At 36.8% G+C, this 72089-nt stretch overlaps 5 protein-coding genes and 1 long non-coding RNA gene across 6 annotated transcripts; 3 read left to right on the plus strand and 3 right to left on the minus strand.

Annotated features, from left to right (window-relative positions):
- The first annotated feature begins 22247 nt into the window (after positions 1–22247).
- LOC145105856 (uncharacterized) lies at positions 22248–24462 on the plus strand. Its single transcript, XM_079042938.1, has one exon. It carries the CDS (start codon positions 22411–22413, stop codon positions 24211–24213), a length of 1803 nt encoding a protein of 600 aa, XP_078899064.1. The 5' UTR covers positions 22248–22410; the 3' UTR covers positions 24214–24462.
- A 1278-nt stretch (positions 24463–25740) lies between these two features.
- Positions 25741–27648, plus strand: LOC145109849 (uncharacterized). Its single transcript, XR_013709263.1, has 4 exons — positions 25741–25924; positions 26028–26119; positions 26966–27101; positions 27182–27648. It is a non-coding gene; the product is annotated as an uncharacterized LOC145109849 (long non-coding RNA).
- An 850-nt stretch (positions 27649–28498) lies between these two features.
- Positions 28499–32694, minus strand: LOC145104691 (uncharacterized). Its single transcript, XM_079041887.1, has 4 exons — positions 31423–32694; positions 31220–31328; positions 28970–30426; positions 28499–28813 (listed from the first exon to the last, which is right to left on the minus strand). The coding sequence occupies exons 1-4, from the start codon at positions 32692–32694 to the stop codon at positions 28499–28501; spliced, it is 3153 nt and encodes a 1050-aa protein (XP_078898013.1).
- Positions 32695–33813: 1119 nt separating this feature from the next.
- On the minus strand, positions 33814–35906 carry LOC145109850 (tRNA-specific adenosine deaminase TAD2-like). The gene is made up of 7 exons (XM_079046981.1): positions 35499–35906; positions 35115–35185; positions 34881–34918; positions 34716–34782; positions 34464–34623; positions 34176–34373; positions 33814–34083 (listed from the first exon to the last, which is right to left on the minus strand). The coding sequence occupies exons 2-7, from the start codon at positions 35166–35168 to the stop codon at positions 34046–34048; spliced, it is 555 nt and encodes a 184-aa protein (XP_078903107.1). The 5' UTR covers positions 35169–35185; positions 35499–35906; the 3' UTR covers positions 33814–34045.
- A 2028-nt stretch (positions 35907–37934) lies between these two features.
- On the minus strand, positions 37935–38624 carry LOC145104692 (uncharacterized). The gene is made up of 2 exons (XM_079041888.1): positions 38193–38624; positions 37935–38105 (listed from the first exon to the last, which is right to left on the minus strand). Exons 1-2 carry the CDS (start codon positions 38622–38624, stop codon positions 37935–37937), a joined length of 603 nt encoding a protein of 200 aa, XP_078898014.1.
- Positions 38625–57738: 19114 nt separating this feature from the next.
- On the plus strand, positions 57739–58266 carry LOC145104693 (uncharacterized). The gene has a single exon (XM_079041889.1). The coding sequence runs from the start codon at positions 57739–57741 to the stop codon at positions 58264–58266; it is 528 nt and encodes a 175-aa protein (XP_078898015.1).
- Positions 58267–72089: the final 13823 nt, after the last annotated feature.

A 72089-nucleotide genomic window follows, 5' to 3' on the forward strand; every position in this document is an offset into this window, starting at 1 on the left:
CTTAAACTTTGAACCTAAAAGGTTCTTCATGCATTAAAGCACAGTAAACATATTTGATATTTGTAACTATCGTTTTGGTTCACATATAGTTTTTTATTTTATTTGACATTTTAGATCTTTGATTGAAAGTTAAAATTTTAAACTCAATTACGTGTCTAGTGGTTAGATGCAATGTTTTAAAAACCGGATTGAACCGCCGGTCGAACCCGTTGGATTGAGAACCGGAGAAGGAGCGGTTCAACTAGCACCGGTTTATGTCTATTTCTGAACCAGAATGAACCGGCCGGTTTTTACAAAAATCCGGTTGAATCGGTTAAATTAAATAGAAACGAACATTAGTGTTTTTTTTTTTTTTACATGTGTAGATTTTTTTGAATAAAAACACATGATAAATGTTATAAAGTTTTTTAATGCGTTTTTATTCATCTAAAACTATATTTTGTTCCTGTATTATACTTTAATTTATTTATGATGTATGTAGATTAATGTAAAATTTACGGTTATACTTACGGTTATGTGTTTCTAATATATTTGGATTGATTTTCAATTTGTATTTTTAATGGACAAAATTGCAAAAATAGTGCCTGTGGTATGTAATTTTTTGGGGTTTTAGTCCAAACCCCGAGTTTTTTGGATTCATAGTCATTTTGGAGTGGTTTGTATGTGGAAATGGTTCCTGGATTTAACTTCCGTTAAGTTGTTGCTGTTAACCCCCTCATGTGCCTCCCACATGAGGGTATATTTGTCTTTTCACTTCTAAGGGACCATTTTTGCAATTGAAAAAAATATATCCCCATTTAAAAAAAATTAATACCTATTTATTTATTTTAATAATTAAAAAATAAAAGATCTTTCTCTCCCCCTCTCTCTCTCTCTCTCTCTCTCTCTCTTACACACACACACACACAACACCTTCAAATTGGGGCAACCGTTCCTTCAAAGATCTTGCAAACCCCAATCCTCAAAAATTCAAATTCCAGTTTTAATCCAAATGGATTATCATCAGTCAATCAAGACTCAACAAAAGTCTGCCTACCAATCTGATCCATCAACCTCTGGTTTCCGGTCTTAGCCATTGCAGCACTCTGCATCGTAGCAACAACTTTCTTGCTCGTTTCCTACTACTTTTTCGTCACCAGAGGCTGCTTCAACCGACAACAAGTGAACCCATTAAGACGCTTTTCCATGTCCCGGGAACGATCCATACTCGACTCCTCCATGAAGCATCAGAATAGCAGTAAATGTCGTATTACCCCCAATTTTTCTTCTAAATCCTTTAAACCCAAAACTGAAATCCATCACACCTACCTTGAAACCCATGAAATTTCAACATCTGGGTCTTTCCATGTCTGTAGTGGAGGACTACTCTCGAATGCTTAAGAGGTTGTACAGTACAAGTATTTGATTCTCTACACAATACATAATTTGTTCTTGTGCTATGTCACAACACAGGTTCGTATCCCATCTCTTTTGACAATTGAGGGTAGGTGTAGGGTTTCAATGTGCTATGTTACCTGGAAATTTATGTATCATTAGTTATCGCACAATAAGATTGGTCATCAATGTTGATTCATATAGAGAGAACTTACGATTTCATGAATCAAAGGCTTAAGAAACGGTACAAGGAAATAATGAGAAAAAAACGATGAAACGTTGTAATGTTTGGATTATCATCAGTTCCCCTGCCCTCATACACAACAAATCATACCATTCTTATTATAGGGACATATCTAAATCAAGCAACAATTTTTCATTTCATTGAGAAAACCTTCCAATTTCATCTAACTGTTACGCAAATAATGAGAAAAAAACTAACGATTTCAAAAAAAATTTCTAGGTATTTTTTTTGTTCTTGGTCTTTTTTTTTTCATCTGGGACTGAAATGTGTAGGTTGGAATTGAGAGAGAGAGAGAGAGAGAGAGAGAGAGAGAGAGAGAGAGAGAGAGAGAGAGAGAGAGAGAGAGAGAGAGAGATCTTTTATTTTTTAATTATTAAAATAAATAAATAGGTATTAATTTTTTTTTTAAATGGGGATATATTTTTTTCAATTGCAAAACTGGTCCCTTAGAAGTGGAAAGACAAATATACCCTCATGTGGGAGGCACATGAGGGGGTTAACAACAACAACTTAATGGAAGTTAAATCCAGGGACCATTTCCACATACAAACCACTCCAAAAGGAACATGAATCCAAAAAACTCGGGGTTTAGACTAAAACCCCAAAAAATTGCATACCACAGGGACCATTTTTGCAATTTTGTCTTTTTAATGTTTAAACTTGTGGATGTTTATGTGTGCATAGGAAAATAAAAAAAAAGATGAAAATTATAGAAACCGGTTGAAACGACTATTGAACCGGTTGAATCGAAAACCGATTATCATACCGGTTCAACTAAAAAACCGGTTTTTTAAACATTGGTTAGATTTCTTTTTGGACGCAATGAGTCGCCCCAAGAAAGTATAGCAATCTTGGTTTTTAGTTGCCTTGAAAGGAATGCATCTTATTAAGGGTGTGTTTGGCAAAAGTAGATAATTGAAGCGGGTAACGGGTAGCTGGTAGCGGGAAGTTGTAGCTTTTATTTGTTATATGAGTGTTTGGCAAAAATAGTTGAAAGCTTTTGAAATATATAAAATTACGTAAAAGGACAATTGATTAAAAATAAATAAATATACAAATATATTTTTAAGGTTAATTGTGGAAATTGATTTTCAAAAGCTCAGTAGTGTTTTGTTAAAAGCTACATGAAGTAACTTTTAAATTTGGAGCGTTTTGTTTAAACTAAAAGTTAAACGTTCGTACTGCCAAACGAAAATTTTAGTTTAAAATCGAGCGTTTTGTCAAAAGCTAAAAGCTAAAAACTCCTAAATGCTTCCAAAAGGTCTGTGCCAAACACGCCCTAAATATTCTAATTCATCTTTAGTTTATTTGTTTATTAACACTTGTTGCGATTTTTTTGTGAGATTTTCATTTTATATGGTGTCAATTGGAAGTACTCCTTTATCTAAATAAATATAACGTTTACATTGTTTTATAAAAACAAGTTCATGCCAAATTTTAAAATTGTCGCATTGTCAGTCTTTACATTGGCACTTCATTATAGATATGGTACGACCCGCTTTACTTAAAATTGCAAGTTTAGTCCAAAATATGAAGTTATTTTATACGGTTAAGGGACCATATTTATATTAAAAAAAAGCAACAACATTAAGAAAATTTGAGATTATGGACAGAACTTGTAACTTTGGGTAAAATATAAGGATTAAATTTGTAATTTACCCTAATAAAGTTTAGACCTAACCAAGCCAAATCATTAGGTTTGAGTTAATGAGTTTACACGTTTTTATTGGTTTTAGCAACCTGTTTCTTTAGTTTTTTTAGTGTTTATAATCCGAATTTATTTTCTAACTGTTTCATTGCAATGGTGGAGCTATTCCTTTTCAAACTTGAATTTAAATTGTCCCCAAGTCAGCATGCACGTTAACTTTGCTCCGAGAGTGCTACTAATCATTTTCCACCAAAAGTGGGCTTCTTCCGTAAGTAAATTTGTAGCGTATTCCACCTTATCCTCTTCTGGTTTGAAACGTGTTCTCGGCGTGTTAAGCAGGTCATAGTTATTACCGGGTGAATTTATAACCTAACTAATTTAACTAATATATGTACGTATAGACAGTGTACCTAGTCGGATTATAGAATAGCTTTGGTAAGTCGGGTGTCGAACACAGGGAACGAAATATAATTAATTAATATAACTACTTCTAATTAAGCTAGAAAACAAACTTAAATTGAGGGGTTTTTACTGATATCGCAAGATCAAAAGAACTTAAATTAAACTATCAAATTACCAACTAAGCAAGCAAATAAACACGAATTTACTTCAAGATTAAAGAGTACTTCTGTTCAGTTCCGATTTCACCTTCTCCTATGGTTGATTTCTAGTGGATGAAATATATTAATTACCAATTTGTTAACTACTATTATGATAAAATATCTATACATACCAATTCATGAATTACTATGCAATGATTAAGCACAAGTTAAATACCAGATCGATTATGAGCACAAATTGGACGATGAGTGATAGTAGTTACTTTCCTATGATCAAGTTAAGCAACCTAGCACAAATTAAGATTAATTATGCTCTCTAACACAATTAAAGTTACTAGCTTTAATTACTTTATCTTGAATGTGATTTATCCTAGCTCTAATTATTTAATTATCATAAACAATTAGGTTACAAGTTCATGCAATTAGAATGATCAACTATCACACAAAAGTTGATTATTAAGCAATAAAAACTAGAACTAAAACATGTTAGGGTTTTAATTATCAAACACAATTAAAATCAACATACATCATCCAATAATTGAAATCAACACATAAAGATTAGGTTCATTGGTGGTTGTCGAGGCCAACAAAATAAATACCCTAAATATTACACACTAAAACAGTGTATAGTGGTAAAGGGGTCGAATCTACGAAGATTGATTCAATTCGTTACTTCTATGAAAATCTTGTTGTACAAACACTTGTAAAACTAAAATAAAATAAAAATGGGGGATTTTGATCTTTTGAGATGTTTAAAAGAAAACTAAAATTACACTAAAATTTAAAAACACAATTCAACAAAAGCAAAGTTTGATGTAAAATCAATAAGATAAAGATGGCTGACTTTGGACTTTCATTACTTGAACATTTGGTTAAATAATCATGAGAATACCAAGGTGCAATACTTGTGTTTATAATCTAACTTGGCTATAGCAATTTATAAGCATAACTTGCCTCAACTCTTATTTTGTATTAGAATGACTAGAGAAGCTCATAACACCTTTCCTAAATCAAAGTCACAAAACTAATGAAACATGTAATTTTGTGAAAATCAATTAGCATTAGGTTTTAAGAGTCACCAAATCCAAAGAGTAATCTATTGCTTTCATTACCATTATGGAGAAAATATTTTCTCAGTCTAAATGAAATGAAAACAAACATTTAAACTAATTGTTGCTTGTTAAATTGAAGACCCATTACTTAGCCAAGAATTTAACAAATAACATTCACATATCAATATTCATGACTAGAGATATATAAACATGAAGGAAGTTTTCATAGAAAATATAATCATAGATATTCAACACAAGTTCATGGAGTTCTTCAAAATAACCAAAACATTCAAGAAATTACATCTAATTCAACCAAATATGAGTCTAGCCAAGCATGGCCAAAATGAAAGAAATGCAAAGTAGATTAGTGATACCAAACATTGTTCAAGATGCAAGTTGGAAGAAAAATTGCTCCAAGCTTCTAAATCTTCCAATCTTCTAGAGAGGAAAAGTGTTTGTTCCTCCAAGTATCCCCCCCTTTTCTTCCTCAAAAAACCAGTAAATAGGTGTAAAAATTCGGATCTAAAAGTCCCCCAAAAGCATTCCACCAACCTTCCCAAAATAGAGTCAAAAAGTCAAAAAGTTGGATTCTTCACAGTGCGATCCACGCGGACCATTTGTAAATCCACGCGGACCGCGTGGATTCTGGGCCATTTGGCCCATTTGATTGGCCTTATAGTTTTGCTCCTTTATTTCTTGGTCCAGTCCACATGTAAAGGTTCTTGATAGCCTAACTGTGTCTTCTTGACTCTCCCAAGATGGGCCATTGCTTCCTTGATCTTCTATAGCTCAAAATTCTCTTCACATCATCATCATTCTTCATATAAAATTAAGCCCAACTTGCTCCTTTTATTATGTTGACAACATGCCCAATCACACCACTTCAAGTCCACAAGCAAACCGCAAGCCTCCAAAATTCCCGCACTACTTCCATACCTCCAATGACAAATAGTCTTCGGTAAATCCTGCACTTAAGCTCAAAAGACTGGAAAGCACCCGATAAAGGAGAAAAATAATAAAAAGAGAAAATATGCATGAAGATTAACTAAAATGAGATGGTTTTAACTAAAAATAAACTATGAAAATAAGTAATAAAATGAAGCTATCAAATCACCCCAAGCTTGAACCTTACTTGTCCTCAAGTAAGACAAGACTAAAATGAACTTGGGACGAACTATCCTAAATAAATAAATAAATAAATAAAAAGAATGGACAAAACCATAGAACCTGATCACCGTTAGTCAACATGGTCAGAATTGATCTTATTATTATCCCAAGAATTTTTCATTCGATGACAATGAAACCATAAACCACAGTTAGGACTACTCCTATAGGTGAGTAAGGAGGGATGGTCAGTCGCAGCCTCAATGGAACATGCATACAATGAAAAACATATGTAGTAGGGAGAAAGCGAATGGATGGGCTCTTGTGGAGATCTTCTTTTAAGTGTACACTCTTATCACGAAAGTTACGTGATCTCACGTCTGTCGGCCACTCTCAAGTGTGATTGGGTTTCGTCGTTCAGGCACCGTTGTAGGAATCAGTTCACTTAGTGTTTGCCCAAACCTCCCGTAGTATCTGACTCAACAGTCTCCTTAACATCACCAATTTGCGAAAACAACTCGATCTATATACAATAAAACAAACCTATATAAATGAATATCAAACGTCGGGTGACCAAAATGTAAGAAAATTTGTTCAATAGTTGAACCGGTTACCCATCTAAGATAATGTCAGCTTGGGATTGCTTGTTTAAGCTTTTTGTTTTTTTTTGTTTCCTTTTTTTTCAAATACAAAACACATACTTGAAGGTAGTGCACTAACATATCGATTTTTTTATGAAGAAAACTTTTTGACTCGAAATTTGGTTCCCAAAATTATGTAAGTGGAACCGAAAGATAATAATAATAATCTGAATGGTCTAAGTGCGAAAATGACCATGTGTGGAGCATAGAGATGTAGGCTCCTTTTCAAACTTGAGATTTTCCAAATATAATTAAAATGCCCAAATGTGGGCTAAAAGACTCTCTAAAAACCTAAGGAAATCACAAAAAAAATATGGTGATGTAAAGAGACCGGATATGGATTCTACTCGGGGACAAGCACCAGTGCTTCATCCTAACGATTCAAACATGATCAAGTGTGATCCTCTCAGCGGCATGGACCGCAGGGCTAAAAACATCCATTGCTATAGTATATCCTACAGTTGTTAGTATTGCATGTATAATTCTTCATGAAAACTATCTGGCCATGATCACTTACCCCTTTATGCTCCAGCAGTTGATCCCAAGTATGAAGTCCCAAACTATGACTAATGGTCCCGATTCGATATGTGACATAACAACAAGATACTAGACCAATAATGATACAATAACTATGAACCTGTTCCATGGCATCCAAAGGGGGTGAGAATAAACAGACAACAAAAATGTATGAATGCTAATACCCTAAGCTAAATGTTATGCAAAAAATAAAAAGGTGAAAAAGAAGAAAATAAAATCTTTTTTGGAATTTTATAAAATAAAAAAATGAATGCAAATTAAGGCTAAAATGCTATGCAACCTAACTAAAATGCATGAGAAAGCAAAAAGAAAAGGAAATACCCCACCCCAAGCTTAGAAATAAGCATTGTCCTCAATGCTTGGGGCGAGGCGAAAGTACCTAAACCGGGGGATCCGGAGGAGGATATGGGTATTGATTCTTGAGAGAGAAAGAATGCATAGAGAGAGGGAAACAACTGGTGTGCTAATGAAGAAGAAGGATTTCATGTCACTTAAGTTATTTGGTCAAAAGTTAATGGAAGTCAAAGCTGGTCAACGAATCCACGTGGACAAATTTTAGAGTACACGCGGACCATTTCAATAACCCACGCGGATGACCCCTCGAGTACACGCGGTCAGCGTAAAAAGGTCTGTAACCATCCATATTTGAAGAATGACGCGGTCGATTTTTTTTGGCCATATGCGGTCCGTTTTTATAACCCACGCGGACTACCCCTCGAGTACACGCGGACCGCGTGTGTCTTGCTGAAACCTCTCAATTCTTCGCCCTTGACCAAAACGAACATCGGGGCTTAAAATTCAACACTCTTTTACTGCAAAAAGGAAGAATAAGAAATGTGAAATGCAAAAATGATTTATCTAAAACATTTATTCGGAATTAGAAAAAAATGAAAACATTAAGTTTTCCAAAAATCCCCTTCTTTAACGTCTTTGGCGAGACGTCCTTTGTAACACCCCGATTCTCAGCTTTGGAAGAGGATTCTTGGGGAGAAGAGCTTGGGGGAAAACAAGGGGATTGAAGCAAGGAACTCGTGGGAATTAAGATCTACTTCATTTGGCATCTTTTGGGAAGGTATTAAGCTGTTATCCTAACCCCCCTTTTCATTCTAGATCTATTTTGGGTGGATTTTAGGGCTTTTCTAGCTTATTAGGAAGCCTTTCTTGTGTTTGAGCTCAGATCTGAGGTTTGCAACCTCAGATCTGAACTCTATTGGGTCTCTAAGTCCATAAAGTTTCCAGCTCTTGCAAGAATGAGACACTCCTAATGTGTAAAGCCCCATTAGAAGCTTAGATTGGTCATTTAGAGTCTCTAGGGCCTTACATGCACGTAAAGTTTGCAACTTTACGTGATAAAAATGCCTTAGAAGCTTGGATCTGTAATATGGAGCCGTTGCATGGCTTAAAAAGTACCTGTATGGATGAAGGTCTGAAGGGACTCGGCGAGTTGCATAGTCAACTCGGCGAGCCACGTGAAGATGGTCCTATACTCGACGAGTTGGGTGAACAACTCGGCGAGTCCGATGAAGATTGCCTTGGGCCCGGCGAGTCAGTCGAATGACTCGGCGAGTCGGCTAGGGTTTCTCCCAACCTTTGGACACGCATTAACTCGACGAGTTATAGGGGAACTCGACGAGTCAACCAAGGATTTCACGACTTCTCGAGTTCAGGAAGGACTCGACGAGTCGGGTCAACATGGACTGTTGAATTTGACTGTGGACTTTGACTTTGGGCAAGGGTTGCCTATTGGACTTCTGGAAGTATCTTGGGAACCTATGAACTTTGTGATGTGTCGGATATAGGTGGTGGAGTTTGTGGTGGTGATCCGGGAGTTGAGCTTTCTAGCTTCAGACGACAGTTGCGAGGTGAGTTATCCTCACTATACTAAGGGGTCTAAGGCACCAAGGCCGGCCTATTGAATATGTTATCCAAGTAGTGTTATTGTGTTGAGTGCGGATTAGTGATTGCATGCTAGTGGTTATGCCAGTTGGGTAGATCTGTAGGGTTACCGACATTCTTATATGTTTAATTGCATGCATAGTGGTTATGTTTGTATGTGGACATGTTATGTGGGATGGGTTGAGGTGATACTGCTCCGTGCGGTAACCAACAAACCCGGGAGCATTCCAGATGCGAGCTAATGGAGACTCGTACGGTGGGCTCGAGAGTATTCCAGTTACGAGCTGAGGGAGACTCGTACTGTGGGCTCGATGGCAAGCCAGATGTGAGCTGTGGGCCAGCAAGGCAATCCAGACTCACACTGTCGGCCCATGGGGTAATCCAGTCTGTAAAGCTGTGGACCCAGTACATGTTGTTGTTTATATATGTGTTATGTGCAGCGTATCGGTATTTTAGGGGCACTCACTAAGCTCTCGGGCTTACAGTTTCAGTTTATTGTTTCAGGTACATCAGGGGATCGCGGCAAGGCGAAGGCGTGATCGTACAGCTCCTCATGTTTTGTTGATGTTTCTGGGAAAACTCTGATATTATACATTTTGAAAATCAGTTTGTAATGTTCGATGAATTTGGAATGAGTTTTTAAGTTAAATTTGGAAAAAAAAAAATTATGGGTGTTACAAGTTGGTATCAGAGCCTTGGTTTGAGTGAATTGGAGGAACATGCGTGTGAATCCAGTCTCAAATCAAGGAAAGGTTTTCAAATGATTTCAAGAAAAATGGTTTTTTTCAAAATAAATAAATAAGGATGCAGGGTGTATGATCAGCCGGAGCCAGTAAGTAGACCCCAAAATGCCATACAATTATTTGATTATGTGATATGTTAGAACAACATGCTAGAGATAGGCTAGGGATCTTCAGGAATTGCATGATAGAATTGCCTGATTATATGATGCCTGCTAGCTTAGGGTTTTCCTTATATGAAATTGACATCATTACTGTAGTTGCTTAGTGTATGCATTACGGTTATACATAATTAAGATCTTATAGCCTGAGAATGTTTGATTTGGCCTTATGTTCTGTTCTTGTTTGATTGGGAGCTTAGGGTAGGATTGGATATTCGAAAGTCTATAGGGTCCAGTATTATGTATGGCTAGCATACACTAGTGTTGCAGGGTTGGTGAAAGTTTCATGGATGGGTGGGTTGTGAGAGGCCGGGAGGCCAGCTATGAGATATTTAGTATTCCTCTAGGAGTGGAGATTGAACGCTCGCTACGCTTATGTATTATTAAGGTGTTGTGGTGATACTTGAGACAAATATGGGTAGGTGTGGAAGGTAGTATGGGCCCGTACTACTGAAAGCACAGGACCCATACGCGTATTAAGGAAGTCACAACCCCTAGGGTTAGTCGGGAGTTGGCTCCCAATTATTTATGTGGATTATCTGATATCTTGTGGTATGTTTCAGAATGGTGACGACGAGACGCTTTGTGGCTGGATCCGGTTCAGGATCACGATCAGGAGATGGAGGCCAGGAGGGGCCAACAACACAAGAGCCCGTGGTGCAGATGAGTACAGAGGAGTTGGATGCCAGGATTAGGGAGATCATGCATGATGAGGTTGCTGCTGCGTTCCGGGCGCAGATGCCGGAGATGTTCGGGTCGATTAAGACCACCATGGTTGAGTACTTTGATGAGCGCTACGCGGCTCTTGCAGAGACAGCTGCCGCAGCAGCTGCATCAGCTGTATCCGCGACAGGGGGGGGGGGATTTAGTAGGGGCTTTCAATACAGGGACTTCGATAACACGAAGCCCCTTACTTTTGATGGGACGCAGGACCCCATCAAGGCTATAAGGTGGATCTCAGATGTGGAGGGGTGCTTCTTTACCTGCTCGTGTCCTACTGACCAGAAGGTCAGGTGTGCTCTGAACCTGCTAAGATCCGGGGCCAAGGACTGGTGGAGATTTGCGACTGGGTCGTACACTGATGATCAGAGAGCTGCTGTTACTTGGGAGCAGTTCAGGGACATGTTTCATGCCCGTTACATTCCGCGGGTCGAGCGGGAACGTTTGGCACAGGAGTTTCTGAGTTTGAGACAGGATGGGGAGTTGGTAACAGAGATCACCTGTATGTTCACTGAGAGGGCGATGTTTTGCCCAGAGTTTGCTTCCGAGCAGGCCCAGATGACCCGTTATCTGAGCATGCTCAAGACGGATATCCGTCAGTTTGTGTCTACCCAGCGATGTGATACTCTTCTGGAGTTGCAGGAGGCCGCTAGACGGCGTGAGTTGGAGATTGAGCTGTAGTTAAGAGAGCAGCGGCAGGCCCCGACACAGTCTCAGCCGGTGCTGAAGCGGTCTAAGACCGTTGATACTAGGACCGGGGGTCAGCAGAGCCGCACTTGTGGGAAGTGTGGCAAGGGTCATTCTGGTGTGTGTCGAGCTGGTAGTGGGTGCCACAGGTGTGGCAAGGAGGGACATTACGCGAAGGACTGTCGCCAGGCAGTCCCAATTTAAGGTATGAGGTTATGTTATCACTGCGATCAGGTTGGCCACGTGATGGCCAACTATCCGTTACTTGCCGCTAAGCCGGCGCAGGCTCCTACACCGGCTACACTGAGGATTACTGATGGGAGGTAGGGTAGGGCAGAGCCCCCGAAGGCTCAGGGGCGTGCCTTTCAGCTTACGGCCGAGGAGGCCAAGGCAGCACCGGATGTGGTTGCGGGTACATTTTTAGTGAACTCCTTACCTGCTCCTCATGTTTTGTTGATGTTTCTGGGAAAACTCTGATATTATACATTTTGAAAACCAGTTTGTAATGTTCGATGAATTTGGAATGAGTTTTTAAGTTAAATTTGGGAAAAAAAATTATGGGTGTTATATCCTTCCAGCTTGATTTTAGTATACCGGGGCATCTAAAAGGATGACATCTAGGACATTTGCATTAAAACCTTCATAGAAAGGTTTCAAACGATGCCCATTGACTTTGAAGATTTACCCCGTGTCGATATTTTTTAATTTCCACGCCTCCATTAGGATTCCTTTCTTGTATTTTACTTTCTTTTTACGAGAGAACCATATCGGACTTAGACCTTTGATAATAACAATCATCCAACTGTATTCTTTCTTGTACTTGTTCAATAAGGTGACTAACTCTTCCCTCTTTGACATGGTGGTTGAGTAGGTGACCGGTTGGGCGTCTTCTTTCTCGGGATACGTATCCTTTGAAGGGTCTGACAGATTTATCGTTTCTGGATCTTGTGGTTGTTCTACCACTGGAGTTAGTTTCTCAATGGTAGTGGGTGGCTCAATCTCTCTTTCGTTAACCCCCAACACTTCCTCTATAGTTTCATTTTCAACTTTATCAATGTCTTCTTCTTCCTCCTTGTTAGCCTCTTCCACTTCTACTCCTTCTTCCACTTCTTCATATAACACTCTTAGGCCATCAAAACTTTTCTGATCTTTTAAAGGAATGACACATGTGCTATGCCATGGGCTCTCTTCAGATGGTAATTTGTCTTGAGCTTCCATTATACTTATTGTTTGAGCAAGTTGTGTTATTTGTTGCTCTAAGCTTTTGAGGTCAACTTGCATTGTTTCCTAGAAATGTTGGGTAGAAGTGGCAATGCTCTTCACAATCTCCTCTAAGGACATGCTTGGCGTTTCAGGTTGTTGAGGAGGTGGAGGATATGGATGTTGGAATTGTGGAGTTGGTTGGTATTGGTCACTTTTCCAAGCTTCGTATGAGCTTTGGTATTGGTTGTATCCCCAAGCTTGGTTGTTGTCCCACCATTAATCATGTTGAGGTTGATCATAACTCCATTGGTTTGACCAGTAGTAGCTTCCCTTTTCTTGTACTTCTTCCCATTCTCCTTGTAAATATGGACACATCGGAATGATGTCCATTTTGGGCGCAATTATCGCAAGGAAGAGTTGTGGGTTGAACACTTTGGTCACTTCCAATCATCATAACTAACTGATCTAGCTCAGAAAGTTGGTCTTTAATGCAAGGATTGTTCATTTCCAAACCATACTTTTTTTTTTCAATTTTTGAGTTTTAAACTAGAGTACCTGCACAATGAGATCTAGGCATAGAGAAACAAACCGATTAAATATAAACCAATCCCCGGCAACGGCGCCAAAATTTGGTGGTTGTCGAGGTCAACAAAATAAATACCCTAAATATTACACACTAAAACAGTGTATAGTGGTAAAGGGGTCGAATCCACGAAGATTGGTTCAATTCATTACTTCTATGAAAATCTTGTTGTACAAACACTTGTAAAACTAAAATAAAATAAAAATGAGGGATTTTGATCTTTTGAGATGTTTAAAAGAAAACTAAAATTACACCAAGATTTAAAAACACAATTCAACAAAAGCAAAGTTTGATGTAAAATCAATAAGATAAAGATGGTTGACTTTGGACTTTCATTACTTGAACATTTGGTTAAATAATCATGAGAATACCAAGGTGCAATACTTGTGTTTATAATCTAACTTGGCTATAGCAATTTATAAGCATAACTTGCCTCAACTCTTCTTTTGTATTAAAAAGACTAGAGAAGCTCATAGCACATTTCCTAAATCAAAGTCACAAAACTAATGAAGCATGTAATTTTGTGAAAATCAATTAGCATTAGGTTTTAAGAGTCACCAAATGCAAATGAGTAATCTATTGCTTTCATTACCACTATGGAGAAAATATTTTCTTATTCTAAATGAAATGATGTCACACCCCCGGACCAGACGGCGGAAACGTCCGGAGGCGGGTGAGTACATCTTGCAGTATCATAACAATTGAATATAAATGAAACAGAGCAATGCAAACATCATACATTGAGATAACAAACTTACATTGTTTACATATTGTATTGGTTCTTCGAGTTACACAAAAGAGACATAAAAAATTCCAAACTACCGCTAAATAGTCTTGCATCCGCGTCCCTTGTTACCTGCTTACTAGATCCCTAAGAATACAAGTAGTTTTGAAAAGCGTCAACTAAAAAGTTGGCGAGTTCATAAGCATTTTTGTATAAAGTAGTTTTACACTTGTTTAGAATCGTTCTTATTGTACTTTTAGAAAATCCGATATTTTCTATGAAATCGTTTTGAAGCCTTGCTTTGAAAATCATGGATATATGTGTGCATGTCGTTACTTTTGTTCATCCTTATAAGGAGTGATTATGAAAAGTAGTGTAATTTTGTAAAGGTGAGCTGTGGTCGAGAATAGTTCTTTTGTGTAGTAAGAGTCAACCGTTCCCAGAAAATCCCCTATTTTCAAAAGAGAATATAGTTGTAAATCTTGTTTTTCTTATCGAGTAAAATCGAGTGTGCGTTCTAGTTTATCGTTATCGAAATCGTATAAAATCGTTTTCTCCAGAAAATCCTATATTTTCTGCTATAAAATATTCGTAAGTTTTGTTTCCAACTGTGTAAACTTGCATATGTGTGTGTGTTAGTTTATCGTTTTCAAAAATCGTTTACAAACATTTTCCATAAGTCATACGTTTTCTGATTTGTAAAATAGCAGTATTAGGACTCTATACTTGTTAGATGATAGAATCAACATGGCGAATTGTGGACGTTCAACGCAATGAAAAAGGACAGTCAACGCAACAAATGCGGACCATCACCTGTCATGAGTAGGACAGTCAACACAACGTGCCAAAATTTATTTATGAGGTTTTTCCCTTACATAAATTTCAAGATAACATAACATATTCTAGTGAGTCGTTATAACCATACTAATATGACAGAATCCTGTTTTGGCGTTTCTCAGGCGCCCTCGATTTGGAAAAAGACATTTGTCACCCTAGACTGGCCGGTCTAGCTGTAGCGAACAACGAAGGTGCGGGGTGTCAACCCCGTATAGATCTATACACAAATTCCCGCTCTCCCTCCAGGAGACTCTGACTATAACTCCTTACAGGGCTTTAGACGTACACTAATATTTTTATATTTAGGTACTTTTGAGATTTGTCTAACTAGAATATTAACAACCTTTTGAGCAATTGTTAGAGATCCATTATTTGTTAGATAAATAATGAAATCGTACTCATTGAATAGAAATATCGTTCGCGTTCCATATCGTTGATTGTGCTCGTTAACTGGGTGCTCGTGTTCGTTCCTTTTCGTTTATTGAAAAATAAGCCCTTTTGAACGTTTATCAAAATGACCCAACATTATCGGAATTGACAAAAATGGTCTTTCCTTTCTATAAATTGTCGGCTCAGGCCCATTTTAGTCAAAAGAAAAAGTGTCAAGTTATAATTTGTGTAAATTTATAACTGTAGGTTTTGACATGCATTTTCTGTTTTATGACATATAGAACATTACTTATGTTCTAGCAGGTTTTACGACAGCAGTTTATGACATGTAAATATTTTTGTCATGAAAACTCTGTTTTCGTATATTTTCCCTTGATAAAAGTATTTATATTAAATAATTATAAATATTTACAACTAGTTTGTTAGTCTGGTAAAAAGTCATGAGTATGACATAATATTCCAAGATAACCCTTGTATTTATGTTTGGCCAAAAATGATCCAAAATATTATTATTTCCATACTTTAATCACTTTCAAAATATTTTGCTCAACAACTTGTTTAAGCGAATACTAAAACAAATCCTTATAGTTGTTGTTATAAAAATTTCGTGACTAATACTTGGTAACATACTAGTTCTTGATTCCAAACGTGATTTGTGAGATATAATCCAAACTCTTGAGACTTAACCAAAATCTTGAGTTTTTGGACTATTTACAAGATTTTTCATACTTAAACACATGTAAGATGGAATGCATACACAATAAGCAGATAAATCATGATTTACATAAGACTTTGACTTGCATTCTCCCCCAAAAACCATAGAAATCTCGAAAAAGTAGGGGTATGAAGCTCACCTTGAGTTGGTTGATGAGTTGTTTGGAGTGATGGAGTGAAGCTTTCAAGCCTAAACCTTTGGCTGAGATGAGGAACTTCCTGGGTGGAATGTTGTCCTAAAGGTGATCATCACATATTATTATGAGTAAAATAATATGGATTCATTTTGGAAATTATATAAAAATTAGATGAGTGGAGAAACTTACTTAAAACTCTAGAGAGAAGTTGAGAATTTAGTTTTCAACCAGATCTTGTTCTTGCTTTTGAGATGAGTTCTTGAGAGAAAATGAGAGGAGTTTGTAAAGGAAAAGATCTTGAAGAAAGATGAAACCTCCAGGGGGAAGATGGAGTAAAAGTGAGGACCAGTAAGAAGGAGTTCTTCTTTTGTAAAAAGGAAGGGGAGTTGATTTGATGTATGCTTGGAAGTCTGGAGGATATTACTTGTTTATTCGTGAACACTTTGGAACTTGTTGAAATGTTGCATCAAAAAGGTCAAAGGCATTTGTCTTATTCACATCTCATGGTTTAAAATAATATCTTTTGAAATCTTAAATATTATTTTATGTAAATATGATTTAAATAATCAAATTTGGCATAAAGTAAGGGTTTATGGGGTCTAATTTACGAAAAACACGAGTTTGGTGGGAATCCAGACGTCAAAATGCCTCAAAATGACGAAATGGTCCGAAATAGTCCGAAATAGTCCAAAATCCGGAGCCAAAAGGTGAATTCCGGAGCTATATCTCAAATTCCGGAGTGGAGGGTTAAGTCTGCGAGGGTCCGAAGTCATGGCTCAATTCCGGAGCACTTCCCTCGGATGCGAAGCTATCAGGTCCGGACCGAGGTGCGAGGTTGGCCAGAAGTTCCGAAGCAAGCCTTTAAGCGAGGTTTTCCGGAGCTAACTCTTCCGGATCATGCGAGGAGACCCGAAGCAACTAAGGCATTCCGGAATCCATCAGAAGCTCCGAAGTAGAGAGGGGTTCCGGCCCAAGAGGTTCCGGACCAAGAGGGTTCCGGACCAAGAGGGTCCTTTTGGGTTTTCTCCTTCGGTTTTGGGTTGTTTTCGACTGAGGAAGGTACATAGACAGATTTGGGAGAGATTTCACATACTTGGAGAGATTTGGGAGAGATTTCTCATACTTGGAGAGATTTGGGAGAAATTTCACATACTTGGAGAGATTTGGGAGAGATTTCACATGCTTGGAGAGATTTGAGAGAGATTTCACATACTTGGAGAGATTTCACATACTTGGAGAGATTTCACATACTTGGAGAGATTTGGGAGAGATTTCTCATACTTGGAGAGATTTGCATTCTAACTTTACATGGTCCATTAGGAACCATAATGTACCCTTTTAAATGTGTTAGCACAAGCCTCACAATAGTTATTGCTTTCATGAGGACGAAATTTCCTAGCCAAAATGCTAGTTGTGACATCATCCCCCCGTTAGAGGGAATTTCGTCCCGAAATTCTTTCGAAAGATAGGGTCATGAATATGGAAATAGGTGAGGATACTTTTGATTTATCTGGTCTTCGCGTTCCCAAGTGAATTCCGGCTCACGTCTAGCGTTCTCTCGAACCTTCGACAGAAGTCTCCCCATCCGACCTAATGATCGAATACTTATAGTTGCCTAAAATATGATCACCACGACGTGGTTAACCGTCACCATGTCGTAGTCTTCATGAATATCCCGTATTCTCCAAGTCAGCTTATTGGTCAGGAATCTTCCAGTCGCCACGTCGTGGTGGAATATCGCCACGTCGTGGTCTTCTGTCTTCGAGCCTTCTTTGTCTTCTTTTTGCCTTAGCCCACATTTTCCTGATTCCAGCTCCTCGTTTGCTTCCTTTTTATCCCGAGCATGTCTTTGCTACTACAAAACATATTTCAAACTTAATAAGTACCCTTTTGTCCCAAAATAAACATAATTGTAGTTAAAAGTATTAAGATAGTCTATGAAATATATAGTTAAATATGCACATATCATGGACCACCACCACCCTTCATGCTCCGAGTATTAACCATCTTCAAAGTAAAATAATCAGAATAGTTCAACTTAACATGATGCATTCGTCTCGATAATTGGTACATATCATTTGTTTAAAATTAGCATTTACCCTACTAACTAATATTCTAACTTCTACAACAACTATCTTAAGATAAGAAATCATTAACAATTTTCACGATTCAAGTATAGTATCCTGCACTTAAGGACCTAGTTAACTTAAACCACAACGCTAGTATAACTTATAACACCCGGTAATTCAACATAAAGCACAACCAAAAAATTTCACTTTTTAAACAACAAAACACTAGATATACCTTTATATTAAACCACAATATACAAGTAGTTATCAATGTATACAACAAAATATATCTAGGAATTGAGCTGGATAGTTGGAATTATTTTTACATCCAAAAAAGCAAAGCTATATGGAACTAATAAGTCTTCAATCACTCAGTTGTGTCCTTACCTCTATCAATGTTACTTGGCTCTGAAAAGCAGTTTAATCAACAAAAGGTAACTTTGCAAGCTTTGTGTGTAATTATGTCAGTATACTAACACAAATAATAATATCTAATATGAGTAATATCAATATATACAACAATGACATACATCATACATATTTTCGGTTACTATATAAATTTTAAGTATTTACAGTTCTAATCAGCTATAACTGATCATGTATAGCAATCTCAACTTTAAATTAATACAAGATGGCATGTATAACAATCTCAACTTTAAATTAATACAACATTCCGGTTATATTCAACTATAACTAGTTGTGTACGCCAACGATAGTTATATTCTCCAACTATATATAAAATCTCAATTGCCAACTTGTACGTTATCGGTAGTTACATTCAACTATAACTATTTGTGTATAATAATGATAGTAATATTCAACTATAACTATTCATAACTATTCATGAACAACTATTAAATTACTTCTGCTTGTCCACTATTAACATTTAATATACCAAGTTATATTATATAACATGTATAATAATATTTGTCCCATATAAAGGAACTGTGTGATTGATTACTCACCGTTGAGTAGTTTGATCACTTGAGGCTTCAACGCTTGTATTCCCGTCTTCAAATTTTTTTCCAAATGTGTTACAAGGATACATATAGCTTGAGTAACATTACTCAATACACCTTCCATATACTCATGAACTTAACTTACATTCTTATTAAGTTCATAATCCTCATCATATACATTAGCATTAATACACCATACCTTTAATGTATTCACCCATCTTAACTCATTAAGACATAATTTAAGAATTTTTTGTTCTCTTATACCATCGAATCTACATACCATAGCCGGTGGCGAATCTAGAATTCAAAATCAATGATGTCCTACTTAAATAAGGTAACAAAGTAATTGAGACGAAAATTTTGGTTATCCTTGGTCGGGTTGTCAATAATGCAATTTAATGCAAGTGCAGTACAACTTAATACCAAATTATAAACAACAATTTAAATACTACTACTACAAATAATATGTATGTTATATTTATTAAAGGCCAATTTTCATATTTTAAATGTAATATCATATACAAAAAAAAAGATACATATATAAGTAATAGACAAAATAAACAACGATTCTAGATATTTTAAAACAAATTATAAGTATAATTACGGAATTACCAATCAAATTAAATGCTTATCTTTTAAGGGATAAAAAAACTATAACAATATTTAGTTAATTGTTATTTGATGTCCATATTAAAATATATATATATATATATATATATATATATATATATATATATATATATATATATATATATATATATATATATATATATATAGGGAAGGGTTATTTGGAAAACAAAAAAACCCCAAAAATCATAAAAATGCATAAAAAAATACCTAGAGATCACAAAACTTTTTTTTAACATTTTTTATGAAAAAAGCGCAGGTTTTTAAAGAAATTTGCTGAAAAAAATTTGAAAAAAAAACTTTTTTTTTTATAAAAAAAAAATTGATTTTTTATTTTTTTCCAGCGAATTTTAATAAAAAATAGCGATTTTTTATAAAAAAAATTAAAAAAAAAGTTTAGTGATCTCTAAGTATTTTTTTTATGCATTTTTATGATTTTTAGGGTTTTTTGTTTTCCATAGAACCTAAACCTATATATATATATATATATATATATATATATATATATATATATATATATATATATAGGTTTAGGTTCTATGGAAAACAAAAAACCCTAAAAATCAAAAAAATGCCTAAAAAAAATATTTAGAGATCACAAAACTTTTTTTTGAATTTTTTATGAAAAAATCGCAGCTTTTAGTATAAAATCGCTGAAATTTTTTTTGAAAAAAAAACCAATTTTTTTTATAAAAAAAAATTAATTTTTTATTTTTTTTATAAAAAAAATTAATTTTTTATTTTTTTTCCAGCGATTTTATACAAAAAGCTGCGATTTTTCTATAAAAATATTAATTTTTTTTTTGTGATCTCTAAGTATTTTTTTTATGCATTTTTAGGGTTTTTTTGTTTTCCAAATAACCCTTCCCTATATATATATTCTTATTAATTTATGGATTAAATCTATAAAAATTATTATGATTCTAGTTTTTGTGTAATTAAAATATGAGAAAATTACAAATATAGCCAAAAATTTTAATTACTTTGTGGAAAATAACCAAAAAAAACCCAAATTACAAATATATCCATGAAAATCGCAGATGTATTAAACCTATCTACGAACGTACAGGTCGTTAAGGCATAGTCGTGCTTTAGCGACTTGTACGTCCGCATGTGTTTTTTTTTTTTTTTTGATTTTTCCGTATAAATACCTTCATCTCTGACTAAAATCGCAGATGAACTAAGTTTATCTGCGATTTATTTTCATCCCACTCGCGATTTTTTTTTTTTGTTTTTCAACTACAAAATTGATAGGGTTTAACTATGAAACAACCTTATTATATATAAAGTTTTGCAAAAAATTATCAATTTAGTTCTTATTGCTTTGGAATATTTGTTTAAAACGTCTCTAATAAAATGAATTATCCAACAAAAACTTTGAAAAATGAAATCGTCCATAGTGCCTACAGAGAGAGAGAGAGATCTCCAAAAAAAAGTTTGAAAAATGAAAGAAGAAAAAAAATTACGTTTTTATACCCCTGAAAAAGGGGAAATCACAGATGGACAAGTAAACTCGCAGATGGGCTGAGTTCATCTGCGATTTTGATGACTATTTTTGTAATTTGGGTTTTTTTGGCTATTTTCCACAAAATAATTAAGGGATTAAACTATTTTTGTAAATTTCTTTTAAAATATAGCATCAAATTTGTAAAAATTATTATGTTTCTTGTTTTGTGTAACCTGTAGGTGTGCATTTTATTCTTTTCTTTTTCTTTTAATATTAACCACATATATCCATCAAATAATTAGACACATATCCATCTAAAACGTGTAATATAATCTATATAAAACTTTCAAAAACCAAGGGTGTCCATGGCCACCCTTAACCTTCATGTAGGATCGCCCTTGACCATAGCATATCGTACAAGTCCCTTAAGCATAACCTATTGACATATCTTACCACTTTCCTTCAAAATGATCATACTTCATGTATAAGTTTTTTAAAAGCTTCGATTCATCCATTTACAACTTCAATTTCACCATATTATGATTTACCAATTGTAGGGTTCATACACCACTAATATTACAAAAAACGAGTGTTACACCGACACCTTTGTTAAATGCGTTTATATCTTGAAGGTGTTAAATGCATTTATATCTTGAAGTATTAGACCGAGGGGTGTTCCTCCACAATAGGATGCAATGAGATGAGGTGACCTGTGGGCAACACCGCCCCTCCTTTTTCACCATACAAACATCCCCCCTACGACAAGATTTATCCGCTTCTTATGTTTGTACACTATAACTCCATGATGAAATGAAAGTGAGAGACAACTATTTCCTAGGTGAAAGAAAAAAAAAGGATGATCATGTAGAATGATGACGCTATAATAATATATAAATGATGTAGAAAAGTGAGATGTTAACGGTCTATCATTTTCATTTTAGATAATACGTTAATATGATACGTTATCAACAATTAATCTTTTAGAAGTTTAAAGGATGGAGAATTGTTTTGAACTTCGAGTGTTTGATCCAAAAAAAATAAAAATAAAAATAAAGAAAATTACACTGAAATAACAACACAACAAAACCTTAAAATGTCTTCATGCGGTCAAAGTCAAACAATACGTCACTTTCTTCCCCATCTCACGATATATATAAATTATCCAACACCAACCCAACAAAGACTTCATCAAAGCCCTTAAAATAACAGTGAAAGTTAGAGAGAGAAAGTTTTGTTTTTTCTTTGGAGAGAGAGAAGAAGAGAGAGGGATTCTTCAAACCCTCTCTCATGTCAGAGTAGACTGAACCCACAGAGTCTTCTTTTCTTCCAATTTCGATTATTTCAGGCGAAAAGATCATGAATCCAAGCAAAGTTGAAGAGGGTCTGTTTCATCATCACCTTGATCCGATCGCAGAACCTGAGCCGTTGATTTTGGATCACAGCCACCACGAGGAGGAACCCCCGCCGCCGCTGGAGTTCTGTCTACCTCCCTTGTCGGAATTCGACTTGTTTCGTGATGACAATGATGAAGATTCCATCAGCCGCACCTCCTCCGAAGCAGACGGTGCTCCACCAGCTACAAATAATAACGACGTTTCTTCCCAAAAAACAAACCCTAGACCTGAATACGTTAACCCAGAGCCTCACATATCCTCTCAATTTTACACATTTAACATCGAATCTCACTCCTTGATGATCCGTTGTATACTCGAAGGCCGTCTCGCGAATCCCGACGAGATTAAGGCGGCGACGCCTCAAGCTGTTCTCGCTAGCTGGAGGTCAGTCTGGAAAGACCGCAACGAAGACACCGCCTACCTGACGGCATGGAAGCGAATTCAAGAGAAGCTCACTGTCCATAGAGGCCAACACGGTAATGAATTCCTTTGTTCCAAGAACAATTCCAATAATCAATTTGTTTCACATACCAGTCAATGGCAAGAAATCGTCATGAATTTTCATGGTGATGCTGATTTGAAGCACCTAGGGTTGAAAGAAACCATAGAAAGAATCAAACAAGTTTGGACAATAGGTGCTAAGTTCTACGGGATACCTGAATCTTACATTAGGGCTTGTGTAGCTGCTTGTCCTATTTGTTCAGATTCAAACGGCTCTGGTGGGGGACGATCAAAAAGACGTAGATTTGAGTACACGGAATCATTCGATGTCCCAGCAAAAGATGTACCTAGTAAACTGCAACAATTGGCAACTAAACATAAGGTTGTTTTATGTATAAGACAAAAGTACATTAGATATAAGCCATTCATGGCAGAAGTTAAAGATTACGCATGTCATCGAGCAGGGGAACCCGCTTCATCATCTAAAAAATCAAGAATCTTGAAAAGGGAACCTTATGCTTCAAAGCGATGTGGATGTGGGTTTCGAATAAGGGCAATTGTGCCAATTTCTAATTACAATGAGAAAGATAAAACCTTTGTATATCAAGAAGAGGGAATGGCTGTTTTCAAGCTCTATGCTGTTCATTCAGGGCATGAACCTGGTCCATTGGATGGAAATGCAAGAATCATGCATAGAATTGTTGGGCATAAAGGCGGATTGTTAATCGATCAAGATCTGGTTTATGGAATGAGTGATGAAACTGATAATGAAAACTTCATGGGGAAAGATGATAGCGATATGCAACATACGGTTTTGCAGCAAGTAAAGGAGTTAAAGAATGAAGTTGGGCTTCTCGAAGCTAAAATTACCAAAATGCCACCTGAGCTTTTGAGTTCCATGTCTCAAGAATTGTTTGATGTGATAAGCAAAGTTAGAAACATAGGAGAATATGGATCAAAATCATTAGGGCTAATGTCTGATAATGATTTGGTAGATTGGAGTGGACATCAAAGGATTTATGGAGATGGAAAAGATACGGATTTGATTGAAGATGATGACGACAGTTTTGAACGGACACTTGGCGATGTTGGATCTTGGGATGACACCTGTAAACCCGAAAAATGGCTGAAATGCAATGGATTTGATGAAGATTCCAAACTTACAAAACCCATAAGACATGATGAAACAGAAACAGATAGTCTTGTTGGTTTGCAAGTTGACAGTTTCTACCCTGAGAATCCTAAATGGTATGATTCCCCTTGTGGTTTGGACCCTGGAATGGAATGTGGGAGTAATGGATTCCGACATGGGGAGATTGTGTAGAAAGTGATAACTTAATGATGATGAGTTTAGTAGGTGTTATTTGTGGGTGGGTGGGTGTATATTTGTGTACACAGAAGAATGAAGCGGCTTATATGCTTTATTTAGAGGTCTTTGCTGCTTGTGACTATGTAAAGTATAGCCATTTGGGCTTCTTTGCACATACTTCACTGTGACTATATCTTAATTGTGTTGTGAACTTTAATTTAGGACTTCATTTATTACATCAATGAACCTATTATTTTCTTCCAATTCATGTCTTTTTTGGTTTTTGTCCCTTTTTCATATAATTCTGAAGTATGTTGCTATGATCGAAATATTTGGTAAAGTACGTTACTATTTCTTTCTATTAAACCTTTCAAAGAAGAGTCATTCTCAGGAGGCACACCTTTTTTCTTTTGATACATTATATCAGTAACAGTTGAGCCTTCTATAATCTGTTATGGAGAACAGACTTTTTGCCAGGTGGAATAAGAAAAAAGTGAGCTGGTTTTGCAAACAACAGAAACGCGAGTCTTTTTTGCTGCTTTGTGTATGGAGGCTCTATAAGGTTCCCCCTTAGGGTTATATCTATACATTTTCTCTCTAATTGCTGTTACCTGCAGACATTTGTATTGTATGATGTTCACTTAGGACAACATGATGATGATGATCATGGACATGCTTAATGCCAGTAACTTGGCTACTTTGGTTTGTTGGTGTTTGTTCTTCAGCAGGATGATGGGTGTTTTGGACATTTCAAATGAGAGAGGAATGTTTGGGTAACCAAATATCATGGAGATGTTATCTTGTTGAAGAAGTAGGAGTAAATAACTTATTTGATCATGTATATGTATCGCAATGGATTGTATATGGTAGATGTCAAGATTGGTCTCTATCTGTATAGAAAAAAAAGTAATTTTTGTGTATTTTTTTTAGTCAAAATAAAGTAGCTTCCAACCAAATAAGTTTGGTTTAAAAAACAAATCTACCAACCACCAATTGAGATATCTGGCATATGACTGATTAATAAAATCAGTTAAAAATAAATTATAATCAAATCATGTGACAATCATGCTCTTACTGAATCATAGTTTAGATTAGTTCGTGTCTCACACGCATGCACATGCACATGCACACTCACACACAAACAAACATGCACATGCTCTTTTACTGAATCTGTCCTCCCTTCAAATCACAGTCGTCGGATGTATTCCATACAAGGGGCGTGATTGACTCATATTGTGCTTCAGTCTTGTACTTTCTGCTTTGTTTCTTGTATCGTAGTCTAAGTTGTTTCATTACATGTACATAGTAACATCCTCATTTTCTGATAAAAACGGACTTATATGGTACTTCAGTTCCTGTACCCCTCATGTTTTGTGGATGGTTGTTGCGGTTGTATGCAACCTGAATGTATTGAATGAAATACAATTTTTGAAGCAATTGTATTGAATTGTAAAAATTATCTAGTCATTTGTACAAGTATTTGATGCATAAGAATGCTTTGGTGAAATGTGACACATCACACAAGTATTGCTTAATAAATTACTATTTGGTTCCTAGGAAGTGTCGTGAAATGTGTATAGGGTTGGTGCGTGGGAATGGTCGCTACAAATGAAAATTACCATCCCTCAATTGAAAATTCCTGTGAAATCTTACTGATATTCATGTTTCCCTCATCTTCAACCTATTTTCAGAAAACCTAATTTCGCCCTCACTGACCGGACTTCAGGTACGGATCTACCTTCAGTGAGTTCGTCGCCACCTACTAACCTTCAACTAATCTCCGATCGACGCCTACTAATCGTTCAATTGATTTCAATTTGTGCTTACAGGTCTCGCCATCCATCTCCTGCTGCCATTTTCTTTTATGACTTTTATTTTGTCTACTTGCTACCTTTTTCTCCATCTGAGTTACCTTCACTAGGTATGTATTACTTATTCTGTTTTCGCTTTTTTTTTTCCTGGTAGTTTGTATGCTAGCTATTATGTTTCTCATTGTGAGGCACTGAGGCCTTATTAAAATTTTCTCTGCTGTGAGACTTGGTTATACTAGTTTAATTTGTGTTGTTATACTTCAATTTCTGTTTCTTATTGTTAGGCCTGATAAAATTTTTGATTTGTATGCATACAAGATATATACATATTGTTGGTGATGCTCTCTGCTATGGTTTAACCCCAGTCCCGGTGGACCATTTCTGTAAAAAACGGTCCCTTTGTAGAATTGATTTTTTACAGAAATAGTCCCTGGTAAATTTACAAAATAGGTCCCAATATAGAGAAATAAATTACAGAATTGTCTCCGTGTAAGAAAAAGTTGCAGAAATGGTTCCTATAAGTCACAATAGGTTCTTTTGCAGAATTGTTTTTACAGAAATGGTCCCCTGGAAATTTACAGAATACGTCCCTGTGCAGAAAAATAAATTACAAAAATGTCACTGTTTAATAGAAAGTGGCAAAAAATGGTCCCTGTAAGTCACAAGATGAGCTTTTACAGAAATGGTGCCTGGGAAATTTACAAATAGGTCCCTATGCAGGAAAATAAATTACAAAAATGTCCTAATTAGTCAACTAACCTTTGTCCTTCAATCTTTGATCTGTAGTTTTTGCTATGTTTATGTTTTATATCCGTTTGCTGTGTTACTGCTGCTGTGTGCCTGTGTTAAAGGAGGGATATGAGTTTATTGTGTTACTGGTGTTATACTAAACATTTGAGTTGCACTTATTTATTTAGTTGCTTTTAAGTTACACTTGTTTGCTTGCTATTGTTTAGATGCTCCCCAAAAGGCCAGAGGTTATAGCCAAAAAGCCGAAACTTGCTATTATTGTTAATGACATTCTCAGTGTGAAAGAGATTAAGCGAATACCATATCTGTTGTCTAAGGGATCAAAAAATGGCTGATTTGGAGGTGGGTATATTATGCAATCATATACTTTTTTCATTGTAAAAGAAACCGGTTGATATTTTATTATTGTGCATTTTTTATAGGCATTGCCAAACGGGAAGTGGTTTTGCTTCACAGATTGTAAGAGAATTCATTATGTTTTGCAAAATTTGCTAACTCAAAAACCGGAGATTGTTGATGATGACCTGTTGACTTTTATGAAGGAGAAGCAAAAGGATAAGGAGGAGGAGGGGGACAAGGACAAAAATGTAATTTCTAAAATGAAATTTGATCTTTTAAGTGAGAAGAATGCTACCCATGAAACCAGACCCATGCTTACACAAACAATTGAGGTTGTTTGCAACCATGAGGCTCTTTAAAACGAAAAATTATAATCAAATAACTACAATTAATAGTTCATTTATTTTGGTAGCTTTTACCAACATACAAATGTGATCCAAAATGAATTTTTTTTATAGATACAATATACAAGACCTTCCATATGGCTTATGATATCTGGAAATAAGACATTCCCATATGCTTTCATGTAACTGTGATAAATTGACAAGTCTTTTTATCACACCATACAAAGTTTTTTTTAACGGCAAAAGTAAATAAATAAAACCAAACAAACCAACAAGAAGCAAGAAGTTGGAGTACATACTACATAGTACAAACAAACTAAATCAGCCAAAATAGAGGCCAAAATAACATGAAATAACAACAGTCAAAAGAAAAACCAACCAAACATGGGCAAAAGTGTCAAAATGGTTTTTTGGGAAACAACACAACACGACATGATGTAGAACCAGAATATGTGAGCAGCACCAATCTTATCATTGGGGAAAATCTTTCCAACGCAAATTAAGGGCAAAATGGACTTTTTTTGGTAAAAACATGTATAGTTGGGCAAAATGGATTTGTTTTGGTAAAAACATGTATAGTTGTCCATGTAATGACATAAGAACATTGCAAGGGCAAAATGGTCTTTTTTGGTAAAAACATGTATAGTTGGGCAAAATGGATTTGTTTTGGTAAAAACATGTATAGTTGTCTATGTAATGACATAAGTGAAACAAAAGATGAAAAACTTTTCAGTCATTTTCTTATTCACATCACAACTGTTTATATACAGGGAAGAAATAGCCTAAACTAGGAAATAGATAATCTACTATAATTACAGAATTAAGGTCTTAAAATACATCTAATATAATGGAAATTAGAGAGCTAATTTAGGCCAATATACAACTCTTAAATACAGCAGTCAACAGCTGTATAAGGTATAACTGTAATATTTCCAACACCTCCCCTCAAGTTGGTGAATGTATATCAATCATTCCCAACTTGGATACATTTGACTCAAAACTTATTCTCAACAGTGGTTTTGTCAGAATATCGGCTTCTTGATCAGTTGAGAGAACTTATGAGAGCTTTATCTTTCCACTTTCAATCTCCGACTTGATGAAATTCCTATCAATATGGACATGTTTCATACGATGATGTTGTATAGGATTATGAACATTTGCAATCGCAGGTTGACTATCATTGTAGAGGTGTAGTTGACCATTAACATCAATTTTCAATTCTATTAATAATCTGTCCAACCATATTAACTCACAAATTCCTTGTGCAATAGCACGATACTCTGCTTCAGTACTACTTCTTGACACGACTGATTGCTTTTTGCTTCTCCAAGTGACCACATTTCCCCAAAACTTGGTACAGGTGTTGATTTGCTATCTGACCAATTTGCATCAGTAAATCCCTCAATCTTTCGGTTCTCGGTTTTTTTTATAGAGCATCCCTTTTCCAGGTGTTCCCTTCAGATATCTTAGGATTTGATCAACTACATTTTGATGGCGAACAGTTGGAGCGTGCATAAATTGACTTACTTGGCTAACATTATAGGCAATATCCGGCCTAGTGAGTGATAGATAAATCAGTTTTCCCACTATTCGTTGGTATCTTTCTCTATTTGTTGGAGGGTCTTCTTCAGTCAACTTTTCTTTCCAGTTCTTTTCCATTGGAGTAGTTGCTGGTCGGCAACCAAGCTTTCCTGTCTCTTGTAGGAGGTCTAGGATATATTTTCTTTGTGAAATGAAGATTCCATCTTTGCTTCTAGCAATTTCCATCCCGAGAAAATATTGTAATTTTCCTAGATCCTTGACTTTGAATTCTGATTGCAGTAGCCGTTTGAGGTTGTTGATCTCGTCGACATCATCTCCGGTGATTATAATGTTATCAACATATACAATCAAGATACATTGTTTTTTGTTCTTTGACTCTTTAACAAACAGAGTGTGATCTGCTTGTCCTTGGCGATATCCAAAATTCTTCATAACCTTGCTGAAATGAGTAAACCATGCTCTGGGAGATTGCTTTAACCCATATAAAGCTTTTTTCAGTTTGCATACTGATCCGGTTTTTTCATTGTGCTCGAAACCAGGGGGTAGCTTCATGTACACCTCTTCTTCTAGTGTACCGTTTAAGAAAGCATTTGATACATCCATTTGATGTAATTCCCAATCAGGATTAGCTGTGATGGATAACAATACTCTTATAGAATTTAGCTTTGCAACAGGTGCAAATGTCTGCTCATAATCGATTCCATATGTTTGAGTATATCCTCGAGCAACCAGACGGGCTTTGTATCTCTCAATAATCCCATTCTTGCTAACTTTCACAGTAAAAATCCATTTACAACCTACTAATTTCTTTCCTTTAGGCATATCAACAACTTCCCATGTCTTGTTTTCATTTAATGCTTTTAATTCTTCAAAGACTGCTTCCTTCCACTTTGGATCCTTTAACGCTTCATGAATGTTTGAAGGAATAGTGGTGTCATCAAGCTGAGATACAAAGGCCCTGTGATTTTTAGATAACCTTTCATAGGACAAGTGTTTTGAAATAGGATGTTGAGTACAAGATCTTACCCCATTTCGGATTGCAATAGGAGCATCAGGATCATCCACTTTGGATTTTTCTTGCTGCAATTCTTGTGGAGGATCTAAAGTTGGTTCTGATGACTGGTTTTGCTGAGTTACACGTGGTCTTCTTGAGTAGACACGTAATGATGGTTCTTCCCCTTGAACAGGTTCTGAAATTTGAATTGGTTCAGGGATGATATTTTCTGTCACCGGGGGTATATATGGTGATATAGACTCAGATATAGGCAACATTGGAAGAGATATAGATGGATCCCAATGATTCTCTTCATTTAAAGTCTCCCCCCGAAGGGAATCATAAGAGTAAAATGGCTGATTTTCAAGAAACGTGACATCATAAGATGTAGAGAACCTTTTTGTGTGGGGGTTGAAACATTTGTACCCTTTTTGTGTAGATGAGTAACCTACAAATACACATTTTGTTGATTTTGGATCAAGTTTTCCTCTGTTCGGACTGATATTGTGAACAAATGCTGAACACCCAAAAACTTTTGGAGAAAGAGAATTAATTACTCTCGACTCGGGAAAGGTTTTTTGAAGAACACTGATTGGTGTTTGGAATTTTAAAGGTTTTGAGGGAGGTCGGTTTATTAGATAGGAAGCAGTTAGGATTGATTCTCCCCAAAAAGATTGTGGCACGTGACTAGAGAACATGATTGAACGTGATACCTCTAAAAGATGTCGATTTTTACGCTCGGCAATCCTATTTTGCTGGGGAGTTGAAGCACACGAACTCTGATGTAAAATACCATTTTCTGAGAGGTATCTTCCTATGTTACTAGAGAAATATTCCCCCCATTGTCTGTTCGAAGTATGTGAATGTTGCTTTGGAATATGTTTTTTATCATTTTGTGAAATTTTATGAACACATCGCAACATCCGATTTGTTTTTTAGAAGAAAGACCCAACATACACGAGTATGGTCATCTATGAAGGTGATGAACCAACTCTTGCCACTTAGGTCCTTGACACGACAAGGACCCTAAATATCAGTATGTATAATATGGAACGGTTTTGAGGGTTGGTATACATGAATGGGGTAGTTTCTTCGTGTTTGTTTTGCGAGAATACATGATTCACAATTAAATGAAGAAACATTTTTATTGATGAAGAGGTTTGGATACAAAAGCTTCATATACTGAAAACTAGGATGTCCTAACCGTTTATGCCAAATGATTACATCAGAATTTGAGATACTTGATGCAGATAGTGCTAGACACGAGGTTGGAAAATGAGAATGACCAGTGAGGTAGTAGAGACCATGTTGTACCTTAGCATTGCCAATCATCTTCCCCGAACGCAGATCCTGAAATACACAAAAATCACAAAGAAAAATTACTTGACAGTTTTGATCTTTTGTTAATTCTCACAGACAGAAGATTATATTTTAAATGTGGCACGTGAAGGACTGATTTTAAGTGAAGTCCTTGAAACTTTGTATCACCCATTCCTATAACCGGTAACACAGTGCCATTTGCCACACATACACCAGGCTCATCACCACATGTTCTATAGTTGCTTAAGTTTCTACAATCTCTGGTCATATGATCAGAGGCACCTGTATCAACAATCCAGTCATCTAAATCTGTTTTCTTTGTTAACAGAGACATTTTTATGTTACCTAGATGCGTAGTTGCTGTTTTAGGGGCTGGTTCAGGTGCTCCAGAACATTGTAATTCACGGAGAAGGGACTTTAGAGTCTCCATTTTTTGTGGAGTGAGTTTGTTGATGTCGGAGCTTAGTGGCTGGGTTTGCTCGACTACATGAGCAAAAGGAGTTTCTCTACGCTGGCTTCGTGACTTCCAATCCTTTGGCTTTCCATGTATTTCCCAACAGGTTGCCTTCGTATGGAAAGGTTTCTTGCAATGTTCACACCAATGACGAGCATCCTTGTTTGCCTTATGATTTTGAGAATGAGAAGACATAAGGGCTGATCCTTGTGGTTGTTCTTCCGGAAAAATGCCTTCGTTTGATGTGAGCATAACTCTACGTCGGCTTTCTTCTCTACGAACTTCAGAAAAAACTTCTCTAAGCGAAGGCAACGGTTTGACTCCAAGAATACGCCCTCTTACTTCATCAAGATCCTTATTAAGTCCTTGAAGAAAATCAAAAACTCTGTCTTTTTCAAGCATTTGGTTATATATGATTCCATCATCACTGCACTTCCAAGGAATAGAATAGAATAAGTCCATATTATGCCATAAATCAACTAACCGGTTGTAATACTCAGTAACCGTCATTGTTCCTTGGCGAGTGGATCTTAGGATTGAGCGAATCTCGAAACACTGAGATGTGTTTTCAAGATCTGAGTACATATCTTGGACACCTTTCCAGATTTCGTGGGCACTGCTGTAGAATAAAAAAGTTCTGCCGATTTGTGCCTCCATGGAGTTGATAAGTAATGCCATGATAATGGAGTTTTCTGCTTCCCATTGTTGATAACCTGCATCGTCCTGTTTTGGTTGACAAGTTTCACCGGTAAGATAGCCTACTTTCCCTTTCCCTCGGATGACCAGCAAAACAGATTGATACCATTCTCTGAAATTCAACCCATTTAGTTTGTGTTGGGTGATTTGCAGAGTATGTCCGAGGTCAGGAGTAGAGAGGAGAGTGGATTTTGCTGCAGATGAAGCATAATCGCTTGTGACATCGGATTGGTTTCCCCCGGCCATAAATAGTTTAGTTTAGAGAGAAAAAAAACTTAGGAAATAAAAGAGAGATGTTTGATCAGGTCTAGGATGTCTCTGATACCATGAAACAAAAGATGAAAAACTTTTCGGTCATTTTCTTATTCACATCACAACTGTTTATATACAGGGAAGAAATAGCCTAAACTAGGAATGAGATAATCTACTATAATTACAGAATTAAGGTCTTAAAATACATCTAATATAATGGAAATTAGAGAGCTAATTTAGGCCAATATACAACTCTTAAATACAACAGTTAACAGCTGTATAAGGTACAACTGTAATATTTCCAACAATAAGAACATTGGAACACCATCTCTTGATAACAAAGTATGATCTTTCAAAACAAAGAAACAGACCAAAACTTACAAATACTCTTTTACAAAAAATATTTGAATTCTTGAAGAAGTAAAGAACTAGGATCACATCATAGTCACATAGCTTGAATTTTTTTTAGTTTCGAATAATTATCAAAGAACAAAAGAGAAACTTACAAAGTAATCGTTGGTGTCTGACAACTTAAAATTTTATTATCAAATCGAAAGAATATGTACAACAGAAACAAGTATCAAAAAAGTTAAATACATGAGCCCGAATCAAATATCGATCAGATATCAGAATCAAATACTTTGGTTACACTATTTAGAAATTCGAATCAAATGTCGGAATAACAAGTCATTCAAAAAAACGTTGAATTAACAACATATACACATATTAAGGTATTGAGAAATCAGAACATAAATAAAAATTAAGAAAGAACTTCAGAAATTGAAATGAGAAATCAAAACTTTGAAACCCCTTAATTTAATTATTCAGACATCGGTTAAGGTTGGGTTGAAAATCGACCTTCAGAAATCGTTTAACCTGCTTATCAGAAATCTAACTTCAGCTTCCCATTAATTATCAGAAATAGAAGGCGATTCACATTGATATCAGAAATAACTTCGCATTCTCCTTATTGTTTATGAACTCAATTACTTCTTGAGACTGAGAAGACGCTTTGGGAGGAGAGAATTGGAGATTCTCAAGAAGCCTGGGACCAAATAATTACGAGACACTAAAAAAATATGTAAAATAAAAAACACTTTTGGTAAAAAAAAAGAATACAAAGCTCGAACATGGGCCACTTTTGTTAACTTGACCACTCAACTTTCAATTTGTTCCTGTATCTTTTTGTTCAATATTTTTGAAATTTCACAATTTTGAATCCAATGATGACTTGTTGCTGATGCCACAAATTATTGTAACAATTTGATTAAACAATAACCAGATAGTAGTTACAAGATGCAAGAAACATGCATTTTTTAAAAAGTACTAAAACACCATTTTGATGTCATGGTTGTTGAATGGGCTGGCGATGAGGTTTTGGAGCTGCACAAAACAAAAGGGGACACATTATTTGATAAAGACACAACATGAGTCAAAAGGTAAATGGGTAATTAAGAATACATATGTGTACATACCATTAGGGTTTCCAAGTTCATAAAAGTTTCTAAAAAGAGAAACTGCTTCTTCACCCATTATCCCACCCGTGCATTTGTAACTTTTTCTCCCAACATCTTCACCACTATCGGATGTAGTTGTATTTGTATGCAAGGATAATATTGATCCACACCCTCCAAATTTATCATTGGAACAACCATAGTACACCTCTTTTATACCTACATCCATGTATAAAAAAATACTACCAGTCTTATTTTTGTCATGTGTAACAAATGCAGCCTATGGTGTGTTAGTTTAAATAAGAGTACCAATAAATGATAAGGCAGATGCACACATTATACATGGTTCACATGTAACATAAAGATAGCATTTTGAGAACATATCAGCAACTTCATGTTTTGTAAGTCCCTTTTCTTTCCACTCCTCAAGCAAAACATCAATAGCTTCCATTTCAGCGTGTCTTGTAGCCTGCATTTTAGAGGCCAATTTGCTAGTGTTAACATAATGGTAAGTTAAACAGAGTTACAAATAGAAAAAAAAAAATTGTTATAGAAGTATACATTTCTTGTTTCATTAGTCCGATTTCTTCCACATGATATGACCTTCCCATCCATAACAATAACACAGCTGTTCCATGAAAAAAGAAATTGGTTTATATATGTCAAATGATGGTCAAAGTACCAAAGACTTTGATAACCAGAGAACATAGACAAAAAGAGATATACCCCACAGGCACCTCAAGATTGTCAAATGCAATTTTAGCCTGAAAGAAAAAAGAAGAGGTTGTTGTTTGTTGATATATAATAATATTGAAGTAATTGCAGGAAATTTTGATTATACAGATAGTTTGATCTAAGTGTTGGATGATTAATTAAATCAATGCCTACATCAACTTTTGATAATGAGATAAATACAAAATTTGTGTAGCCTGAATCTATACCATCAAGGGAAATGCATACCTGTTCTAATGCCAGCTTCATAAATGCAACAATTTCTGGCATTTCTTCTCCCATCTTGATAATGATATGAACTGAAATAAAATAAACAGGCATGGAAAAAAAGGGAAAAGAGAACTCTTTTAAGTAATTGCAAACAGTCCAAATAAGCAGTAGACAAATCCAAATCCTACGAATCCATATCATTGGACTAAGCATTTGAGGCTAAGCTAAAACGTTACAATTTTAAGAACCACATTTGTAATGGTCAAAATCCACGAAACAATCAAGATAAGATCAATAATTCACAAGAATGTGAGTGCATATGTCCTTTGTTACACATGCATTGCAAGCAAATGATGTTATCAATTACCAAAACGAAATGAAGTTATATTTTTTCTTTCATACCTGACGCAAACTTCTAATATTGATGCTGAAGTTCACTTAGACATATCATCAAGCATCTAGAGTGCACAACCAGAATTAGTTTCAGAACGGTTAACTGGAATGTCCTGATAGTATGATTACAATTCAAGCCTTCAAGTCTTGGTGTAGAGCCTCTATGGTTTATAAGAGAAGCAAATCAAACAAGGACTTCGTTGGCTATTGGATTATTAAATGGCTCGGCTGGGAAGAAAGCCAGAACGGCTAAAGTGATAACTGGATCGTCCTCCTATGGCCTATGGGGAAGGACGCGGGAGCGCCAAGCCGCCAATATTTTAATCGCCTGATTCGTGAATCGCCCGTCTTCAGATCTTCTATTGAGCAGGGCTACGGGTGTTTTCGATTGCTTTTTATTTTTTAAACGACTTATTAACTCTGATCTCCGGTGTCGATAAAAGAGTATTTCTATTCATTACCAATTTTAAATTTAAAATTTTTCAGTTTACTTAAATTAAATTAATAATATTATAATAAAAAATAAAATAAAATTAATACATATTATAAGGTGATATAATTTTATGTGTTTATTTGAATCGACGATTATAATTTTATATAACTAAAAAGATATTAATGAATAGCTTATTTAAAATAACTAATTAATAATTTTTAGTTTTTACGATGAAAGTTTAATTAATTTTGTAACCGTAGTTCCACGAAATATAAACTATTAAATAAATAAAATGTTTGGATATGAGAAAACGATTTATGATTTTAGTACTAAGTCAATAAGTCATTTTTAGTGTTATATATACAATAGCAAAATACTTTTTAATTTATTGATTTTTTTTAACTACAAAAGTTAATCTAAATAATTTTTTAAAAACTCTTTTTAAAAATTTAATAAGTTAAGAAATTATTTGAACTTTAAAAAACAATACCAAACAACCTTTTAGTTAGAACAGATCCTTGTGGGTGTATAACAATAAGGAGCCACAAGATGCCTTTATGAATATTATGATGATGCGCATAATGCAAGAAAAGATTTCTAGATAAACAAATAAAAAAGACCGTAAAAACAAAAGAATCCTTTATTTAGTTTCCTATTTTCTTTGATTCCCATTTTTTCATATTTATAATCAAATATAATACAATTACGTATTTGATTGAAATTAACAATCTATCCTCCTATTCTTCATTTCTAGATAAACTCTACAATCTCTCTTATATATTATATTCAATTTAACTAGACAAAACTTCAAAAATTGTCTCTGTGGTTTCCGAAAATCTGAAGTTTTGTCCCTAATTTACAAAAACCTCGCGGATCGTCCCTGTGGTTTCAAAACTTTTAACATTTGGTCCTTCCGGCTCACTCCGTTAGCATTTCACCGTCAACTCATTTTTCAATATTATATTGTAGGGGTAATTTCGTCATTTCAGTTGTAACCTTCTCTCTTTAAAAGAAATTGCATGTCCGATTTTTGGGCAAACCCTTTACCTTTATTTGCGATCGTCATCTCTCTTCTCCCTTCCACTGTTGCTCGACCGTTGCACCCTTTACTACACCCAATCGCTTCTGATTCAAAGATGGTGACTTGCAGATGTGGGAATGAAGCAATGAAGATCACTTCATGGACGGATCGTAACCCTGGAAGACAATTTTGGAACTGTACAAGATGTGGGTTCCTTCGATGGCCTGATCCTCCTATGTGTGCAAGGGCATTGGTGGTGATTCCTGGTTTGATAAGATCAATGAACCGATTGGAAGAGAGGGTTGCCATTGTGAGTGCAGAATTGTGTAACTACCAGTTGATGTTGTTTTGTTCATGGGTGTTCTTTTTTGGTTTTATTTTAATCTCTAAGTATCTTGTGAAAGTTTGGATGGTAATGGAGTTTTGGTTTTTGGTTTGTAACCGTTGCAGGGGTTTTTTTTATTTTAATCGAATATGGGTTTTTTGCTTTCAGTTTATGTAGGGGGTTTTGGAATTGGTGTTGTTGTATTTGGTTTATGTATCAGATTAATGTGTAATGGAGTGGTAATGGTAATGGTAATGGAATGTAGTTTGTTATAGTTGATTGTTCAATTTCTTGAATGTTTTTGAAATGCAATTGTTAAGTGTATTGTAAATGCATCTTTAAGATGGTTTTGATTTGCAATTGAAATGTACAATGTTATTAATTGATCTGTGAAGGGTAATACACAAAGGAAATTAATTCATTACCAAAATGTGTATACACACCATTACATGCAAAGTTTTAAAGTTCTTAATACAACCATCATACTAAGTTTCAAAACAAATAAAGACCTACAACACAAGCATGACTTAAGTTTCAAAAGACCTACAACACAAACATTACATGCAAAGTTTTCAAGTTCTTAACACATCTTCAAACAAGTACACATGACTTAAGTTTCAAAAGACCTACAACACAAGCATCCTAATAACTACTAAAAAATAGTTTTCAGCCCCCTCTAACTTCACCACTGCCTCCCTGCCCTTTACATGTTCTGGAATTGTGCCCTTTGTTATGACACTTTGAACAAGTGACTGCCAGATATTTCCTGCTCAATCTACCAGCTTGGCTGTTTGGCTCATCAACACCCCTCCTTCTCTTCTTCTTAGGCCTCCCAGCCTACACATATTGATATACTATAGTTAAAATTGAATTCATTCCATGTTCACGTGTATACTATATATTTGGTATACTTGAAATACAAACCCGTGTTTTATGTTTTGGTGGAAGTAAAGTGAATGGGCAGTCACTTTTAGGCCACATTGAACGTCCATTAAATGGATCAATTTTGTTGAAATACATGGCTTTCCATGTTGATAGCCTATAGCAAGGATGGACCCATTCATCAACATGTGGGGCATTTTCACCATTTTCAATTTTGTCCCATATAGCACAAACAACATGTCTACATGGGAAACCTGTAATCTCCCAAAACCTACAAATACAACTTTGGTCATTCAAGTTTACCACATACTGATCTTGCCATGTGCTTGCCACTTGGTGCTTTCCTGCCCCATTGTATTTAGCCACATACTTAGCTGCATCAATCTTAATCTTTTCAAACACTGTAGTTACAGTAGGGGTTAGAAGTCCTTTACACTTATCTATTTCCTTTTGCACCACACATAACCTCTTCATGAGATACTCTCTAATATACTCTAAGCAAGTGATAATAGGTTAATCTCTACCTTGTAACACCGTAAATTTTCAAATAAAAATTTCATTTAAATTCGCATAATTCTCTTAACACATTTTACGAAAATCTCATTTATTTAATTTACAAATCGCAACTACATAATTGTTGGTTCAATTCCAGGATCCTCAAAACATAACTCCTTCACTGATGTGTACAATCAAGTCGGTGCCTTCCCGCGATCCTGAGAAACCTGAAACACATAACACATAACACGGTAAACACGAAGCTTAGTGAGTTCCCCAAAATACCACACACAAATCTGAAGCCACTCGAGGCTATAACACAGTAAGACCCTCCGGTCAAAGTGTCTCAGTGGGACCCTCCGGTCCCATGGTTCGTTGGACCCTCTGGTCCGGTCTGTAAAGCTCCGCATAGCATAAATCACAAAGACATAATGCACAGCATAAAACATAAGGCATGATAACATAATACTCAATGTAATCACATAAGACCCTCCGGTCACACATAAGCACCACTCTAGGTAAAGTATAGTGAGAAGACTCACCCTGCGAACAAGCAAGCAAATATCCTCGAACTCGAATCTCGAACTAGCCACCACCTAACACATAGGGTAAATATCTCTAATTAATACTCGATTCTCGACTCTAAGTAACCACATGTTATCCTTCTCTCTCTAACTCTTGAATTGGGTAAAAGACCATTTTACCCCTCCATGGTCTCCATTACTCATATTGACCAAACCCTAAAGTCAACAGAAGTCAAACTCGAGTCAACAGTCCATATTTGTCCCGACTCGTCGAGTCCCCTCGTTTCCTCAGAAGTCTCAAGAAAGCCCAGCTCAACTCGTCGAGTTGACCCCCAACTCGCCGAGTTATCGCACAATCAAACCCACCGGGACAAACCCTCACCGACTCGTCGAGTCGGCTCCTTGACTCGGCGAGTCCATTCGGACTCATATCTCATTCAGTCGTTTTCAAGGCAGAGAACCTCTCCAAATTCTAGATCTGCACTTCTAAGCTCATTAATCACGTAAAGCCACAGGATTTACGTTCATGAATGTCATTTGGCACACCATATCCAATCCTCTAACCGTTGTTGAACAAATCTCTGATATCCTCAATAAAATACCCGGTTCTCCCCCACTCAGGGCTCGAACCATCACCATTTGGCACACCAACCATTTCTTCTACAGACTGTTTCACCAGGTACATCACACTTACTCTTGGAAAGTACCACAGAACACTCGATGATCTTCCCGATAGGGACAAAGCAACTCCAACCATCCCGAGTCTCAGATAAAATCCTCGAAAACTTCCCAACGTGACTGCCCCTAGTCGTGTTGAATGCCTCAGACCGACACACCGCCGGATACTCCGACTATCCCAACACAGTCCTGACTCTCAATCTGGAAATAATGCACTATTACGCACCTCATTTCTGATTCCTCGACCAGTCTCCCAACGTCATTTAAATCTCATACCGACACACTACCAGACATCTCAACTGTCACGTAGTAGTCATAACTCTTAGTCTGAAAATTAATGAATTATCACACTCCTCATCTTCGACTCCCCAACCAACGTCCCATCATGATAATTATCATGATAGCAGAGACCTCACTCCCACACTCTATATCCATCATCGACGATGAGAGCCACCGCCCAACATACTCCTCTTGATCACCTGACACTGCTGCTAACATATGCCCTACTATACTAAAATAGGGTATATCCTTGTCCTTGACCATCTCAGTCTCCACTGATGATCCTTTCATACTATAATACTACCTTGAGGTAGACAACTGCCCAGATACTCCGACGAAAGATCGCAACCAATGCTACCCCACAGGGTTTACCTTCAAACTCAGAAACTGAAAACTCAATGGCTCTTCTGCTTTTCACAGGAAAATGAAATAGCACGACTCTGGTCATCGAAAGTGACGTCTCCACTATCGGCCGATTGCTCAACTCAGACCGTAATCCTCCATAAAGCACCATCTCTACTCATCCCTGAGTCTTGCGAATCCGATTGGCATCTCACCAAAAATCTCCCGGAAACTATCTTGATTTCCCTCTCACGGTATGCTCCCTTGAAACTCGTTCAACATGGCCCTCTGGCCCCACACTCTATCACATATGATCTCAGTCTAATCAATCACAACGGGATAACTGGTAAAACCAGAAGCACTTACCTACCACGAGTCATGGTACTCGAACCATGTTATCTCCTTTCAATCTGCTATAAATCATGGTACCCGAACCATGTTATCTCCTCTCAATCTGCTATAAGTCATGGTACCCGAACCATGTTATCTCCTCTCAATCTGCTATAAGTCATGGTACCCGAACCATGTTATATCCTCTCAATCTGCTACTTAGAACCTCTGGAACTCTCCCTGTTTCGAGTACGGGTCCTCTGCTTTCAGTAGTACGGGCCCATACTACCTGCCACATCTACCCATACTTTCCACACGGATTGTTCCAAATTTCCTAAGTAGCTGCTCAACTTTCTCGATCACCAATCCCGTTAAACCTGGTCACTCCCCAGTGAATACTCTAATCTATCAGCGTACTCATCTGAGTAAGGTTACTCCCTAGACTCTTCCTAGGTTCTCACGCTTCTCTGCCATCAGCTGCTGAAGAACTCCTTATGATGCAAGCAACATTCATGCATCGAATAATCTCCACTTAGTAGTTGACTCCCATCATCGAGAGTGTGGGGCCATTCATGCATCATCGAATAATCTCCACTTAGTAGTCAACATGGCCCTTTGTGGAACTCTCGATGATGGGAGTCATATTCACTTAGTAGTTGACTCCCATCATCGAGAGTTCCACAAAGCACGAAGCAAGCAACATTCATGCATCGAATAATCTCCACCCGCACACAAAACCACTCTAGGTTACAACTCTATCTGCTCTACTCACACTCAAAAAGTGTCACCAAACTCAAACAACTCTACCCCACGCGGGTATCTAACTGATGGGTTTTGAGCATTCTAACACTCCTAAGTGTATATGCAACCCTAGAAAACCTTGGATCTATGTTTGTCTAAAATACATGCAAAATACTTTTTCCAAGGTTTAGAAACCTATCTAGCATGCATGGGGAACTTTAATCATAAAAGATAGCTAGAATTACATACCTTGTAGTTGTTTTGATTCCTTGGAAACCTTGAGAGCCTAGCACCCCAAGTGTGATGCCTCAAATGTTTCACACAACACCAAATGCTTTGGAATAACTTTAGAGAATGTATAACACTTGTAAAAATCGACTTGCCCTCTCTTGTTCTTAGTGTACCGATTTTGGTGAGTATCATGTTCATTATATAGTGTGTCACATCTAGGGTTACACCATGTAAACCCTAATGTGACATGACTTTTCATTTCCATGACCCATGGGTTTGTAACTCCCATGGAGCCTCCATGGAGCATCCAATGGGTTTAACCCAACTTGATAATCCATGGAGCCTTTTAGCCCACTATACAAGTTATGGATGATTTACATAATCAACCCATATATTTAATTAGTCTCTTTTTGATCACTTAATTAATCCTAGATTAATTCTTGATCAATACTAATTTAAATAATACTATTAATATATTAGAACTTATAATATATTAATAAACCACAAGTGTTATTTATCTCATTTAGTCTATCCAAATGCATGATGCCATGCAACCCAAATGGACCATGCCAGGTCGGGTCAAGTACATACCAGAAATAGTTATGGACTTAGACACCTTATCCAACAGTCTCCCACTTGGATAAGTCTAATAACTATAACTGCATGTATGACTTCAGGAACCGATCAACAATCGTAGCTCTTTTCAAGGTTTCTCGGAACTGAGAAGATGATGATACGCCATTTAAGATAAGTGATCATATAATCCTCTGTTCTAGATATCAGCCGGACAAATACATGGAACAATGTCTTACTTTTGTCCAGCAGTTTGTTTCCCAATTTCCGATTTGTTTGACATAGAACTTAATTGAACACATCAACTTAGTTCTGACCGGGCCCGGTACATAGGACAAAACAAAAATCATCGAGGGCCCAGATATCGCTTCTAATCCAAGAAGGAATAGATAAACTTCGACTCATATGCTTGTTCTACTACCTTTTAAATCACACACAAAAGCACATTTTATAACATCGAGTTACCAATGCGTTTTCGCACGATCAATGTATAACCAACTCATAGACAACAAGTCATATCTCTAGGTTTGAAGACTTATATGATATTACAGTCTTGCGATCACTCGAGATAAATTCCATGAAGTGATACCAGCGAGCGTGGGTTGAATCCAATACTCAGAACTTATGAGCACTCATGAGTGTTGAGGCCATGTCCAACATCTTAGACCTCTACAACCAACTCACGACAATCTTACTTCATATCTACTTCCAACATATGACCGACTGTGGATAATTTGAATAATATGTAAACACAACATAAATATTCTGGAAGTCAAAACATGCAAAAGAAATAATAGTAAACGATTGACAAAAGATAGCAACACTTTACTCATAAATAAACACAACTTTTATTCATCATCAAATGTCAATTACACTTTACAAATTTCAAAATTATCTAACTACTAAAACTAATATCATCCTTCAGCCCTATGCTCCTTGCATGCTGGAGATGCTTAACCCTACCCAGTCCCTTCGTGAGGGGATCTGCTGGGTTCTCATCCGATGATACCCTCTTTGCCACGAGGAGTCCTTCTTTTATACGATGTCTGATGAAATGGTATTTTCTGTCAATGTGTCTGGATCTCCCGTGATCCCTTGGTTCCTTTGCTAAGGCAACTGCACTTTCACTATCACAGAAAATATCTATGGGCTCCTTTATAGTTGGTACAACTCCAAGGTCTCCAATGAAGTTCTTTAGCCATATAGCCTCCTTTGCTGCCTCGTTTGCCGCTATATACTCTGATTCGCAAGTTGAATCAACCACTGTCTCCTGCTTGGAACTTTTCCAAGAGATTGCTCCTCCGTTTAAGGTAAAGACCCAGCCCGACTGAGAGCGGAAATTATCCCTATCAGTCTGGAAACTAGCATCACTATACCCTACAACTCTCAAGTCATCACTTCCACCAAGGGTAAGGACCCAGTCCTTAGTCCTCCGCTGGTACTTGAGAATATTCTTTACCGTTGTCCAGTGAGCCTTACCAGGGTTCCCCTGATACCTGCTAACCATGCTCAAAGCAAAGGATACATCAGGACGATTGCATGTCATAACATACATGATCGAGCCTACTGCAGAAGCATAAGGTACTCGACTCATTTATGCTATCTCAACCTCGGTACTCGGGCTATGAGTCTTACTCAGTCTAGCATTATTCTGGATGGGTAACTCTCCTTTCTTGGAATCTTGCATGCTGAACCTCTTCAGCACCTTCTCCAAATATGTACTCTGACTAAGCCCAATTAGTCTTTTACTCCGATCTCTCAGAATCCTTATCCCTAAAATATAGGCAGCTTCTCCCAGGTCCTTCATAGCGAAACACTTCCTAAGCCAGGACTTCACTTCCTGCAAGGTTGGGATGTCATTTCCTATGAGTAGTATGTCATCCACATACAATACCAAAAAGCTAACTATACTCCCACTAGCCTTGACATATACACAAGATTCATCTTCACTCCTCGAAAAGCCAAACTCTTTGACTTTCTCATCAAAGCAAAGATTCCATCTGCGAGGTGCTTACTTTAATCCATATATGGATTTCTCAAGCTTACACACTCTATTAGGGTACTCTGTGCTGACAAAACCCTCTGGCTGATTCATGTAAACATCCTCAGCCAAATTTCCATTGAGGAAAGCGGTTTTGACATCCATTTGCCATATTTCATAGTCATGAAATGCAGCAATGGCTAACAATACCCTAATAGACTTAATCTTGGCTACTGGTGAAAAGGTCTCATCATAATCAACTCCCGGAGTTTGAGAAAAGCCATTTGCAACCAGTCGCACCTTATATGTGTGTACATTACCATCTATGTCGGTCTTCTTCTTGAAGATCCACTTGCACCCAACTGTCTTACGACGTGGTACATTGTCAACCAAGTTCCAAACTTGATTGTCATACATGGACTGTATCTCGCTGTCCATTGCCTCTTTCCATTTAGCAGACTCGGGGCCTGCCATGGCTTCCACATAGCTGTTAGGTTCATCTAGACTTACCAGTGTCTCATCACTGATAAGTGTCTCACCTTCTGCAGTAATATGGAAACCATAGTAGTGCTCAGGTGCATTCCTAACCCTTGTGGAACGCCTCAGAGGTACATATTCGTCAATTGGATCAACATGAGTTTCCTCCTCAAGTTGACTGCTAGGGTTTGAGGTTCCTTCACCACTTGACTCTTGAATTTCTTCAAGGTCAATTTGCCTCCCACTGTTTCCTTGGCTTATGAACTCTCTCTCTCTCTCTCTCTCTCGAAAGACACCCCTCCTTGCTACGAAGACCACATTCTCACTAGGTCTGTAGAAGAGGTAACCAAAAGATTTCTGTGGGTAGCCGATGAAAATACACTTCTCACTTCGAGGTTCGAGCTTGTCGTGAGTCTCGCGTCTCACGAAAGCCTCGCAACCCCAAATCTTGATATGAGCTAGACTAGGAACTTTTCCAGTCCACATCTCGTGAGGTGTTTTGGCAACCTTCTTTGTAGGGATCAGATTTAGAATATGGGCGGCAGTCTCTAAGGCATACCCCCAGAATGAGATTGGTAGCGAAGCTCGACTCATCATGGAACGAACCATGTCCAACAAGGTTCGATTACGCCTCTCGGCTACACCATTCAACCGTGGTTTCTTGGGAGGTGTCAATTGTGAGACAACCCCACACTCCCTCAGATAGTCGAGGAACTCAGTACTAAGATACTCACCACCGCGATCGGATCGAAGCATCTTAATGTTCCTGCCCAATTGATTCTCGACTTCCTGTTTAAACTCTTTAAACCTTTCAAAAGTATCTGACTTATTCTTGATTAAGTTGACATATCCATATCTACTATAATCATTTGTAAAAGTCACATAAAACGATTAGCATCTCTTGTGGCAGTTTTGAAGGGTCCACACACATCCGTGTGTACTAGATCCAACAAACATTCACCCCTAGCACAGGAACCTCTGAAGGGTGACTTTGTCATTTTTCCAAGTAAGCATGATTCACAACTATCATCTGACTTTAGGTCAAATGATTCCAAAACTCCATCCTTTTGGAGTTGGCCTATGCGTTTCTTGCTTACATGTCCAAGACGACAATGCCATAATGATGCTTTATCCAATTTATTATCATTAGTAGAATCAATACACAACACATTATTCCCTAAATTATCTACAACATAAACAACTTCATAGACACCATCACAAGGTAATGCTTTAAAATAAAACACATTATTAAAGAAAGCATTTATTCCACCAATTTCATTATCAAAAGGAAAGGTAAACCCTTGTTTGTATAAAGCATGAAAGGAAATAACATTTCTTGTCATTTCAGGCGAATAACAACATTTATTCAAATCTAAAGTAAACCCACTACTTAGCAACAAAGAATAAACTCCAATCTTGGTGACAGGTGAAACTTTCCTATTCCCCATGATCAAGTTTATCTTTCCATGCTCCGCATTCTCACTTCTTCTTAGTCCTTGCAAATCAGAACAAATATGAATACCGTAGCCGGTATCAAGGACCCAAGAGTTAGAATAGGGTGAGTTATTAGATAATATAGTGTAAATACCTGCATGGTTGAGTTTCACTTTCCCATCCTTCAAATCTTGCTGGTACTTTGGGCAGTTCCGCTTCCAGTGCGCCTTTTCGTGGCAATAGAAGCATTCAGCCTCTTTGGGATCAGAAGAAGGTGTAACGAAACCTTTCTTGGTTCCGCTTGAAGAGGAGCCATCAAGGGTCTTACCCTTGGTACCCTTCGAAGGGTTCTTCCTCTTCTTCCCTCTACCTTTCCCAATTGCCAGGACAGGTGCTGAGTTTGGAGTAGTAGTAGGAGTGGTCACAACCGGCTTACCTTTGAGACCTGATTCTGTGGTCTTTAGGAGTCCTTGAAGTTTGCTGAGAGTGACTTCTTCCTTGTTCATGTGATATGTCATGCGGAATTGATCATAACACGATGGTAAGGAGTGCACAATAATATCTATTGCTAACTCCTCTGGGAAGTTCACATTCAGCTTCATCAAACGGTCCACATACCTTTGCATTTTCTGCATGTGGCTTGTGATGGGTTCACCATCCTTCATTCGGGTTGTGATCATAGAGGAGATGATTTCATATCACTCTTGACGAGCACTCTGATGGTAGCGGTCCAACAAATCCTGGTGCATCTCAAAAGGATAGTAGTCCTCATAGGACTTCTGGAGCTCGGCTGTCATAATGGCCATCATGATGCATGCCACTTTGGTAGCATCCATTTCATGTGCCTCATATTCAGCAAACTCCTCAGGAGTAGCAATTGGCTCGGGTACCTTAAGCTCCTTGTCGAGAACATATTTTTTGTTCTCATACCGAGTGACCATCCCGATGTTTCTGATCCAATCAGTAAAGTTGGAACCATCAAAGATGACTCTCCCACAAAGGTTTATGAAAGAGAAGGAGCCGGTAGGGTTTGAGCCAGGAGTAGCATTGTTGGTAGACATCTGAAAGGAAAAAACAAGTTTAGTTTATTATAAAGATAGTCCTTAATAAAACACCCAAATGTAATATTAAGGCTAGGATCCAATCACAATACATTATAACTTAGAAGAGGGATGCCATAATATAAGCTAAAACATATTTGAAAGGTAGGTGAATGACGATTCACCAATTTCCACCATGAAAACGAAATATAAATTATTAGGTTTTATTTGGTTTTTAGAAACTCCTAGATTATTTTGAGATTCTTTGAACTTTTCAATGGCATGTTTCAATCTCGAGTGTGCCCTTCATGTTTTGTGACTGGGATACCGAGGATCACAAAACAAGGTGTGAAGTAACCATGTAAATTACTTGGTACCCTTAATGTTTTTCACTTAATCAATGTGCCGGTTAACCACACACGCTCCACCGACCTATGAAAAACCTTAAGTCACCCTTTGCCTACTTTGTTAAGTCCAAGTTAGTGTGCCGGTTAACCACACACGCTCCACCAACGACATAATCAAAGTGCAAAGTGTAATTTCATGGGTTAGCACCTTATTCACATTTTCCTAAAGTAACTAAGATTGGGAATTTATAAAACAATTAGTTACTTTATAATAATCATTATACTTTTTAATGAGAATTTTAAGTCACTGTCCTACCTGTTCGGCTAACGACCCTCCACCAGTCAAGGAAGCGGTGGGTGAGAGTGGACACCCATTAAGCTGCCATTTTATAGGCAACAACCTTATACCCCCCTTATAGACCGGCTTCGTGAATGAGTCCTACTAACGGTAAAACGACTTGATCTTATACATATATATATATATATATATATATATATATATATATATATATATATATATATTATGAAACTTATAATATTATAAAGTATAAGGGTTGAATTTTAACTTTTAAAAATCTAGGGGTTGGAACTAAAGTTTATTAGATGACTTTACATGTTCCAAAACTTGAGGGCAAGTTTTGTAACTTTACAAAACCTTTCAATTCATAACTTATGAGTTATTAAAAATGAAGACTCTTCATTTTTGTAACTTATGTGTTCTTTTAATGGTTTTAAAACAAAGAGGCTTTTGGTTATCCATAACTTGAGGACAAGTTATGGACTCCATTAAAACACATAAAGATCATGAATTCAGCAATAAACAAGTAATTCCTATGATCTATCAAGAACTCATAAGAACATGAATAATCATATCAAAATTTCAAGAACATATAATCATGCAATTTTAATATTAGCCATTGTAAATGGATTAGAACAACCATTACACCATCTAAAATAAGTTTTATAACACCAAAACAGTTTAGGGTAATGTTTCTAGTCCATTTCCAGCAGCAAAAATTGAAAATTTGCACTCTGCATGGCCAACTCGTCGAGTGCACGAACTAACTCGCCGAGTTGGTTGCATTTTCACTTGGACTTGTTGAGTCCCCCATGGACTCGGCGAGTCCCCTGTGCAGACAGCAAGAAAATCGATTTTTTTCACTATTTTGCATCAAGTATCAACAAACAAGCCTAGGCTTTGATACCACTGATGGGTTTTGAGTATTCTAACACTCCTAAGTGTACATGCAACCCTAGAAAACCTTGGATCTATGTTTGTCTAAAATACATGCAAAATACTTTTTCCAAGGTTTAGAAACCTATCTAGCATGCATGGGGAACTTTAATCATAAAAGATAGCTAGAATTACATACCTTGTAGTTGTTTTGATTTCTTGGAAACCTTGAGAGCTTAGCACCCCAAGTGTGATGCCTCAAATGTTTCACACAACACCAAATGCTTTGGAATAACTTTAGAGAATGCATAGCACTTGTAAAAATCGACTTGCCCTCTCTTGTTCTTAGTGTAGCCGATTTTGGTGAGTATCATGTTCATTATATAGTGTGTCACATCTAGGGTTACACCATGTAAACCCTAATGTGACATGACTTTTCATTTCCATGACCCATGGGTTTTTAACTCCCATGGAGCATCCAATGGGTTTAACCCAACTTGATAATCCATGGAGCCTTTTAGCCCACTATACAAGTTATGGATGATTTACATAATCAACCCATATATTTAATTAGTCTATTTTTGATCACTTAATTAATCCTAGATTAATTCTTGATCAATACTAATTTAAATAATACTATTAATATATTAGAACTTATAATATATTAATAAACCACAAGTGTTATTTCTCTCATTTAGTCTATCCAAATGCATGATGCCATGCAACCCAAATGGACCATGCCGGGTCGGGTCAAGTACATACCAGAAATAGTTATGGACTTAGACACCTTATCCAACACTAACTACTCTCTTAGTAGACTCCTCCAATGCTCATCTAGGTATCTCTCCTAGATTACTCCTCTACTCGAAACTCTATCCCTGAAATATTCCTGCTGGATACTCTTACTCCGCACATACTCAAAACACATCACGGATAATAGTAATTCCTAGGCTAAGGCATCACAAATCAGGCAACTCTAGCCCTATTATATGGAATACCTAACCTATCATCTATCATGCATCACTAATATCTCAATAATAACTCATAACACAAGTAAGTAAGGGTACTTTGGGAAATCATTGTTCAGGCTCTAGCTGATTGTACACACCGCTCCTTCTCGTTTTCTCTTAGAAACTCTTACTCGTTATAGAAAAATCTTTTCTTTTTGAAAACTTTTCTCAAATCCTCAGTTTGAGTCCAGATTTACCTGAAGGTGCATCCGAATCCCTCAAACCAAGGCTCTGATACCAACTTGTAACACCAGAAATTTTCAAATAAAATTTTCATTTAAATTCGCATAATTCTCTTAACACATTTTACGAAAATCTCATTTATTTAATTTACAAATCGCAACTACATAATTGTTGGTTCAATTCCAGGATCCTCAAAACATAACTCCTTCACTGATGTGTACAATCAAGTCGGTGCCTTCCCGCAATCTTGAGAAACCTGAAACACATAACACATAACACAGTAAGCACGAAGCTTAGTGAGTTCCCCAAAATACCACACACAACTCTGAATCCACTCGAGGCTATAACACAGTAAGACCCTCCGGTCAAAGTGTCTCAGTGGGACCCTCCGGTCCCATGGTTCGTTGGACCCTCTGGTCCGATCTGTAAAGCTCCGCATAGCATAAATCACAAAGACATAATGCACAACATAAAACATAAGGCAGGATAACATAATTCTCAATGTAAGCACATAAGACCCTCCGGTCACACATAAGCACCACTCTAGGTAAAGTATAGTGAGAAGACTCACCCTGCGAACAAGCAAGCAAATATCCTCGAACTCGAATCTCGAACTAGCCACCGCCTAACACATAGGGTAAATATCTCTAATTAATACTCGATTCTCGACTCTAAGTAACCACATGTTATCCTTCTCTCTCTAACTCTTGAATTGGGTAAAAGACCATTTTACCCCTCCATGGTCTCCATTACTCATGTTGACCAAACCCTAAAGTCAACAGAAGTCAAACTAGAGTCAACAGTCCATATTTGTCCCGACTCGTCGAGTCCCCTCGTTTCCTTAGAAGTCTCAAGAAAGCCCAGCTCAACTCGTCGAGTTGACCCCCAACTCGCCGAGTTATCGCACAATCAAACCCACCGGGACAAACCCTCACCGACTCGTCGAGTCGGCTCCTTGACTCGGCGAGTCCATTCGGACTCATATCTCATCCAGTCGTTTTCAAGGCAGAGAACCTCTCCAAATTCTAGATCTGCACTCCTAAGGCTCATTAATCACGTAAAGCCACAGGATTTACGTTCATGCATGTCTTTTTGAGCTTAAAATGCCAAAACACACCTCAAAAAGGGTTTTTCACTTAAGATCACTATTATGGTTGGATAAAGCAGGGACTTTTGGACTCTAGGGACCTCACATGGTCCAGATCTGAAGTTCAATCCCTCTCAATGAACATAAAACACTTAAGGTCCTCATATTTGGGCGGAAAAACCCTAGATTCATAAAATCATGAGATCTATACAAAATAATGAGAAAGGTGCAAGCTTTATACCTTTCCCAGAAGCTCTGAAGAGGAACAATCTCAGATCTAGCAGCACCTTCTTGTCCCTTGGCTTGGAATTCTTCTCTCCTCTTCACAAGATGCACCAAACACTCATAAATAGCCAAGCATTCTTTCTCAAAGCTCAAAGCTCGTCTAGGGTTTGTTCTCAGGGGAGTGTAGCCGCAAATGAGGCTATAAGTGCCTTTAAATAGGCCCCAACCCCCGAAAATTAGGGTTTCTCTGCCCAACACCTACTCGGCGAGTCGTCTCTCTGACTCGTCGAGTCCACTCATTAATCCACGTGGCCAACCCGACCCTACTTGGCGAGTCGGACTCACAACTCGTCGAGTCACTCCATACATCTCAAAGATGAACACACATTAATGCATCTGAAAGTCCGGATGTTACATACCTTCATCTAGCTTAGAATTGAATACCTCACAAAGGTTATTCAACAAACAATCAGTGTATGACCTTCCTGAATAATAGATATTAAGAGAAGACAATTACACATATAGTAAACACACAAAAGGGAAGATTAACATTTATCAATAAATTTCTACAAACGTATCACTAAAGTGAGATTTAGCCCAAGTGTTTGTTGGGATATTACACACCCAAGCATGAGCCTCTTCATTGATCTTCTTCAACTCATCCATTGGTCTGTTAAAATGATTGAGTATTGTTGCTCTATCACACTCCCAAAGCTGGTCACTTAAGTCTTTTCCTTTGCACTGTTTCTTCATGTTTTCCTGGATATGACTCAAACAGAACCTGTGTTCTGCACTAGGGAATACTTTCTCAATTGCTAGTATTATTACCTAAACAAAATTCAATGTATGAAACATCAGTTACCCAAATGTATCTAGAAATAGTACTAAGAAAGAAAGTTAGGTGATACATACCTTTTGTCTATCAGAAATGAATGTAAAGTTTGAATTTGCTCCCAGATCCAAATCTTCTCCTAACAGTTCCAAGAACCAGGTCCAACTACTTGTTGATTCTGTCTCTACCACTGCATATGCTACAGGGTATATGTCATTGTTTGAGTCCAACCCTACATTAGTTAACATTTGCCCAGGGTAAGGGCCTTTCATGAAAGTACCATCGAGGCCTAGAAAATCTCTTAACCCAGCTTTGAATCCCAACTTCAATGCACCCAGACAGACATATATTCTTCTAAAAGTTCTTGTGGTAATTGACAGGGAGGATTATGGATACACATCAATCCGAACTGTTGTACTAGGATTAGTGTTTAGTAGCTCTAACACATAATCCCTCAAAAATCCATATTGTACTTGGTAGTCCCCACTAATGATACGTTCAACCATTGTCTTTGCCCTAGCAACCTTTTGCAATGACATTCCTAGCTCTAGTTTCTTTCACAACTCTTCGTGTAAAGCTTTCAATGGAATTCTAGGGTTACTCTGGATTTGTTGAACAATTAAGTTTGCTACGTATCTGGAAGTGCAAGCTTTAACCGCCCTTGTTTGCAAACATTTATGCTCATCTTGTACTGTTTTCACCAACCAATCCTGATTTTCATTAGCCCTCGATATTTGGACTGCCCATGGACATGTACCTTTATTGGCAATTACATCTTTACCCTTGCACTTTTCCCTACTTCTAGTTGAGGGCCCACCACCATCAACTACTTTGGATGGCTTACTTACAACACCTTTACATTTCACCCTAATCTGGATTTTGTCATTTTTTGCTAGGTATAAAGACCTCCTTGTTACTACAACATGTGAATTCATGTAGTTTTTAACATCACGCTTGGTTTTGAAGACCTGGCCAATATGAAATGGTTTTACATGAACCTCTCCATGTGAGCATGTACTTGACTTACTCAACTCTTTTAGCAGTCTCTTCCTATCATCTTCATGAAATCCAACAAATTGATAATCATCAGTCGTAATAAATTCCAACTCATCATCAACCATGTCATTCCCTTCATCTTTTGAATGATTGTTTAAGATTCCATGTTCATCTACATCAACAACATTATAGAATTCACTCATGTCTACATCTACATCAAATTGTATTTTAGACTCATCCACATTGTATTTACTGTCATCAGAATCATCTCCACTACCCTCAGAACCATGGCCACTCTCAGAATAGAAAGCCTCTCCACTATCATCACTCACCATACCCTCTAGATAATCCACTTTTGGTTGTTGTTCACATGAATTTTGAACATTAAAATCAGCATCATAATCAACATAAAGTGAATAATCTTCTACAAATGGTTCAAAGTCATCAAATGTTGCAGTATTAGCTACATCATCAGCTTGGCAGCTTGGTTCCTGTACATGGTAAGTTCCTACTGGTTCTTCAGTTTCAACTGCACTAGTGATCACTTCTTCTTGAGTTTCAATTTCATGATTACCACTTCCTCTTGAATGACATGACTTTGTTTGCTAGCTTGTGACCTTATAAATGGCAAAATACTCTTTGAGTAATCATGCCCTTCATCAACATCTAATACTTGTGACTGCTCATAATCAGGGTTCATAGACTTGTTTAGATCAAGCTTTCTACTACATGATCCTGCTTTTCTCCTACAAGGCTTCTTTCTATTCATTTCAGGTGACACACTATCACGCTCCAACTCTTCAATAACGACTTTAGAAGGAGACTTGTAATAACTAGCTACCCTTGTCTGACTAGTTTCAATATACACCCTTATAAGTCTGTGTTTAGGGACATATGATACCATTTTAAGTACATCTTAGTCATTACCTAAAGGCATTAAGCCATAGTCTAAAGGGTATTCAGGGATACATAAATGGTAGTAAAGGGTTTGCTCAGTTTTGTACCCTAGTTCTCGGACCATGTCATTAAGCTCATGAACTGAAAATAAATCAGTGTCAACATCATCTACATATGCTAGAACACCATCAACGTATTTCCTTCCAGGTGATTTGGTGAAGACACCACTGTAGTGTATCTTCAACATGAAATAGTTGTCATATCCTTTTGCAAACACAAAAAAAGAAAGAGTAAAGTCAATGATTTCTCTACGTGAACACAATTGACCAAGAAAAAACAAGTTTTGTTGTAGTATCGTACCATATCTTTTTCCTAAGTTTTGCACGGTTACAAATTTTTCTCGAAAAGACCATATTGATAACACCATTGCAATTCCTTCAGCTTAAACCCTAAATCCCAATTTATGTTCTTGCTTCTACGATGGGAATGAACCCGATGATCACAAATGTAACTGGTTATCTTCTTGGGAGAGGGACGGGTAGTGAGTTGACATGCAAACAATAGGTAATCATTTCATATTAAAGAGAGAAGGTTACAACTGAAATGACGAAATTACCCCTGCAATATAATATTGAAAAATGAGTTAACGGTGAAATGCTAACGGAGTGAGCCGGGAGGACCAAATGTTAAAAGTTTTGAAACCACAGGGACGATCCGTGAGTTTTTTGTAAATTAGGGACCAAACTTCAGATTTCCGGAAACCACAGGGACCATTTTTGAAGTTTTGTCATTTAATTATATTAAACCCATGTTCAACTTCCATTGTGATGCTTTAAGACCCGAGGGTGTGTGTGTGGATGATCACTCACTTTTTGTCTGCCACGTCAGTTTTTCTCTTATTTTTCTTTCTCTCATCAAAACCCAGGGTGTGTATGAGAATAATCTCTCGTTTTTTTTATTTTAAAAAAAATACATTTCATACAAATATTATACTCATTTTTGTAGGGAATTGAAAACCATAAATTTTGATATATTTTTACAATATTTTAGTAGATATATAATTTAATAAATATTAAAAAAGTTAAAAAATATATTGACCAATCATACAAGAGAGAGAGAGAGAGAGAGAGAGTATAGGGGATAGACTCCCCTTATTTTTTCCCTCACCCACAATATGGTGTTTCAAGGTGGGGGAAACTTTCACTCACTATTAAACTTTCACTCACTATTTTCCCTCAGCACACTGTTCGGCCTAAGTATATGTCTCACTTAGACTATCTATATTCACAACCAAACTCAACCAAATTATTCATTAAAAAATTAATTTCTCTTTCTTCCATCTATACAATCCAACTAAATCCAAATTTTCATTCTTAATAACAACCAACCAAAATCATTTTTTATTTAATAAATAAAATTTATATTTCTTTTTAGATATTGATATAAAAATCGATTTAATTATATAAATATGTACATAATTATTTAAAATATGAATACCAAAAAATTATATGAAAAAATAACAGTTTATTAATTTATGATTTTTTTAATCTTATTAAAAACTATTGAATGTATTAAAAAGAATTATTTGTGCTGATATTAAATTGATATTTCAAAATAGATTAAGAATAGAAAATCAAAATTAAATACATAAATATGTCAATATTGTATTTAATTTGTAAAGAAAAAGAAGTTATAAAATTTAGTATTTTTTTAATGTTTTTCAAACTTAGATAATTTAAGATTTTATTCATAATAAAATACTTCAAAAGAAAATCAATTATCCTTTGGGTAAAGCCACATTGCAGTTAAATAGAAAATAAAATAACCGACTGGTGTCGTGTACACCAAACCCGTCGGTGGGTTTTCAAGGATCTCTCTCTCTCTCTAATACTTTTTAACCAACCAAACACAATTTTATTTGCCAATAGGTTAGTCTTAAAAGCTTTTTGGTTGATCCATTATCTTCTATATTATATTCAACTAGTTTATAATCCGTGAAAACCATGGTAACATAATTAATTAAAATTTCATGGTAAAAACTAAAAAATATTAATAAATTATTTTAAATAGATTATTAATTAAAAGATATTTTTTAGTAATATAAAATTATAATCGTTGATTTAAATGAATACGTGAAATTATATCACCTTATAATTTGTATTAATATTATTTTAATTTTTATTCTAATGTTATTAATTTAATATAATTAAAGTGAGAAAATTTAAAATTTAAAATTTAAAATAGAGAAACAATAGGTTGACAAATAACATGACATAAATTCATATGCCTAATAGTAAAACTGACAATGGGTCGATATGGATTGGGTTTGGGTTCAACCCATTTATTAATCGGGTCGAAGATTTCAACCAAACCCAACCTATTTAATTAAAAAGGTTAGAATTTCCAACTCAACCCAACCTATTAGATTAATGAGTTGTCATCAGGTTGACTAGTTTATATTTTTTTCAACCCGAATTGCCTTCTTAAAACTGAAAAATCTAAACAAAATAAAAAACGGAAACGTCAAAATTGAAACGACAAAAACATGAAGCAACTAAAGGATATTAGGAAAGTTGGTGTGAAACTTCTAATTAATGCGTAATATTTGTAAGAATTTCGGGGTTATAAAAAAAAAGGCTTGGAAATTCTGAGAATCGTGTTAACCACTTTCAGATTAAAGTATTTGGGTGGTACTCCCAATCTCTAATCGGATAAGACTCAGAAAATTGAGAAAACAGAAGAGAGAATGTTCAAGATGTTATGAAGAAGAAGTGTACCAACCACAAATTTCGAATATGATCATATAACCAGAAAAACGTCCTGTCTTAAAACTGCCACATGACAGTTTTATGTCCTCCAGCCAGGGGCTCTGCCCCTTGGACCCCGCCAGGGGCTGCCGCCCCTTGGACCCCGCTCCCAGGGGCGCTGCCCCCGGACCCCCGTCGGTTAAGGGGTTTCGCCCCTAAATAGCAGTGTACTTTCAACATAGACAATATTAAACAAATGTGCACTCCGCACCGTACCGATTTGTTCAATAATTGTCAAAGTGACATTGATCAACAAATTAACCCCATTATACTTAAATAAAATTAGTGATATAAAATCACCAACAATATCTTATAAACATATAATATAACTTTTGTAGGCTCTAATTTAGATTTGCATTTGTGATTTTTGTGGATTGTATGAAAGGGTTCCATAGGACCAAAGCTTAATATAATTTATTATGGTTATAATAATACAGTTAATGTATAATCTTTTATAGAAAAATAAATATCAAATAATATACATGTAATAATCGAGTAATGTTATAATATAAAATAAAATAAATTATATATTAAAAGAGTTGATAATCTAAACCCAACCCGCTAGTTTTGGGTTAGTTTCGGATTGGGTTGGGTCGCTTTTTGCTGGCTCACCTAAGACCAACTGGTATACTCTCAACGAGAGCATCCTTGGTCCATGTGACCACGAGAAAATTTCGTGCACACCACCCCGACATTTCTTGGTCGGGCGTGGTCGTTGTTGTTCGTGTTCCCAACGACGAGTTAAAACCAAACCGGTGATTGGTGAATGGTTTATTGACCGTTGAACGGTCATTTGCCCATTTTTTTTTTCAAAACTCATATCAATATACATGAATAAACCTTCTATTTTTCACCAAAACTTACATCTTCATTCCTTCATTCTCTAAAACCACAAACACATGCACATGGATTCCACAAAACATATGGAATTCTTACAAACTTTTGACTCGGATGACGACGCAGAATTCGTCGAGACATTCTTCAACGTTGTGCAATACATTAACGACGAAGAAAGTTCGAATGTTGCTCGTACAAGGGCGGTCGTCAATCGTGATCGCCAAGTCGCACACGACTTATTGGTACGTAATTACTTTGCCGATAATTGTCTTTATAATGACGACTCTTTCGAACGTTGTTTCCGTCTGAATAAGGCTATATTTTTACGTATTAGTAATGTTTTAGAATCTCGTTATGATTTTTTCAAACAAAAACCCGACGCTAGAGGAAGAATGAGTTTTAGTAGTATACAAAAATGTGCGGCTGCTCTTAGGTATTTGGGATACGGTATAACATTTGATGCATCTGACGAATACTTGAAAGTATCCGAGAGGACCGCAGTTGAATGTGTAGATTGGTTTTCTGCATGTGTGTATGAGGTTTTTCACGAACAATATTTGCGTAAACCTACTCAATGTGATATTGAGAGATTATAATGGGCTCATGAAGAGAGGCATGGATTTCCAGGTATGCTTGGCAGTCTAGATTGTACGCATGTTGCTTGGAAAAAATGTTCAAATGCATGGCGTGGTCAGTTCACTCGAGGAGATATAGGCGAACCAACTATCATCCTAGAAGCTGTTGCTTCTCAAGATTTGTGGATATGACATGCCTTTTTCGGAGTAGCGGGGTCTAACAACGACATTAATGTTCTTGGACAGTCTCCTATTTTCAATGATATTTGGACCGACAAAGCACCTGATATGACGTTCACGGTGAACGGGCACGCGTACAAATACGGTTACTACCTTGGTGATGAGATATACCCGAATTATTCTACATCGATGAAGGCATACTCGGTTCCTTGAAGTGAAAAGGAAAAGTTATTTACAAAAAAAACAGGAATCGGCGAGAAAGGATATCGAGAGGGCATTTGGAGTCCTTAAGCAGACATGAAATGTAATGAAATATGCTACACGACTCTGGGATAAAGAAAGAATTAAACGAATGGTCCTAGCATGTATTATAATGCATAATATGATTATTGAAGATGCAGGTCGAGCAATTTGCACGTATGATCCGAACGACGTTGTCATTCCGATTGAGGAGTTCGTACCCGGAATGAATGAGTTTTTAGAGCGAGTTGTTGAAATTCATAACAGTGAAACGTGTTTCAATCTTTGAGAAGATGTCGCGGAACATTTGTACCAACGTAACATGAACGAAGATTAGTTTTTTTATATGTATGTTTGTTTGTTTTTTTTAATTAATGTAATGTTTTTTTTTCTAGATTAATTAAGTAATGTAGTTTGAAGTTGTAATTTTATTTTTATAATTAATGAAATACTAAAAAAATGAATGTTTTTTAATTATTAAAAATGTAATTTTATTGTATTTTTGAATTAAAAAAAATAAAAATAATGATGTTGAGTGGTGTGTTAGTGGTAGGTATCTCATGTTAGTCAGGGACGAGTCTATAGTGTTATAAAGGGTGTCCATGGACACCCCTAAATTTCAAACTTTATTTACAAGATATAGCATAAATTCCATGGGACACATGTTGGTAAAAAATATGGACACCCTTGGATATAGTAACATAGAAAACTGTGCTGCTTTCTCCACCTTCATGCGACTGGACTAGACCAGAAAACTGTGCTGCTTTCTCCTCCAGAAAACTGGACTAGACCACATCTGTTGCCGGCGCTGCAACCAGAAAACTGTGCTGCTTTCTCCTCCATTCAAATTATTGGGTAAATCTTTCTTTTCTTTTACTTATGACTTGAGGTTAAATTTCTTGTAGCGGTTGATATGAACCGTAAAACAATTAAATAAAAAGACATAGCCTACCTACAAACCTAAAAGCCATAGTCTAAACCTACTAAAAAAACTAGCATTACTTTTGTGAACATACAGTTGTCTATGTATAATAACTTCATTAAAATTGCTATGTATAATAACTTCATTAAAATTGTAACTTCATTAAAATTGCTATGTATAATAACTTTTGTGAACATACAGTTGTCTCTAGTTGCTATGTATAATAACTTCATTAAAATTGTACTAAATAATATATAAATTTAATGTCTACTGATATAAAAGATAATAAAGTTTAAACGAAGCCAAAAAAACATATTATTCTTGTTAGATATAACAAAAAATTATGATTATTTCTTTAATATCCTTTTTTATTTTAGTTTTTATATATTATTTGTTTAGATATTTTATTTATATTAAAAATATATAGTTATAGTATAGATGTATTTGTTTTTGATAATTTATATGGATTTGTAATTATTTATTTTATTGTTTTAGGAATAATGCTAAAAGTTTATATAAAAAGGTATAAAAAAAAGCTCTTTATTGTCTGATTATGATACCCAACAACAAAACGATGAACAACAAACACCCTCATCAAAGTATATCGACAAACCGACCCGATAACCAAAATTTGCGACCCATTTATTTTACCATTTTATTTAAATGGGACACACGTGAGTTTGAATCCTAGATTCGCCATTGATGTTAGTGGTAGGTGAATGTGTTAGGTAAAATATGAAAGGTTGAAAACATGTGGCTATACATGTGAAATAAAAGAATCAATTGTTGGACGGCTAATGTGAATGGAAGGAAATTCAACGTCAACATTTGCGGCTTTCACATTTGAGTACTATTGTCACGACGACTCAACATTTGCGGCTTTCACATTTGAGTACTATTGTTACGACGACTCAATTTCATGTGCAAATTGCGGCTCTCTCACCTATATATATGCATGTATGTTTTGCATATTTTGTGTGCAAAAACTTGAGAGAACATCAAGTGTAGAGTGTCAAACCAATTGTAATCTTGTGAGTTTTAATAAAATTCTCTAGTTGCAGCCCGTGGATGTAGGATTTGCACCGAATCCGAACCACGTAAAATCCTTGTGTTCTTCTTGCTTTATTTTCGTGAGTTTGTGTGTGTGTGATAGTGTGTTTCCGCTGCATGTACCCGGTCCGGTTCCTAACAACTGGTATTAGAGCCAGATTAGCGAGGTTTGGAGGGTACAATCATTTTTTTTTTTCACGCACGAGTGTACTTGATTTGTATCTTGTTTGTCGTAATGGCTGAAGACAAGGTTGTAATCGAAAAGTTCAACGGTTCTGATTTTAGCTGGTGGAAAATGCAACTAGAAGCATTGCTATGTCAGAAAGACTTGGACGTGGTACTCGGAGACAAACCGGAGAAAATGGAAAAAGCTGCTGAAGATGCGTGGAACTCAAAGGACAAGAAAGCCAAGGCGGTTATTACATTGTCGTTGACGAAGAGCGTTGCTTTCAACATCATGAATGAAACCACGACACGTAGTATGATGGAGGCTCTGTCAAATATGTATGAGAAACCATCGGCGGCTAACAAGGTGTTCTTGATGAAGGAGCTGTTCACTACAAGGATGAATGAGGAAGGCTCAGTTACGGTTCACATTAACAATCTAAATTCAATTCTGTCCAGATTATCATCTGTGGGAATTAAATTTGATAACGAGACTCAAGCATCACTGCTACTAGCTTCTCTACCTGATAGCTGGTCCGGAACAGTTACTGCTGTTACGAGTTCCGTGGGGACCAGTGGTATGACTTTTGAAGGGGTTAGAGATTTGGTTCTAGGCGAGGATATCAGACGCAAGAATCAAGGTGGATCTTCCTCTTCTGATTTATTAAATGTCGGAAGAGGTAGAGGGAATAGCAGGAATAGTGGAAGCAGTGGGAGTCGGGGAAGAAGTTCATCTAGAACTAAGAAGAATGTGAAGTGCTGGAACTGCCAGGAGGTGGGACATGTTAAGAGTCAATGTCCAAAGAAAGAATTGAACATTGCCGGTGCTGAGAGTGTGTCTGAGGATGATGCATTGATACTCAGTATGGAAAGTTCTGTGGACTCTTGGGTCATGGATTCAGGGGCTTCGTTTCACGCCATGGACAACGGGGAAACGATGGTGAATCTAAAAGAATGAGATTTTGGAAAGGTACGTTTGGCAAATGACGAGATGCTTCAGGTAACGGGCATGGGAGATATTGATTTGGTTACTTCATTGGGAACTACATGGAGCCTGAAGGATGTCAGGGTGATTCCGGAGCTGAAGAAGAAATTGATTTATGTTGGTCAGCTGGATAAACAAGGACTGGAAGTAAGGTTTGGTGGTGGTAAATGGAGGGTGATCAATGATAATCTAGTGATTGCTCATGGTATGAAGTGTGGGTCATTGTATATGGTTGAGGTATCTGCTGAGGGAAGTATGACCGTCCCTGTTAAGCAAGACAAAATCTGGTTCGCTAAATCTACGGCTAAGAGAGTTCATTTTGCAAACATGAATTCTGGAGCCAAGGGGATGTTAGCTGAACGAGTCAGAAATTCTAAACCATTCAGGGGATTCTGTGACAGTGGGAGCACGGGGTGTGTTTCGGGTACAGTTACAAAGAGCCGTTGGGTTTTGAAGACTAAGACTGAAAAAGTCTCTCCTGTTGAAAGTTTGCAAAGTTGGGAGAGTGTTAGTGGTCCTCGGTGTATCTCTGGATCTGGTGGAGTGTCCAAACCGGTTGAGACAGAGGATGAGTCGGTGGTGGGATTAGCCACGACTGAGTTGGAGCTAGTGGGAGCTTCAACTGTCCCTTCTAGTACTTGAAGATGAGGGGCGGCTGCAATTAGAGAAATGGGACTAAGTTTAGCTTGTTCTTAGGAACTGGAGGCTTGGAAGACTTGGTTGTTTTAAGATTACTGGAGTTGGATGACAGAGACGGACCATGTTGTTCAAACTTTCAAGTGGGAGATTGTTAGGTAAAATATGAAAGGTTGAAAACATGTGGCTATACATGTGAAATAAAAGAATCAATTGTTGGACGACTAATGTGAATGGAAGGAAATTCAACGTCAACATTTGCGGCTTTCACATTTGAGTACTATTGTCACGACGACTCAACATTTGCGGCTTTCACATTTGAGTACTATTGTCACGACGACTCAACATTTGCGGCTTTCACATTTGAGTACTATTGTTACGACGACTCAATTTCATGTGCAAATTGCGGCTCTCTCACCTATATATATGCATGTATGTTTTGCATATTTTGTGTGCAAAAACTTGAGAGAACATCAAGTGTAGAGTGTCAAGCCAATTGTAATCTTGTGAGTTTTAATAAAATTCTCTAGTTGCAGCCCGTGGATGTAGGATTTGCACCGAATCCGAACCACGTAAAATCCTTGTGTTCTTCTTGCTTTATTTTCGTGAGTTTGTGTGTGTGTGATAGTGTGTTTCCGCTGCATGTACCCGGTCCGGTTCCTAACAGAATGTGGTGCTGATGTGACACCCACCACATATATGGTATGTGGTGGATATAACGGATGACCTAATACAATAACACATGTAAAAAAAATTATTTTATTAAAAAAGATAGAGGATGGCCCCAACTATGAGCCTATTTTCATGTCGGGGATAGGAATTTATAGTTAGTCGTCCGATTAGGGATAACTAGTTAATCTTCTACCAGCGATTGCTATCATTATAACCTGAGTTCTACGGATTAATTCTTAAACCTACAAACTCAAACTCCAGCCTATTCTTTCCACCGAAATCGTCTACATGCGTCAATCTGGTAATATTTGTCAAATATTATTGCTTTCAGTTTCGTTATTTCAATTTCCCTAGGTTTTAATGGTTTATATTCATGTGTTTCAATACTCGTTTGCAGCTCCTCTTGAAGTAATGTTTTTTCTGCTGTTGTTTTGAAATAAATCATAGCTTAAATGTTTAGTGTTTCTTGAAGAATGTTACTATGCAAATTCACACATTGATGCGTTTATTCACATTCTTTTGATTAATTGATCTTTCGTTTTGTGCAACTTAGGTGCTTGTATTGGTTTGCATTGTTTTATTGGGTTCTTCATAACATTTCATTAAAAAAAAACTATTTTTTGCAGATAAAAGTTGTAGCATATTTTTTCTGGTTTGAAGAGTAATAATTGTGTATTAGGAATGCAATTTTCAAATCAAAATCAACTTTGTTTTTTGTTTACAGCTATGTGATTGAGTAATTGTCATTCTTTACTTTTAGTATCGTCTAATAAAAAAGAAAGTAACATTATGTTATTTATTTATTTAGGTTAGTGTCCGGACACATGTGTATGCTAGTCCCCTGTTTAGAACTCTCTTGTATCTCGTGTGTAATTTTCCTTTACCAAGATCCTTAATATATCAGGTGTAGCAATGGCTAAGACATGGATTATGACTAGAAACCAGAATCATGTTTATTATTCTTTTGCAGGTGTACGATGAGAAACCAAAATTATGATGTGCCTTGGTCAGATCTTAACCATGATGTGCTTTATTTAGTTATGATGCAACTAGGAGTTGATGATTTTGTTGCATTCAGTGGAGTTTGCAAGTCATGGAGGTCATTTGCTATCTCTAACAAAAAGAGGCTTATGACATCTAGACCACCCATGCACATGAAAAATAAATGTTTGAAAGAAGATTTAAACTTGCAACCTCCATAAACACCCTCTAACGTGTTAACCATCTGAACCAACTAAAACTTGTGTTATTATCTCGCTAAACATATTAATATTATGTATATATACACTACATAAAGCGAAATTTTTCTAAAAAAAAATTATAATACTGAATTTTTTTTAGGGGTATCCTGGGATACCCCGGGATCTATTGTGGATCCGCCCATGCCATGAATACCTCCAACCCTACTAAGACCCAAGCGGCCTAATCACATATGGTACTTCATCTATCATATAGGGGGACAACATAATTCTAACTTACCGGTGTACCATCGTCCAAACTTAGTCCCCTCAATTTGATCCCTCGTAGATCCTTTGGCAACTTCTTTTCTCTTAAATCACTCGTGGATTACAACGATCCCTTACAGATCCTCTACACTTGATCCATAATAGATTACTTATCAAAGTTCTCTAAAGAAACCTCTTAGCTTGTTCCACTCGTGTAAATCTTTCTCAATCTTCTCTAACAACCCGTACTCTTATTCCCGCATGAATCATCTATCTACATTCCCGAAGGAATCATCACCTCACTCCCGAATGAAACATAATCTCATTCCCGAAGGAATCATAATCTCATTCCCAAAGGAGTCATCTTTCTACTCTTCTCATAATCTTACATGTGAATGCTATGGTCTCCCCATAGTCTTACATATCACATGTCTCTTAACACTCTATCTCATCATCTCATTAAGAGGCCTTCCACTACCAATCTAGTACTTAATTCATTAAGTACTTAATCTAAATCTTCATCTAATCACATATAGGTATTTAACATAATATCATTATTATATAAACATACATACACTCTCATTCTTCATCTATTATCTTATGGGTATTTAACACAATACCATTTAGCATTTAGTTATACCTTCATACTCATCTACATGATTATGATTCATATAATCACATTTTATCTTTATCTAATATCTTGTGGGTATTTAACATAACCCAATTTACATCTAATCATACCTTCATACTCTATCTTCATGCAGTATATTATGGGTATTTACATAATACCACTAACAATTAAACATGTATACATAATAAAATTAACATATAAATATGCATACATAATCTAGTGGGTGTGTGTGTGAGAGAGAGAGGGGGGAGAGAGAGAGAGAGCTATTACTCACCTTGTTAGTTAGTGAAAACTAACTACCATTGGATCTAATATTAAATTAATGCATCTTGATCAATCTTCTTTGCTCAAGGCCTATTCATACAACATACCAAGCTCCTTAGAACTTGTCTTATCCTATTAAAAGCTTAACTACTCCCCATATCAAAATGATCACTTAATTGATCATAATTATAACATCTTATTATGTACCTCTAAATCTATTTTACCCAATGAACTAAGCATTCGATACTATCTAATTCATTACACTCTAACTTCTATTACATCAATTCATCTTCCTCATTAGTTAGGATTTGAAACCCTAAATTTCCATATATGGATTTCACCATGGAAATCACATATAAAGCTTTTTCAAAGCTTCTAAACACTCTTAGTACAAATTGATTTATAATCCTATTAACTCAAGCAATTTAACCAATCTAACAATCTCACCAATGAAGCTCAAAGTTTCATAAATAGGAGAAATCATTACCTTACGAGGGAAAGGATGTTAATCCTTAAAATCCTCCATCTCTAGCTCATCTTGTCTCCTTCTTGGGTTCAAAATCGCAATTCTTCAGCTCTCCATAGACTTGGGGAGGAGTTTTCCCAAAAATGAACCCTTAAGACCTTTAAATTTGTTTACTAATCTGCATAATTGCACCATTACGCATCGTGGTGTGCCCTATTACGGCGAGGTCTCCGTCTTACCGAGTCATGGTGTCTTTCTATTATAACATCCTACTTTTGCCACCACGTCGCAGGTACCATTATACCATGCCACGGTGCAAAGTACATTGCCCTCGACTTATGAAAAAGCTTTCTTCCAAATCATCGCTTCACAAACTACACAGTTGCAAGGCCTTTTCCGCACCGTGGTGCTTGCATTACAACAGACCCTTAGTTGATTCCATTCTAGCTTTGGGACAGTTTTCTTCAAATCTTTTTACACTCATAACTTCTTCGTCTTAAACCCGTTTCCTATGATCTTTATGTAAGGTCACACCTTATGATCTGATGAGTCAAGCACTACACGCTGACCACCAGCGCCAATGCCAGCGTCAGCACCAACGCCAATGCCAACACTAGATCTTATCAACGTCAGCATGAACCAATGATCTTGGTGATCCTATGTATATTAGGTAGTTATACGTATATATATATATATATATATATATAATAGATATATGACTCGTAATCTTAGTGATTAGGATCATATCTTTACTTAGATAGGTATACATCCCTTAACTAGTGGGATATTAGTTATTGTAATCGTATATAATCAACATTAGGGTGAAACCCTAATGCAAGTCTTGGTGACCGTCTTGGTGAGAACATTCTTTCTTGGTGAAAGTATATTTGTGATTCCTCGTGTTCTTTCATTTTTTTTTGTTTAATCTTTGTTTAGTTGTTTGTTCGTTGTTATTTACACTTGAGAGTATCCGATCGATACAAACCTTCAATTGGTATTAGAGCAGGTTTATGATATACTCAAGTTATCATGTCGAACTCATTTTATCCTAAGTCGTCTGCTATCAACAAGATCCCTCATTTTGATGAACTCAACTTTGCTGCTTGGAAATCAAAGGCCATGTATGTTCTCAAGATCATAGACTGACATGCTTGATATCATCAACAAGGGTCCCATCGTCTCTATGCGTCGATTCTCCAATGAAAATGCATCTGGTAGTGAACTAAAACAGAAATATGTATCGGGATACAACAAGGTAGAGAAAAGAGTTCTAAATCTTGATGTGAAGGTGAGGATTGCTATTGGAAACTCTCTTCCATATCATGTCTATCGTTTGGTTTGGAATTTCTCAAATGCACAAGAGATGATGATCATCCTATCATCCGCCTTTAGCAGAGGACTTTCAGATGATGAAGTTTCAAAAGGTAAGTGTCTCATGGATCAAATCATCGAGTCTCATGCTGAAGTACCAAGAGACAACGCTAATACGTTTGATGATGATATTTCTCAAGCCGCCACAGACTCTATGTCTCAGGACTGGGACTCAGCCTCAACATATCAGGTAAAGAATTTTGTCAGTCATACTGAGAGTTTGGAGTAGCAGGTGGATAGAGTCGAGTCGAGGATCTCATTTTCTGATGCTTGGATAGAATTTGTTTATAGACAGCTAGTGCAACTTATGACACTTTTGATTGTGTATTGTGGATGTTAGACTATTCTCTAGCCTGATGGTTGGGATGGACGTATCGATACTTTTGTGTTAGTGTATGTAAAAAAATTCGCAAGTATGGCATACTTGCTTATTTTGTAACTCTAGGGCTTTTCTTACACTAACCACCCTTTTTGGTGGTCACTCTGTAAAATATTATGATGCATATAATATAATGTGGTTGTATGAAATCTGTTTGTTGTGTTATCACTCTACTGTTTGACTAAACACTAAAACTAACACTCCACGTCATAACCACTCCCACGAGGATGCCAACTATACGAATACAATTACCTAACTCACATTACGACACTAACTTTTAGAATCAATAAATGGCACCCCCAAGAATCACCAAATCCAACCTAGGTCCCCAAGCATATCAGGATGCCCAATCTGCTCAGATTAACCCACATATGGACACAGCGGCCATTGAGGCCCTAGTAGAATAACGAATTTCTAACGTTATGGCAACGTTAGGCAACAACCACCACACATGCTTTGGGCTTGGAGCGGGAGATGAAAAAGCTCCCAATGAATAATCAAGGTTCACCAAGGACTTGCACCTACAAGGAATTTATTAACTGCAAACCTAATACTTTATTTTGAAACGAAGGAGTTGTAGGACTCACAAGGTGGATCAAAAAGACTGAGTCTGTTTTCGAAATCAGCTCTCGTCCTGAGGAATGCAAGGTGAAGTTTGCCGCTTACACTTTCGCATATACGACCATGTCTTGGTGGAACAACCACATCAAGACAACATGCCTCACCAATGAAAATGCCTTATCTTGGGAGCAAATCAAACAAATTCTTATCGAGGAATATTGTCCTCGGGAGGAGATGCAATGTTTGGAGCAAGAGTTATCGAACTTGACTATAAACAACACCGACATCTTAACCTACATGAATAGGTTCAATGATCTCACAACTCTTTGTCCTAGTTTCATGGAGCCAAAATACAAGAAGAATGAAAGATACATATGGGGGTTAGTTTAGCCTATACAGGGGTTGGTCACAACATCTCGACCAATGATGTATGACTGTGCTAAGAGGTTGGCGTTCAATCTAACTAACTAAGAGAGATAATATGTGGCTCTATGGTCCAAAGAGCTGACCTACTAACGTCAAGAGAGAACAAGCACAAGTCCAGAAATGGATTTAAGGGTACTTCCAAGAAAGCTCTAAGTAAGAAACAAGAGACTATCAAGGCATATGAAATCACTCCATTCCTAGCCCCGGTAGCAGCCCCCACCCTTCAAGGACAGTACGTAGGTAAACACCTGAGATACAACATGTGCCACTACCACCACTCGGGCAATTGCATGTTCTACAGCAGGTAGAATAAGAAAGGACACACCATCAAGTATTGCAGACAACTCGCAGCTGCGCCTCCCACCACGACAAATCTAGGGATTGCTGCCATTCCTGAAAGTCAAGCTTGTTTTGAATGCGTAATAAATGGGCACCTCAAGAGGAACTGCCCAAAACCGAGGAATGATGGAGGGAATGCTCGGGGTAGAGCGTTTGTGATTGACGCAAGGGACGCCAATCAAGATCCAACCATGGTAACTGGTACGTTTCCTGTTAACGGTTTATACACAAATATACTCTTTGATTTTGGTACTGAGAAAAGCTTCATTACACCTAAATTTAGAGCACTTTTAAGCCATAAGTCTAAGATCCTAGATGAGCCTTACGTAGTAGAAATGGCTAACGGAGAATCTGGTGGTACTCAGGAAATATTAGAAAATTGCCTTCTAACCGTAAACGACCACACCTTTCACGTCGACCTCATGCCTATGATCACCGGGAGCTTCGATGTTATAATCGACATGGATTAGTTGTCACCGCATCGAGCCAAAATCCTATGCTATGACAAATTAGTACGATTATCCTTGCCCAAAGGAGAATCTTGAGTGATTTACGGAGATAAGTCCAACAAAAACCTTAGAATCATCTCTTGCATGAAGGCACAAAAATATCTTCATAATAAATATTAAGATTTCTTAGCCCATGATGTAGATAAGAGGAGAAAGAAGAAGGAAATAAAAGACATACCCAAGTATGTGATATTCCTGATGTATTTCTGGAGGACTTGCCCGGACTACTGCCAATTCGCAAGGTTGAATTTCAAACTGACCTAGTTCCAGGGGCAGCGCCAGTGACAAAATCTCCTTACCGATTAGCCCCATCGTAAATACAAGAACTATATGGAAAACTTCAAGAGCTTCTCGATAAGGGGTTCATAAGACCAAAATTCTCACCTTGGGGAGCCCCAATGCTATTTGCTAAAAAGAAGGACGAAACCTTCAGGATGTGTATCGATTCTCGAGAACTGAACAAATTAACAATCAAGAATAGATATCCATTCTCAAGGATTAGTGATCTATTCGACTAGCTTCAAGGATCCGAATTTTATTCAAAGATTGATTTAAGGTCAGGATACCATCAACTTCGAGTACAAGAGGAAGACATTCCAAAGACAACATTTAGGACTCGCTATGGCCACTACGAGTTTCTAGTTATGCCTTTCGATCTAACCAACACTCAAATAGTCTTCATGGATATAATGAAATGTGTTTGTAAACCTTACCTGGAAAAATTTGTGATTGTGTTTATCGATGATATATTGATATAATCACGAACCGAGGAAGAACACGGCCAATACCTACACATCATCTTGGAATTACTGAGAACAAACGAATTGTACGGCAAATTTGTAACATACCAAAAACAGTAATAAAATTTTTTGTTTTAAAAACCATTAGTTTTATACATCAGGTGTCACAAATTCAACCATAAAACAAAATGCTAACCAAAGATCAGAGTACAAATGAAAATAAGTGCGGAATGATGAGGGGGATGTTGTGCCATCACGCCGGGCCCTTTCCTTTCGTACAGGAAGTACTTGAAACCATAAACATAAATTGTAAACACAAAGCTTAGTGAATTCACCAAAGCACGACATACCAACATAAAATTGGGCCCAACGCTGGGGTATTTTCCAACCCAATATATATCAATGGGCTCAAGCCTAGGGTTTATTTCAACCCGATCATGCAATAATGGGCCCAACCCTTGGGTTTATTTCAACCCGTCTATATAATATTGGGCCCAACCCTAGGGTTTATTTCAACCCGATCATACAATAATGGGCCCAACCCTGGTGTTTATTTCAACCCGATCATGCAATAATGGACCCAACCTTGGGGTTTATTTCAACCTGATCATACAATAGTGGGCCCAACCCTGGGGTTTATTTCATCCCGATCATACAACATGCAAGAGTCACAAAGACAACTAGCATCCTACATATATAATCCAGTCGGTCGCCCTTGGTGCCTTCGACCTATAAACATAGTGAAAAGACTTACCTAAACTACTCAATAGAAGCGCAACAGCTACCTGAACAACGTAATAGCCAACCCAAACTCCCTAAAACCAAACCGAGACCAATCCTTAGTCAAATACTCAATTCTACCCAAGTTTGACCAAAAGTCAAACTGGTCAAAAAGTCAACGACCAGCTTAACCAAAGTCAACTTCACAATCTGACCATTCCTTGGTCACGTCATGAGAATGAAATGACAAAACAATTGCAATTCTGGACACTGTCATGTCGTGACACATCCTATATCACGTCGTTACTTCTGGTCAGAAGGCCAAAATTGTTGAGTTTTGATACAAAATAAAAGTTTGTTTTTCACAAAATACCGGCAACGGAAGACTTTAAAATAACAAGTTTATTTTTAGTTCATAACAAAACTACACCATCATGAATCCATTTACAGAGGTTAGAATGAAATATAACCAACCATAGGATGTTTTAGAGATAACCTTTGAAGCCTTTGAACCCACTTGGTTTTGGGTGTTGATGAAGATAACAAAAGATCAAAGTGTATAATCTTCTCTACAAGTATCCACATCAAGAGTAAGACACTTGGAATGCTAGTTCCTTCTTGTATTCTTGAGTGTCTAAAGCCTTTAAGTGCTTAACTCAAATAATCACTAAAGGTAACAACTCAAGAGGTCTTTTAAACACCAAACTAACTTCAAAAGAGAGAGAGAGAGAGAGAGGAAGAAGAGAGGAAGAACCCACTGTTCTAAAGAGAAAAGAGAAGAAGAGGAAGAGCTTCACTCTTGCTAAAATGCAAGCCTGATGCATCTCTTATATAGCCCATGAAAAGTAAGGCCTAACCATTAAAATAATCTAAAGTAATGGCAGCCTTTAGAAGCATGGGAGACAAAAGATGGAAGGTTGAAAAAGCAACCTTCCACACCATCATTATGCCTTTTAAAAAGTAATATTTTTTATTTTTTACAAACTCCAAGTTTATAAAATATAAACTTTGTCTTTTGGTAAAAGACAAAAGAATCCAATTAGTCCAAAATGTTGTGCATGACTTATTAATTCATACCATATGAAATAATAACTAGTAATACTCTCTTATAATTATTATTTTCACAAAACAATAATTATTCCC

This window comes from Lactuca virosa, chromosome 4 (assembly GCF_052849685.1).
Source record: "Lactuca virosa cultivar CGN04683 chromosome 4, Lactuca_virosa_CGN04683_v6, whole genome shotgun sequence".
In the NCBI taxonomy this organism is placed as follows: Eukaryota; Viridiplantae; Streptophyta; class Magnoliopsida; order Asterales; family Asteraceae; genus Lactuca; species Lactuca virosa.

What these genes read in the sequence shown, in the direction of transcription:
- LOC145109850 (XM_079046981.1), bottom strand. Translation starts at nt 35,168, where the DNA reads ATGGGAGAAGAAATGCCAGAAATTGTTGCATTTATGAAGCTGGCATTA. An exon ending in AATCTTGAGGTGCCTGTGGG is followed by an intron (nt 34,783 to 34,880) that starts GTATATCTCTTT and finishes TTCATGGAACAG; the next exon opens with CTGTGTTATTGTTATGGATG. An exon ending in GGACTAATGAAACAAGAAAT is followed by an intron (nt 34,624 to 34,715) that starts GTATACTTCTAT and finishes TCTAAAATGCAG; the next exon opens with GCTACAAGACACGCTGAAAT.
- LOC145104692 (XM_079041888.1), bottom strand. Translation starts at nt 38,624, where the DNA reads ATGAAGAGGTTATGTGTGGTGCAAAAGGAAATAGATAAGTGTAAAGGA. An exon ending in CACCAAAACATAAAACACGG is followed by an intron (nt 38,106 to 38,192) that starts GTTTGTATTTCA and finishes CAATATGTGTAG; the next exon opens with GCTGGGAGGCCTAAGAAGAA.
- LOC145104691 (XM_079041887.1), bottom strand. Translation starts at nt 32,694, where the DNA reads ATGGCCGGGGGAAACCAATCCGATGTCACAAGCGATTATGCTTCATCT. An exon ending in ACTTAAAATCAGTCCTTCAC is followed by an intron (nt 31,329 to 31,422) that starts GTGCCACATTTA and finishes TGTGTATTTCAG; the next exon opens with GATCTGCGTTCGGGGAAGAT. An exon ending in TTGCCTATAATGTTAGCCAA is followed by an intron (nt 28,814 to 28,969) that starts GTAAGTCAATTT and finishes TTGGTCAGATAG; the next exon opens with CAAATCAACACCTGTACCAA.
- LOC145104693 (XM_079041889.1), top strand. Translation starts at nt 57,739, where the DNA reads ATGGATTCCACAAAACATATGGAATTCTTACAAACTTTTGACTCGGAT.
- LOC145105856 (XM_079042938.1), top strand. Translation starts at nt 22,411, where the DNA reads ATGAATCCAAGCAAAGTTGAAGAGGGTCTGTTTCATCATCACCTTGAT.